This window comes from Theobroma cacao, chromosome 9 (assembly GCF_000208745.1).
Source record: "Theobroma cacao cultivar B97-61/B2 chromosome 9, Criollo_cocoa_genome_V2, whole genome shotgun sequence".
Lineage (NCBI taxonomy): Eukaryota > Viridiplantae > Streptophyta > Magnoliopsida > Malvales > Malvaceae > Theobroma > Theobroma cacao.
Genome location: NC_030858.1, coordinates 8,693,274 through 8,765,362, shown reverse-complemented (window position 1 = coordinate 8,765,362; position 72,089 = coordinate 8,693,274). Strand labels below are relative to the sequence as shown.

The 72,089-nt window shown below is 32.4% G+C and overlaps 5 protein-coding genes across 8 annotated transcripts; 2 read left to right on the top strand and 3 right to left on the bottom strand.

The window, feature by feature from the left end:
* LOC18588977 (cytochrome b-c1 complex subunit 7-2) lies at positions 7,333-10,090 on the bottom strand. 2 transcript variants are annotated; one of them, XM_018127849.1, is made up of 4 exons: positions 9,860-10,089; positions 9,621-9,778; positions 8,840-8,887; positions 7,333-7,674 (listed from the first exon to the last, which is right to left on the bottom strand). In XM_018127849.1, the coding sequence occupies exons 1-4, from the start codon at positions 9,951-9,953 to the stop codon at positions 7,606-7,608; spliced, it is 369 nt and encodes a 122-aa protein (XP_017983338.1). In that variant the 5' UTR covers positions 9,954-10,089; the 3' UTR covers positions 7,333-7,605. The 2 variants fall into 2 exon arrangements, with proteins under 2 accessions (XP_017983338.1, XP_017983339.1); XM_018127850.1 differs by lacking the exon at positions 7,333-7,674 and adding an exon at positions 8,318-8,725 and having other exon boundaries at positions 9,860-10,090.
* Positions 23,507-30,688, top strand: LOC18588976 (potassium channel AKT1). The gene is made up of 12 exons (XM_007013747.2): positions 23,507-23,972; positions 24,440-24,805; positions 25,305-25,362; positions 25,467-25,784; positions 26,424-26,669; positions 26,925-27,023; positions 27,368-27,400; positions 27,491-27,676; positions 28,642-28,836; positions 28,921-28,996; positions 29,527-30,114; positions 30,281-30,688. Exons 1-12 carry the CDS (start codon positions 23,746-23,748, stop codon positions 30,613-30,615), a joined length of 2,727 nt encoding a protein of 908 aa, XP_007013809.2. The 5' UTR covers positions 23,507-23,745; the 3' UTR covers positions 30,616-30,688.
* LOC18588975 (probable boron transporter 7) lies at positions 31,471-37,942 on the bottom strand. Its single transcript, XM_007013746.2, has 14 exons — positions 37,675-37,942; positions 36,596-36,701; positions 36,418-36,500; positions 36,012-36,204; positions 35,744-35,882; positions 35,486-35,651; positions 35,196-35,362; positions 34,784-34,957; positions 34,562-34,657; positions 34,353-34,469; positions 33,925-34,244; positions 32,842-33,121; positions 32,159-32,296; positions 31,471-32,066 (listed from the first exon to the last, which is right to left on the bottom strand). Exons 2-14 carry the CDS (start codon positions 36,697-36,699, stop codon positions 32,043-32,045), a joined length of 2,001 nt encoding a protein of 666 aa, XP_007013808.2. The 5' UTR covers positions 36,700-36,701; positions 37,675-37,942; the 3' UTR covers positions 31,471-32,042.
* On the bottom strand, positions 51,009-56,978 carry LOC18588973 (probable 1-deoxy-D-xylulose-5-phosphate synthase, chloroplastic). 3 transcript variants are annotated; one of them, XM_018127803.1, is made up of 11 exons: positions 56,732-56,793; positions 56,238-56,350; positions 56,018-56,137; positions 55,778-55,942; positions 55,415-55,565; positions 54,838-55,106; positions 53,933-54,215; positions 53,156-53,454; positions 52,605-52,883; positions 51,711-51,995; positions 51,009-51,390 (listed from the first exon to the last, which is right to left on the bottom strand). In XM_018127803.1, exons 2-11 carry the CDS (start codon positions 56,262-56,264, stop codon positions 51,241-51,243), a joined length of 2,028 nt encoding a protein of 675 aa, XP_017983292.1. In that variant the 5' UTR covers positions 56,265-56,350; positions 56,732-56,793; the 3' UTR covers positions 51,009-51,240. The 3 variants fall into 3 exon arrangements, with proteins under 3 accessions (XP_017983292.1, XP_007013804.2, XP_017983293.1); XM_007013742.2 differs by lacking the exon at positions 56,238-56,350 and having other exon boundaries at positions 56,732-56,978; XM_018127804.1 differs by lacking the exons at positions 56,018-56,137; positions 56,238-56,350; positions 56,732-56,793 and having other exon boundaries at positions 55,653-55,862.
* Positions 62,296-63,484, top strand: LOC18588972 (EG45-like domain containing protein). The gene is made up of 3 exons (XM_007013741.2): positions 62,296-62,462; positions 62,567-62,867; positions 63,326-63,484. The coding sequence occupies exons 1-3, from the start codon at positions 62,354-62,356 to the stop codon at positions 63,330-63,332; spliced, it is 417 nt and encodes a 138-aa protein (XP_007013803.1). The 5' UTR covers positions 62,296-62,353; the 3' UTR covers positions 63,333-63,484.

Below are 72,089 nucleotides of genomic sequence, written 5' to 3'. Positions count from 1 at the left end.
AATCCCAGCTGACCTATTCCAAACCCTAGAACTCTAAGCGAGGGGGATCGTGGCTTGTTTCTGGGCTTCCATGCAGAAACAAGCACGTGGGCCCATAGCCCTTTTATGTACTATATACATATTTTACATAAAAATAATAATAATATATAAAAGCGTAATACGGAGAAAAAAAAAATTAGCAAAATGGGCCGACCTGAATCTCAGCCTCATCCCCTTGTGATCACCTGCATGTGGACGACCGAGCTTATGCAGGAAATCAAGGGGGCCTTTGTCCTTTTGTCCTTTCTCTTTTTTGGAATTTCTCTCTGGAATTTCTCTCTTTTTGTCTGGTCATAATTTTAGATCTACACCACTGCGAAGTTATACCATTACTTCAATTTAATCAAAAGGGCATTTTAATCTTCTTTCGGTAGCTTGGGACCAAAAAATTTTTTTTTTTGTACTTGTATGAATTTGGGAATCCAGATTTGGTTGTTCAAGGTTTATATCCTCGTTGGCGGTGCAATTGAAGGAAGAAAAATAGCAAGATACAAAATTAATATTTTTTTTTAAAAAAAAGCTATGGGGAAGCTCTGCCCTTTTGTTATTGGACTACTTCTCTTTGTATTTATTTAAAGTTCTATCACCAAGAATTATAGAGGTTTCATAAGAATTTTACTTGTGGTTTTATATATACTAGAATAGTGTCCGTAGCTACGCTACGAAAAAGATCACAAGAAATATTGATTATGCTATAGTAGATTTCAATTTGGTACCTTCAAAAGAGTTTGTAGAAAAAGTAATATTATATTAGTGAACTGTATGAATGTCCGATTTTTACTGATAGAGGAAAAAATAAATTGGTGTTAATTGAAAAGAATGATTTGTTCTGATTTCAATTACTGGAAACTTATACCTACATATATGATTACGAAATAGTAAAATATTAAAAAATAAGAGAGTATATAACATGTACTATTGGCAGATTAAGATAAACAATTGTACAATATAAGGCAACCATATAATATAAAGATCCTATCAATATAAAATAGTTATTAATTTCTAATAATATATCTTTTATATATAAAATGAATGGCTAAAGGTTGTCAAATTTAGTTGATTTATTTGTTCAATGATGACTATGTGCTATGTATATTAAGAAATGAATAAACCTTTTCGATTTTTTTATTTTGTTCAATGAATTGGATAAATATTTATTAGAATTTAAACATTCATGTAGAAAAGAGATGTCTAAATACTATGGATTCAAGTTCATACAGAATAAGATGATATAAACAGAAAATAATATTAAATTACAATTGATAAATATTAAATGAATCTATATTCTAAACATTAAAAATTAAAAATTATTATTTTTAAGTATTTTTTTACTGAAATAAATAAAAATAAAAAACCCTTCAAACGTAAAAAAAAAAAAAATCAGCTTTGACATAAGGTGTAAGAAAAATTAATTCAATAGAGAATGACAACCAATTGACCCAATTAGTTATCCTATTTAAAACAGAATTTATCCAAAAAAGACGATAATCCTATTAAAGATTATTAGATATATAATAAACTATTAAGAAATGAGAAAGTATATAACATATACTATTAACAGGTTAAAATAAACAGTTGTAAAATAAATATAAAATACTTAATAATTTCTAGTATTATATGTCTTTTATATATAAAATGAATGGCTAAAGGTTATCAAATTGAATTGATTTATTTATTAAATGATGACTGTGTGCCATGTATATTGAAAAATGAGTGGACCTTTTTGATTTTTTTATTTTATTCAATGAATTGGATGGATGTTTATTAGAATTTAAATATTCATTTACAAAAGAGATGTCTATATACTATAAATTTAGGTTGATGCAGAATAAAAGAATATAAACAAAAAATAGTATTAAATTACAATTGATAAATATTAAATGAATCTATCTTATAAGTATTAAAAGTTAGAAATTATTGTTTTCAATATTTTTTACTAAAATAAATAAAAGTAAAAAAGAAAAAAAAGCCTTCAAATGTAAAAAACAATGTAGTTTTGACATAAGGTGTAAAAAAAATTAATTTAATTAAGAATGAAAAATGTCAATCAATTGACCCAATCAATTATCCTACTTTTATATAATGAATTGGATGGATATTTATTGAAATTTAAACATTTATATACAAAAAAAGTATCTATATACTATAGATTCAGGTTCATATAGAATAAGAGAATATAGATAAAAATAATATTAAATTGTAATTGATAAATATTAAATAAATTTATTCTCTAAGTATTAAAAGTTAAAAAGTATTGTTTTTAAGTTTTTTTTATTAAAATAAATAAAAGTTAAAAAAAACAAAAAAAAACCCTTCAAATGTCAAAAACAACTTTTTTTAGCATAAGGTATTAAAAAAAATTAATTCAATAAAAAACGAAAGGTCAAAAAAATAAAAGGGAGTTCTAATTGAATGACACTTGTCATTCAATTAAAGACTTAATTGAAAAAAATTGAAAGAAATTGAAACATCTTACTTTTATATATATTATAAATGTTACNGAGTTCTAATTGAATGACACTTGTCATTCAATTAAAGACTTAATTGAAAAAAATTGAAAGAAATTGAAACATCTTACTTTTATATATATTATAGATGTTACAAAGTGGAAAGTCCAAATTGATATGGACACAAGAGGACTTGATGAACATCTTTTTCTTACCATTTTTTTTCAGTAAGTTTCAAACTTTCTTTTTATGAAAATTGTAACAATTAATTAATATCCATAGTGAATCCAAAGGTACTGATTGGAACTTAGCTGATATATATTTATCCAGCTAGATGAGACAAATATTGGAACTCCCACCATTTAAAAATACAATGAACCTATATTCATTGCCAAAGACATCAATTATGAGTGCCTATAAAATATTTTGATAGTCTTTGTTTGCTTTACCATGGCATGCATGAACTATTAATTATAAATATAAATCCTTCTTCGGTCAATCACTATCAATAATGATTTTGCCTGAAATCATCACCTCTTAGTACTGATCCTACCCTTTTTAAGATTCAAATAATGTGTCTTTAATGATTATAATAATGTTAAGTATGAACACTGTTTTCTGTTATAATTAAACCTTGAATTCTGAATGGTGATTCAACTATATTTTTAAGTTAAAAAAAAAGAAAAAAAATGAATTGATAGGTTGGATAAGAAAGGTGCATACATCTTTGTCTTTTTGATAGTGATACTTTAACATGATGATAATATAAGAATAGTAAAAGCATCAACAGTATGCCATGGAGCTTTGAAAAAGGAAGAAAAAAAAAAGAGAGAAGACAACAAATTAACTGGGGAGGGGGTCCAAATCCAAAGATACATATATACATAGTGGCAATCAAATCGAGCTAGCTATGTCTTTTGCTGGCTTAATCCGTCGATTTCTCTTCCTTGAATACGATGATGGCAACGCCTTAAGAGCAACTTGTATATATCAAGCTGGATTGAAGAACAGGACAAGGAAAAAATGTGAAGATCCGCTTTTAGGGTTCACGAGCTCGTGCATGCATGGGGTGCTGGAACCCTGTTTGAGAGTGACAGTAGCCAGCAGCTGTCTTCGCTCCCCGAATAGTAGTGTCGGAAATCTGGATTGGTTGTAACAGCGCATCCCTGAGATTGTGGCCACGAAATTTGAGGGGCTAACAGCTCTAGTTGCTGATATTGACAGAGGCCGACGAATGGAGTTCCCAATCCAACGGAAAAACCCCCAAGTCTGACTAATCACAAGTCGGATCTAAAGCAAGCAGTAAGAATTTAAAATTGCTTAGCTTTAATCAGGTGTTGCTTTCATTTGGATACTAACCAATTTAAATGAGGAAAAAAAAAAAAGGGTCAGGCTTCCAATAATGGACTGAGCTTTGATTTTAGACCGGGACTTTGTATTTGCATTGACAGGTATCAGCTTGCACCAATTTGTAGGTTTTTCTATATAACATATGAAAGGTTGTTGAATATCTTTAGTTAGCTAGTATTAGTCACTCTTTTCTTAATTATAAACTGCGTTTCTTTTTTTAAAGGTCTAATTTAAAATTTTTTACGCGATTTCATATTTTTTCTAAATTTTGAATTTAATCGTTTTAATGCAATAATCTGATTTAATCCATAATTATTGTGAGAAAGGTTCGTTAAATGCATCCCAAATTTCGTAGGGAGGTATAGATCCTTTCAATTAAGTATAGCATTAACATTGAGCGATGAAGTTACACACTTAAGCATATTTGACTTGAGCATTAATGTATGTATGTATCTATCTCTTACTCATAAAAAAAAAAAAATTGGTTAGAAACTTGAATTCGGCTTTCACTAAATAAAAAATACAAAAACGTCCAAGTTCATTCGATTTCAATGTGCTAGACTTGGCATTTTTCCATCTATGATGCTATAATGGTAGGATTTTGGTTATCCCGTTGAAGTTGCATTTGGTAACTTGAATTTGAAAAAAAATATATTTGAATTTTAAATTTTATATAAATTATGTGACACACACATGTAAACATGATTTTGATGAATGTTATTTTCAAATTAATAAAGTTATTAAGTCCTCATTTAATTGTAAATTTGTGAATATGAAATACATTTTGTACTTATACTCTATCAAATATATAAGTAAATGTGCATTTCATTTTCACAATTTACAAAACAAATAAAACCCAAATCTACTCTTTCAAATTGATGTTCCTAAATATGATCAATTAAATTCATCATAATGTGTAGTTTTGACGTTATATATATATAATTGAAAAAAGAAAGATTCGAACCCTACTCTTTTAAGTAAGGAATTATGCACCAACCAATAAATCAAATATTCAAGTGTTTACATATAGATATATTAATCTGTAATTAGTAATTGTTACCATATATTGTTGTAAATGTAATCTTTTTAATCGTTAGATAGATATTCTAATTATATATATATATATATATATAATGCAAACTTGATTTTTTAAGTAAAAGATATAGACATATTATGAATTGAATTAAATTCTTAAATATAATAATACTTATATTTCATTAAGCAAAAACAACCAATTATTATCAAATTTAATATTTTTATTGATAAAAATTTAAAATCTGTCGACAACTGTGGTTATTTTATCGTAAAAACTTTTTTTTTTATAGTGAACTTATATGGAACTTTTGACATGTGGCATGCATTAAGTTCCAAAAAGAAGCTAGGAGCCATATTTAGTATTATGATTGTGATTGACTGTTGAGATTAAAAATTATGATTGATGAAAGCAATTATCACAATTCTCTGTACTTTCTTTTGTGATTGAGAAGTAATTTATCACAATTGCAACTCTCTATACAATTAATTTGTCTAGGGTTGTGATCAAATACATGTTGGGTGCAAAATTGCAACTCCCCAATTGGCTTGGCATCCAAAAAGCTTACTCCTAAATCCTGGCAACTTAGCACTGCTAGGGAAGAAAATTAGAAGTCCCAGGGAGTTGCCTCCAGCGACGGTCGAGCTCGAGGGTTGGAGTTTGATCCCATGTCAAAATTGAACTGAACCCTGTATTTGGCTAAACGAGGAGGGATTATGTTGGGCAGATCAGGCGGTGCACTAACTGCCCACGCGTCCAACATTCATTGAACTTGTCTCAGGGATTAGGATGTCCCTGTCCTGTTTGCTCATGGCTGCCTGAAGGGAAGATTTGAACGTTCACTCACAGGGTTCTCCCCACACTCCGTACCTTCTTCATGACTTAATTCAATTACCAATCACTCCGGACTTGAAAATCTCCATTGATTAAAGAATGAATCCAAAAAGACAAGGCGGAGGATGGTTTATTATTACAAGAGCAGTTGCTGCCTGCATTAAAGGCATGGGCCTCATGGAATCACATGGAAATGTCCATCGGAAAGAAAATCTTCCTTGCAAGGCTTGAGTTGTATAATATTTAAACAAAGGGAGATGGATAGAGATGAAGGGGGACAGAAGATGAGGACACCAAAACCACCCATTTCCACATGGCTAATTCTACTTGGATTACACTGACATGTTTGGAGAAAATCTCTTTCTACTTTTTGTCCTCTTCATCAACAATTTTTGAACCATACCTAACAGGAACAGTCCTAGCTATTTGTATGGTGAAGAATAAGTTGCAATTAAGTGATGCAAGTAACTGTTTTAACAAAAATGTCAGCGCTTGCTTTTGTGTCTCTCCCAGTCCTGTACCAAGCTCAATTTTCAACCCCAATGTATATGTCAGTAATCTTTAGTTTTCCCCTTCATTCTTATTGATGTTTTCTTCATGTCAATACTACTATTTCGTTTTTTCTTATTAATATTTTGTTGTTTGCTAAGGTAAATTGTTGAGGGAACTATAGCTCAACTTTGTTGTAACGTGGAATTGAGAATGATCCGATCAGAGGACGACGGAGTTAAATGCTGGTGATCCAACTGCAGGACAACATAATCAATGGCAATTAGGATGGTTAAAAGTCTGGTACCTAGATAACATGGTTTAAGGGTTTCAATGGACGCAAATATTGGGACACATCCTAACAAGTGAGACATTTTTGCGGACTTTAAATGTTGGATAGAAATCCATATGATTTGGGCAAAGATATAAACAATGCTCTTGTCCTGGGAACAAAAACAAAACCAAGTTTTACTAAATATTATACAGCGATGAGGAAGTTAAGCATTTGCAACTATCGAAGGACAAAAAGAAAGTGCTACGGTACGATACTTGAGAGATTGATGCCAAGGATTAAAAATCCCCCTCCCTCATCCTAATTCCTATGGGTACAGAGTAGCTCAATTTGGAGAGCATGAAGATTATTTTCAGCACACCTGAGTGAAAGACCAAGATTTATTTATGGAGATATACCAATTTCGACAAAAATAATAGCAGCAGATTCGCGGGCAGAGGGTTGCCCGTTGAATTAGGTCTGCCACGAAAGCGTGAAGCCCACAGACTCATGGATCAGCTTGAGGTAAGGTCAGTCCTTAAATACCGACGGCCTCTGGGCTTTCTTTTTTAAGCAGGAAAAACTAATAACAATAGGATTAGTAACCATGATGGACTTATATAAAATTCAAAAGGCCACTTCTATAAGTAATACGGATCACAGGGAGAGACACTCCAGGCAGTCTTTAAGTGCTGAATTTTAGCCATGGGAAGTGTTTATAGGATAAAAAGTGTTACCTTTATTTGTCGGACTAAAAGCCCAATGGGCTTCAACGATTGCCTACAAAACTAGGATGGGTCGGTATAGATCTACACAAAAATGCAAGTTAGTTCAGGGGCCAACACACAAATCAAAATGAACCTAACCACTAACAAGAAAACCTTCCATGTGAGTAAGGTTTCATTGTAAATTTGCATTCAAGCATAAAATGCAGTTCGCTGGTTTACATATTATTAGGGAATTGCAAACAGATTAAACCCAATTAGTGATTCCATTCAAAACTGACAAAGATCACTGTGTAACCAACCAATAGGACAGGCAAAATTCATGTCCACATCTGCTAGCAAAGCATGATACGACATACAAATCACTGTTCTGAAGATAAACTCCAACGGCAATAGCTACAGGAGACTCTTAAAACCTCAAGGAATGGTTCGCTGATACAGGGGTAAAGCTCCTAAAGCTTCACGCTCTGCTCTCTCCTTCTTCACCTGCAAGATACCAACCGACAAGTATCTTAACACAGACTCAAACTCTATCCATTGATTTACACATTAAAAGCAAGTCATGCTTCTTTTTAACACAAAGAACATACTAGGTAAAAATTCTAATTTATATCATAGATAAAGTGCAGCAAAAGCACACAATGTGTCTGCAAATTGTGATTGATAAACAATATGACGGGACATGTAACAACCGGTACTAGCAAGCAACCTAGAAGTTCTCAACCATATGTACTTCCTCTTGATTGGTAAACATTGCAACAATCCAATCACATAGTAGTATTAGCAAGAAACCTGGAAGTTTTCAACCATATGAACTCCTCTTGGTTGGTAAGCATTGCAGCAATCCAATCATATAAACTTCATCCCAAACCAGCTAACTAATAAAAGTTAATATAACTACAAAGAATCTTGCATTTTGACACCAAAATGAACCATAACCATCCATCTTAATTTAGAAAGTTTTTTCAGATAAAGCTGGGGCCTTGTAGAACAAGATTTCAATTGCTGACATCCCAGACGATTAACATATGAAGATTGAAGTGAAATCTTCTTAAAATCCAATAAGTAAAAAGACAGAATTCAATCAGATACAACAATCCCTATAAAACTTTCTACTTTGATATAGTGGTAACAATCAGAATCATCTGAAATATAATTATAAGGAATTAGGGTCTTATAGAAACAAACTAGTCTCGGTAGTGAAACGGAGGAAATGAATACAATAAATGCAGCATGAGCAATAGTTCCCTAGTTAGATAATAAAATAGAAAATATGAAATTTGAATCCTATTACTTTATCCATTTATTTGTCGGAATACACCAAGTACTAGCAAAATTGTTCTACATAACTAGATAGAAACATACTAATTACTGCAGTGTACAGATTACTGTTCACATCATGTGAATGTTACTCCAAATCTCCAACTCTTCAGTTTTTCTAAAGTATGCATGCAGGAAATTTATTTGACACCTCATAAGGTAGGGACATGAGTGTATGACCTTCCTATAAGATAGCCGTATAACAAATTGAAGACACCTGTGTCAAATACATACCCATGTCCGATATTCACATGAAATAACCAAGCCAAAAAAAGAGGCAAAATCAAATCAGTCAATTAATCAACAGAACTTTACTGTTTTAAGAACTTACAAGAGCAAGCATATCTTGAAGATAGCTCCGAAATGGTGTCTGCATAGCCTGCAAAGGAACAATAAAATCCAATGAATTATGAGACCTCAAAGTACAGTAATGAAGTGAAGATGCATGTTCACATCAAAAACACTGATCAACTAATGCTATTTTTACCCATCCCCATTTCTTACAAAGTGAAAAGAGTGGCAAGAATACATGGTTTAGACTTATAAACATAATCAAAGAAATTAACTGATGTTTACCAAAAATAGACATTGCTTATCTTATAGATACAAATAATGAAATTTAAGTTCCTCACTCTGCATCCACTTTGTTTACTAGCCTTAGAGGGATTGAGCTCTATAGGTAAAACAGAGTTTAGTTCCCACTTTGCTACTTCCATTTAACAATTCAGAACAATTTAACCTTCTACATTTAATGGTTACCTATTGGTTTCGGAAGCAAAAATCAAGTACTATAAGTAGCAACCAATCCTAGAAAAGAACTCAAGAGTTCTATCTTACTTATATCCCATACAGGGCTACAGCCATACACAAAATATCAGGATATTAGTACACGTGTAGTGTTATTTTTTTTAATTATAAAAAATGCTAAAACATCAATGACATATGCTTTTAAAGGGTAATATGATTCACAATAGGATCCATTCGAGGTTTGTTCTAACATATAATGACCAAATCTTATTTAAAATTACAGAAAAACAACTAAAATCCCCCCAAATTAAGTACTCAAATACAATTCTTCCAAATCTAAACTGAAAACTGGAAAAAGTGGAAACCTGAAGATCTTTGGGGAGATACTTGTGCTTCATAGAGAGGTCCATGGCACGCTTAAGGCGTTGGTTACGGGCATCGACGATCTCACGTGGCAGCCGATTCAACGCCTCCTTGATATCCAGATCGTAGTAAGGATCGTAAAGATCGTCGTAGCGAAGGCCTAAGCAAATTCTCCAATAAGTTTAATTGAATTTAAAAAAAAAAAAAGAAATTAGGGTTAGCGTTTTGGGGAAAAGCGAACCATATTTGCGGAGGCGGGTGGAGAGGGCTTTCATGTGCAGAGCTGCCAACCAGCTCTTCTTCGGATCCAGAAATGATTGCAAAAACGACGACATTTTTTGCTTCTCTCTTTCTCTCTACCTCACCGTAGTTCCGAACCGATCTCTTTTTATTTTGTTTTCTGGAAGAATCGTCGATAATTATTTTTTCCTTTTTTCTGTTTCGCTGTCTACTACCCATTAGGCAAATACCAAGACTCTTTCAAAGCGCAAATGTAGGACAAGTAACGATGTCGTTTCAGAGCTGATGGATTATCGGGCCCCTATGCACCTAATAACCCCGTCTTTACGAACCCTATTTTGGTCCATTCTTTCTTTTGGGCCAGACCCTACGTCTCAAACTTTTTCTTTAAGGATCTCAGAGCTGCAGCGCATGCTTATTTGTTGGTCCGGACAGGATTACCCTAGGCTTGCCCGTCGTGGTTAAAGCTTGATTTGTGTCCATTCATTATGTCTGTCATGGGCAAGTTGCAACACCCTATTTAATTTTGACGCGTGATATTTAGTTGCCCTCGCTACCTCAAAAAATCATTGAGTCTTGAACAAAGGGTGACTTGTGCTTTAAATACAAGGATCAGTGCTGGCACCAAGGGACATCATAGACAAGTAGTTTATAATATTAAGTATAAATTAAGATATTTTATTAAACTTTTGACCTTCAAATGTCTTCTTGACAATAAGATCTAATAAAGAAAAGACTTTATTATCATATGTCTTTGTGTTATAATAACTTGGTACAATGAACCTTATTACAACACTTCTTTCGCAATATTAAGGATTCATTAAGTAACAATTGTAGATAATATGACTCATGTTATTATTCATTAAGTATGAGAAGTGATTTCATCTTAAACTACTACCTAGAAAGAGAAAGTAACAAAAGAGAAAAAATTTAGAAGAACATCCTTCTCGATCAGCTCCCACTAAAACTTCTAGATGAAATAGCAAGGAAGACAATTGACGCTTAACTTTAAAAAAAAAAAAAAAAACCCTACTCAATACACAATTGTTAAGATGGTCTTTGTGGTTTTCACACTACAATCCAATCAAAATTTTGAATGTATTGAAGTTGAACATTTCTTCAAGCTCAAGCTTGAAGTCGAAGAAGACAAACATAAAAAGGAACCCAATTCAAACAGAACTTTTAAAATTTTATTCGATCATTTTTATTTGATAAGTGTTTAATCAGATACATTAGTTAATCATTTTTTAAATTATAGCAAATTAGGATATTGTTATGCGTGTCAGGAATGGAAATAGGGAAGAAGATGGCGCATAAATAGGAGAGAAATGTCAGGGCATTTTCTCATTTTTAAAGGACAAAGGTCTTACATCAGGGTTGGGTCCCTTGTTTGCTTCCCTTCTTCATAATGATGTAAAACCCCGACCCAAAAAATATTTGAGTTAAGGTCTGATATATCTCAAGTGAAAAAACCTATATTTATATATGTCAGATAATATAAATATATCATCTAAACATAGGTAGCTACTTTAGTGAAAAAACCTATAGCTAAGAAGAAAAGTCCACATGTATATTTTTGTGTAAGATTTGGAGATTTTTAAGAGCAACTTGAATAATAAATAATTAAAGGCTATTGTTGGATTTACCATCATTAGGTGAGTAAAAATCATTTTTTAAATTAAAGAAAAATATTTGATTAATTTCGAAGAATTTGAATTAATATTAAAAAGGAAATTTGTTAAAAAAATTGAGTTTTGTATATTGTAATGTTAGTTTAAGTTTAGTTCTGTATCGATTTATGCAAGTTTTGCTATTTGAGTCATATATGGTTGGAAAGCTATATAAGTCTATTTTCTAATAAACCAAACGGAAGTGGATTTAGTTTCTTATGTAAAGATATGATTTTTTTTTTTTGTAAACACAATGCTAGGGCCAATTTTGAAAATTTTTTGCACTTTTCCTATAGTGAATTAAGTGTTGAGATTTATATGAATAGATAGCTTATTAAGTTTCCAACACATTAAACGAATCTTGATTTTGAGTTTCATAACTTAAAATATGGTCATTTTTGTGAATGATGTGCAAGCTGTCTAGAGTTTTGATTTACGAGAATTTGGGTTATTTTATGTAATTTCAAATGACAAATAGATTTAAGAGAGTAAGAGCATGTTTGGTAACTTTTTTTAACTTAAAAGCTATTATGAAGTTCTTATAAAAAATAATAGCTTTTAAAATTAAGTTAAAATTGTATGGTAAGTTGTTTAACAAAATAAATTGTACAAGATTTAATTTTAGTTAAAATTACCATATAGGGTATTCATGCCATCTTCAATCACATAATAAACTAAAATGAAACAAATCAATTTTGACGATTTTAGATGTTAAAATCAAATAAATTCATAAAAAAACAGAACAACTCTCAAATTTATAAAATAATAATAATATTAGATTTTTGTTGATCTAGTAAGCAATCGAACTATGATACTTCAATTTCTCAAGAAAGAAAAGAAAAGAGAAAACGATATATTTGACATAAAAAAATTTTTTGATGAAAAAAAAAAACTTTTAAATAATATCTGAATGTAATTTTAAATTTTAAATCTTTTTTATAAAAGAAAAAGAAAATTGATGCTACGAGCCATTGACTAGTTTAACGGTGGGCAACTTGACAGACAAGAATCACAAGGATACGGCGGATAATGGGCCTGATTCTGAACAGCCTAACGTGGTAGTCTTTTTCTGGCCACCCTTAACGTGGTAGTCTGGCAAAAGATGTTCCCATTCTCCGGAATGAGAATTTCATTTGACAAAATTTGATTGTAGGGCAGCAAATTCACATACTGCCCAATGCATAATACAGTTTCTCAAGCCTCTGTGAATCATTTCGTCCGATTTTGCTGCTTTCATGAAGTAGGTATGCAAATGATTTTATACTGTAATCTTAATGTCATGACATCAGTTTTCTATACCATATGCAAAAAGGTTCAAAGGGCTTGGGCACATCTCGCAACAGAAGAAACATCAGACGACAATAAGGAGCATCTAGCACCGGCTTTTTGGAAGTCTCACCAGTCACCAAGGTATTGTTTGACTAAAATGCAAACTTGGTGGGCAACTCTCACTTTGAATCGTTTAAACAACACAAACCGATCCTGATTGCCTTGTGAGTATCTTGACAACATCACATTGCTTTTGAAAATCTGCGGCAATTACAGTGACTGACTGCTGGGACAGCATAAAAAATTGAATGGCCCATGAAAGATTTAGGATCATGATTCCCGATTTACTTTGACAATAAGAACAATAAGTAACGGTGCAGAGGCCAACAAAGAAACTGAACTGTCTATGATTACTGAGAAAACAAATGAGGGACAAAGAAAAGCATTTTTTTTTTTTTAAGAGCAAAGTATAAACGTTCATTAAACCTGGAGGGAATAAAGGATTTGACTGCTTTTTAAAAGAAATATGCTTTTCGTAATTTCACAACATGCCAATATGCCATGCCTTGTAGTTTGTTGGATTTGTGATGCTATCAGATCATATGAAGCATATATGGATGATGCCTTCCGTGTAGTTATGATGCCTTCCGTGTAGTTATGTACACGTTATCATTATTTCTTGCTCTGTCATAGATAATGCATTTATCTTAGCAAAATCTTTGGAGTTAGTAAACATCTCTATACAAGCAAATCAAAAATAATAAAATTATTATTAAAATATTATTTTCTTGATGAAACATGTTTAATTTAATCAATGCTTAGTCTCAAATAGGGGCGGAGCTAATTAACTTTTGTTGGGAGCCAAAGATGAAAAAGATATAAAAGTTAAAAATTTTTAAAACTAAGATGTCGAATTTAAAAAATAATCATAAGATTCATGATAAATAAGAATTTTATATAACATATAAATCAAAAGAAAATAAGAAAAGAAAGACGTACAATAATTTTATAAGATTGAATTTTACCTGAAAAGCATCCATTTTTTCAAATTTGAGCTTAGGATGTTTTGATTCATATTGATCTTATTCATGATTTGAAACATTGAGACTTGATGGCTTAAGTGTAGAAAAATTATTTAGATGATTTGCATAATTTTTTTTTTAAATTTGTCAATTGTTTCAACTTACTCGTACTTTAATCAAACTTGAATTTGTTTTTTGAAAAGTGTAATTTTTATTGAATCTCTGATTGATCAAAGACACCTGAACCCGATATGGGTGTGAAAACTTATACAATTACACAAAAAAAGCCACTCGAAAAACTTGATGGCTGCTCAAAGAGAAAAAAAATGCCACAAAAAAAAAAAGGTAGCACATGAGACCATTAACATAAAAAAAAAAAACCTAAGACCATCTCCTAACCAATGTGTAGCCAGGTCTAATATTCTTATTTTATTTCTATTTAAACTTAAAGTATTAAATATAAAACTATAATGTATAAAATATAAATAGTTAAATACGATATACAAGATTTCACATAATGATTAAATATATAAATAGTTAAATAATATAAATAGAAAGATTAAGATAAAAAAATTTTACATTTTCTTAATTTAATACAATAGTAGTGAGTGGTCTTCGTCATTCCTTATTCAAACTCAAAAAGTCTTTGGAGGAATAAAGTGTGTTTTAATTGTGAGTTATAAAGAAAAGACTAAAGTAAAAATAAAAGCATAAAAAAGAAGAGAAAGAGAAAAAAAAAAAAGAGGGAGAAAGAGGTGTGAAGAACCTTAAATTATGATAAAGTTAAGTAAGGTTTATGAGGTCATTTTATTATTTTTTATTTTTATTAATATTAAATAAAAAATTTATTTTAAGAAAGCTATTAAAAAATATATAATAAATAAAAATTCTAAAAATTTTGAAGGGGCTATTAAAATATATATATATATATATATATATAAAATAAAAATTTTCAAAAATTTTAAAGGGGTTGTCATTACCCTCCACCTCCTAGTCTCAAATACAAGGGATTGAAACAGAGGTCAAACTTTAAGGGATCAAGTTAGCTATCGGACCTCGCCACCATAGAATTTTGTTAATCCTATGCAACCTGATATTGGTTTGGCCTCGATCATCCCTTATCATAGTGCTAATGTTTTAATCGTGGAGTTTCAAAGTGCATGGGGAGAACTGATGTGTTAACACACACGGAGAACTGACATGTTACACGCTGAATTCTAGGTGTATGGTTTTGGTTTTAAGGATAGCTGGTGGTGGATCCAGGATTTCATATGAGGGGTGTGGAGTAATCATACAACGTCATGAATTGGGTTAATGATTCGATTTGGAGCAAAAAATTAATCATTTTTGAAATAAAATTAAATTATAATATAAAATTTTATTAACAATTTAAATATAAATTTTCAGATTCACCAGCATAAATAGATATAAAGTAGAAAGAAAAATTGACATTAGATTTTCACATTAGACATCGTAAGCTATGCTCGATGTGCTTTCATACTTTCAAATTCATTTATGACTAAACCCGTGTCAATGATGTTAACAATCTTTTTCTTAATGTAAAGGATAAGTGAACTAGTAAGAAAATCATCTTCCATTTTATTACGTAATCTCATCTTTACAACTTTGGTAATTGAAAATGTGCATTCTGTAATTGTTATAGAAACTGGAAGAGTTAAGATAAGTTGAATCAATCAATTTAGAAAAGGATATATAATTGATTTTTCTGCCTTTGATATTAAATGGCATAATTCTGAAAGAGTTGAAACCCTTTACAAACATGGATTTTGCCTAATATCAAGTTCAAAATACTCCAATTCATATTTTATATGCAATTAAATGATCTAGAAGAAAATATACAAATGATTTTTTTGCATTTAACATTAATTGGCATAGCTCTGAGAAAGTTGAAACACTTTGCAAGCATGGATCTCGCATATTATCAAGTTCAATGTCATCAATCTTGAACAATTAAATCCATCGTTAGGATCAAAAGATGAGTTAAGGAAAAAAAAGAAAAAAGAACATGGATTTCGCATAATATCAAGTTCAATGTCATCAATCTTGAATAATTAAATCTATCTTTAAGATCAAAAGATGAGTTAAAAAAAAAGAGAAAAAATAAAAGAAAAATAATTCCAAAACTTGGGCCTAGAAAAGCTAAGGCAAAAAGGAAAAAAAAAGAAAAGAAAAATAATTTCAAAATTTGAGCTAAAGGAAAAAAGGAAAACAAGAAAAATAATTTCAAAGTTTGGACCTAAAAGGGATTGAATCTAGGCATTCAAAATTCAGATTAAGTTAAGTACCACTACTCTAAATCAACTCTTTTAATTTATTTAGGGGTGACAAAGTTATATTTTGTTGACTTTTATACATATAAAAATAAAAAAATTAAAAACTAACCGCCACCCCTCTCTCTCCACCTTTGAAGATAGCATTGCAAAAAAGGTATGTGGAACTTGCAGTAAAAAAGTGATTCCGTATTAATAACAAGAAAAATAGGGGTAGTGGAAGATATTAGAATGTGTTGTTGGTTCCACACACACATAAGCGTACGTGTTGCACAAGTAGTATAATAGTAAGTAAGTATCGTCTCCTCAGGGAATTGTATCAAAACTCTTGCTAATTACTAAAATTTAGCACCCTAATTTTGTCCAAGTAAATCTAATTTTAAAAATTAATTAAAACTGAAATTAAAGTAACAAGCAAAACTAATGAATTAATGTTAAGGAATTTCTAGAAGTTCAGCAAAATGGAGCCTAGGATTGTGGAAGTACTCTACTTTTTATTTGGATTTAATTTCACTCCTTATACTTATATCAATGGGTTGGTTGCTAGCTTAGAGTCTAAATTTATCTACAATTCTTTGTTGAGATATTGTAAACATACCTATATTAATTAATTTTTCATATGTCTATATAGATTAATTAAGGTAGGTTCAATAAGCTTATACCCTAATATTGGCTGCATATGGTATTTAGGTATATTTCTATCCTAAATACTAATCAAATCACCTATGCTCTAAGTGAAGTGAACATATGTTATTCAAATCCTTAGTCTATTCTAAATTTCCTTTGTCAAGTTGCATTAAGAGACTCAACTCAATCTAATTGTTGATCAAACAAGTAGAAGCAACAAGTATTGATTTGAAATAAACAACATAACACCCATTAATATTGAGTAAAAGGAAATGAAAGTATCCAAACTATAAGTAGAGATTAACCACAATCTTAGGAATAGAAATTTAGTTCAACATATTTAATACAAAACTCAATATTTTCAGAAAACATTTCTACAGTAAATAAAAGAAAGAGAGAGAGAGAGAAAGAGATGAAACTAGTGTGAGAAAAGTAAGCTGATGTGGATGATACAGCTCCCAAGAAAATCCTTCACTTCTTTTCTCCTTTTTCCTCTTTTGCGTAAACCAAATCCCTAACTTTTTTCTATTTCTGATGATAAGCTGTTCCCATTCTTCCCTTTTCCTTTTCCCTAAAAAAAAAAAAACTCTCTTTTATAACTTTTAAAAGTTACCCTTTGTTTTGAAAAATCGGAGGGTCCACATTACTTAACTTGGCGTTGTAGCATTGGGGGTTTAACACTGTTGCGTTAAGTTCATTGCCAAAGGTCATGTTTGTAGTGCTGGATAGCACTGTAGCACTGAGAGCTTGGTGTTACAGCACTGGAGGTTCTGTTTGGTAGGGGGTAGTGCTACACCGTTGTGCTTGCTGTTTCCATGTTTTCTTCCTTCAAGCTGCCTAGTGCAGAGTTACTATAGTCAAGTTACTTCTAATGCGATTTTGACTATACTTGGATCAGAACTGGACAAAGTGATAAGCATGAAAGTTATAACCCTTCCTCTTATCTTTCCCATGGTCTAAGAATTACATTGATTGGACTTCTATAGCTTGAGTTATGTCTGAAAAACCATTGCATGTTTAGTGAAGTCTGCACCAGGTCAACTTGTGTAATTCCTTGTCACTTGACCCCTTCTCTTTTAAGGACCTTGAAAACATAGGAACTAAATTAGCCATAGCTAAAAATAGGCATTTTTACCATATAAAAGAACTAAAATAACCTAAAATAAACTAGTTTAATAATGAGTTAACTAATTAAAGAAAAAAAAAAACTACTTACAACTTTGCCTAAACTCAAAGACTTGGCCATTTTATTACTCAACATATGGCAAAATAACTCTATATAATAGAGTTATTAGAATGTTGGCATCATGCATTGACACTTGCAACCTCTTATCACAACCCGGTAAAGGATGAAAACATGATGGTTGAGAGAGGTTATGATTGTCTTCCACAAAGATTATATTTTTGTTAAGAAAAGAAAGAAATCTTATATTAGGAAATTATATAGATATATTTTATAAAGATGGTTAAGATATATTTGTATGAGATGAATTATATTTATAGTTTAATTTTAATTAATTAACAGTATTGGATCAAGAGATTAGAGATTATTAAACCCTTAAACTTTAAAAATGCTCTCTTTGGGAGGCGATTTTCCTCCATTGCCAACTGTCACCAATTTTCAATAAAATGGGTAGCCACCCAATCCCAACACCATTATATCACCTCCTCCATCCTCTTCCTTTGCACCACCACCTTCCATCTCAACCAAACAACCACCACCACCTTCTTCAACCCTAAAACATGTGTAGCCACAACCTCCTATGTCACTAAAGGCATTGCGTAAATCCTCTTGGCCGTAACTTCACAAGAAAAGCCACCAATCGTGCATACAAACCATACTCCTACTCGTGACAGAGATCGTCCAGTTGTAGTATTTTTTTAAAGTGAGATTGAAGCTCTCTCCCAACCCTTCAAATTGCCATGACATTGTTGGATTGTGGTTTTCTTAATGTAGGACTTAGGGGTAATTCTTTCACTTGGACTAACTATCATATGTATTAGAGGTTGGATAAAGTTGCCCATAATCACGTGGGGTCTCAATTATTTGTTAGTACTTGTGTTTAACATTTGACAAGAGATGGTTTTGATCATTGCCCTCTTTTTTAATATCACGTTCTAACTTTGAGAAAAATGCATCCATCTTCATTTCAGTTCTTTCATGTTTGGATAAAGTATCATGAATTTTTGAATTTTGTTAAAGATAATTGGTAGGCTCTTATTCAAATTTCTGGTTTGAAATTTTTTGGCAAAAACAATTGTGACTTAAACAGGGACTTAAATGGTGGAATCATTTGATTTTTGGAGATATTTTCAGCAAGGTTTAATTAGTTGAAGAAAATGCCATAGCTAGTAAGCTTTTGTATCAAGTCGATCCAACTTTTGCCAATTAAAAAGGTATGTATCAATCTTACTAAAGACACCTATTTTCTAATAATAAAAATAAATAATAATATAATATAATAAAAAAAAAGGGAGAACAGAGAAGGGAAAAGACTGAGCCTATGCTCAGCCTCCCTCTCTAGTTAATCATTGCAGGGCATTTAATGCCTTGGGGAAAAAGTCGAATTTAGGGAGGAATGGACACCTTTGGCTGTTAACCCCTCTTTTTGTGCTAAAGCCTTGTGAAATCATGCTAAAAAAAACATGATTTCACCTCTAGATTGTCCAAATTTTTAGACAATCCAACTCTTAAACGGAGTTCTCAAACAAACGACAATGGGGGAGGGGGGAGATTTTTTTTTAAAGCAAAAAAATGACCAAAAAACCCAATCTTTCAAAAACCCAAAAAACACAATAGCCAAAAAAAGATCCTAAGTTCTACCAGCAAAAACGCCTAGCCATAATAAAAAAAAAACTAAATCAAGAAACCGAAAAGGAAAGAAATAGAAAAGTAAAAAAAGATAGAGAAAAGAAAGAAACGTTGGCGGCAAAGAAGAAGAGAAGAGAAAGATAGAAGAAGAAAGGGAAGGAAAGAAAGAAAAAAGAGAGAAGAAAAAGAGAGGGAGAAGAGAAAGTAACATCGACAGCAGAGAAGAAGAGAAAAGAAAGAAGGAAGAAAAAAAGGAAAGAGAGAAAGAAAAAAAAAAGAAAGAAAAAAAAAAGAGAAAAAAGAAACCGATCAACGGATAAGAGAAAGAGAGAAGAAGTTGGCAGCAAGGAAAGAAAAAAAAGAGAAAAAGAGAGAGAAAAGGCCGACGGCAAGGGTGAAAAGGGAGGAAGAAATAAGAGAAGGAAAGAAAGAAAAAGAAAGAGAGAAAGAAAGGAAAGAGAGAGAAGGAAAGAAAGAAAAAAAAAGAAAAAGAAAGAGAAAAGAGCAGTTGGCCATTCAAGCACCAAACGGTGCGTTTGGAGTGCACTTTAGAGACCAGTGGAACGGGTTTGGTTGCTTTGGGTCGATTCTGGACTAAGAAAGGTATAATTCTTTTTTGATCCATTTGTGAATTTATTTGGGCTAAGATATTAGGTTGTTTTATTTTGAAATATGTGTTCTAAATACATAATTAATCTAAAGAAGATGAAATAAAATGTTTAGAAAAATTATTTAGTATTAGGGAAGGAATATTAAACAATAAAAAGATAAACATTTNAAATTTAAAAAAATAAAAAGAAATGGTAATAGTTATAATAGTAAGATATTTACATATATGTCTATTTGAGTGTTAGGAAATTAAAATAAATAAATAATATAAATAAAAAAATATAGTAGTGAAAGTAAAAATGAAAATAAAAAAATAGTTTCAAACATGTTAGGTAAACTAAAACTTAAATAAATATTTATTTACAAAAAGGGATTTAAATAAGTGAGGTTTATATAAATAGGAAATAAGTAGATTTAACTAAGGCTAAATATATATAAAAAAGAATGGTAAAATATAAAGCAAAAGTGAATAGTCAATAATAGTAAAAAATATAATAATACATGTGCGTACAACAAAGCAAACAACAAAAAAGAAATAAAAATAATGAACAAAAATAATAATAATGATAATTAAGAAAATAATAATTAATAATAATAACAATAAAAATGATATAAAAAATGTAATAATCGTTTTAAGATCGAGATCGATGATGGAATGTCTATTTAGAACACAAGAAGTCGCAATTTCGAATGAATTTTCTTAGGTTAAGAATTTTGATTAAGACCCCATTAGTATGATGGGAGGGTCCTAATTCAGAATTTTGATGTTCCTAATTTTAAATAAATAAAAAAATATACATATTTAATCACTGATTAATCAAAATATACGAACAAAAGAAATAAAGAATTAATGATAATAATAAATTTGTTACTCATAATAATACAAAAAACAGATAAAATACATATGCATAAATAACAATAATTACGGATAATAAAAAAATACTTGGTCTAAAAATGTGATTTAGGGGGAGTTTCATATAATAAAATAAATAAGTACCTATATAGTAAAATATATAATGAAATAGAAATGGTTATACAAGAACAATAAATAAATGTAAAATATTTGTTCATGATAAATACGCCCACAAAGAAAAGTAGTAAATTTTGTAAAAGATAAGAAACGAACATAGAGTTTATGAGTGCATCACATATCATAATTGCATTGTTAAATGTCATGGCATATAGATATATTCTGTATACAAGTATAAGCTCCGATGATGGGACTTTCCGAGGGAGCTTGCGAAGGCGAGTTTCTTTGAAAAATTTTCTAGGTGAAAATATACCTCTGAGTCCCACCAGTATGATGGGAGGATTCGGAGACTATCTTTAATAAAAAACTTTTACTCGTATTAGGTTTGCATTCATGAAAATACTGTTTTTATTCGCAAACGATTATCCCGATGATGGGATTTACTCGTTAAACTTGCGAAGGTGAGTCTTCGGGTAATTTCCTAAGTGAGAGGATATCTCTGGATCCCACCAGCATGATGGACGGATTCGAGAAATATCTGCAATAAAAGGTATTTGTTTGACATTATCTTAATTTTATGCCATGCATTTCACAATTTGCATCACGGGTACGTCACAATAAAATATTTTAATAGAATAAAAGATAAAAAATAAAATAATAAATATAAAATAAATAAATAATAATTAAGGAAACGCAAGAATAAAATTAATAGGTTAAAATAATATATGATTAAATAGTACCATCCGTGGAACTGGCGTTATAGGGGTACTAATCTTTCCCTATGCATAACCGTACACCCAAACCCAACTCTAAATAAAATACGTAAACTGGTTTATCATTTTTTTGACGAATCTAAAATTAATTTATGTCTTCGTCGAATAGAATCAATTTAATAAGTGACTAATCGCACTTAGGTAAAAAAGATTGATTGTGACTCCCTAAAATACCCCACATCTAGCGGTCGAGTTTTCGGACCTAACACGTTACGACACTTATGTAGCACTTAATAAAATTTTGAGCATTGAAGAAGCTTTTTGGTAGCAGAAATCAAATGAAAAGTGGTTGATTGAAAGTGAAAGAAATACAAAATTCTTTCACACTATGATGAGAAAAAAGAGAATAAAGAATCATATTTTCAAGATTAAGGATGATGATGGAAACATGATAGAGGTTCCATCTATTATTCAAATTTCGGCTATATAATATTTTTCTAATCTTTTGAAACCTGGAAATAATGATTTTTCATTATTTAATGATTCCTTAATCCCTTCTCTAGTCTCTGATGTAGATAATGAACTTTTAGGTGGAGCTTCTACATTTCAGGAAGTGAAGTAAGTAGTGTTTGATATTGATAAAAAAAAGTGTAGCTGGTCCTGATCCATTTTCGTCACTTTTTTTATCAATATTGTTGGGATATCATTGCAAATGACTTGTTGAATGCAGTTAATGATTTTTTCCACGGTGCAACTTCAACTACTCTAGTTTTGCTTCCTAAAGTTCAGAATCTAATTCAATGGAGTGATTTTCATCCCATCAGTTTGTGTACTATTTTTAATAAATATAGTCACAAAGATTCTTGCAAATAGACTTTCTTCTTTGCTACCTCAATTAATTATGAAAACCAAAGTGCTTTTACTGCTAAAAGATTAATAAATGATAACATCTTGCTAGCTCAAGAGCTCATGCATCAAATTGACGATAAAACCAAGGGAGGTAATGTAATATTGAAGCTTGACATGATGAAGGTATATGATAGAATTAACTGAGAGTTTATCTATTACATGTTGCAGCATTTTGGCTTCTTTGAGCTTTGGATTGATATGATTCGTTGCTGCATCTCAAATTGCTGGTTTTCATTGGTGATAAATGGAGCGTCAGTGGGATACTTCAAATCTAGCAAAGACCTGTGCAAAGAGACTCCATCTCTCCTTCCTTTTTATAGTTGCTACATGATACCTTTCTAGAAGACTGAACAATATTTTTAGTCGATATACCTCTTTTCATTATTCTTCTGGATGTTCAATGGTAATTAATCACTTATCCTAGATATTCTGTGCCAAATTCAAAAACTTGTTTATTTGAAAAACTAGCTAGCCAATTTTGTTTTTCCCCTCAACAAACCATGAATTTAGCAACCGCATGCATTCCATTAATAACACCAAGAAATACTAAGAACAGCGAATACAAGGCAAAGGACAGCGGAAAGTAAGGTAGGAGTATTCGGAAACCGTACCGAGTACACACACAAAAAAAGAAGGCCCGCGACTCGCGAGTCAGGTAAAAGCAACCTAGTGAGCAGCTTCCAGAGATCTCATTAGTACATAACTACATCTGAGGAGGTTTAAGGAGGACCTTTAACTCGAACCTTCGACCTTGTTCTTCTTTTAAGTACGGATAATAATAGTTGTTAAATTATCAAACAAAGCAGCAACGAAACAAGTGGTTTCAATGCTACTTAAACCGTCCCTTACATAAACCAACCGGGAGCCGTTTTTGGCGCGTGATTTCAGAATCACCATTGGTGGGAACTTGGAGAGAGGCAAACCGGGATTCAGAAGGCAAGACTTGTGGACGGAAAAAGCCAAAGAGAGAAAGGGCAGCGGATATTGTTGAAGCTATGCCGAGTAAGAAGAAAAGAGTGTTGTTTTGTGGAGCAAGAGAAGAAGAAGAAGGAGAAGGCGGGTCATGTACGAGAGAAGTGGTAGGTGATCGACGTTCATTGTCAAAGGAAGGTAGCCAATATAGCTTCAGCGTAGGCGTTTTGCCTTCTCTTGGCCCTTATCGTAGTAACCGCAAGGTCAAGCTTCGTCGCTTCATTCTCTCCCCTTTTGATCCCCGCTATAGGTACTACATTTGCATATCCTTTCTCCCCCTCCCCTCTATAGCCATGCTCAATTTGCATTGCTTTTGTTTCTTTCTTTTCTTAATTACTTTTCGAGGTACGAAACAAATGAAAAAAATAACTGAAAGCCATTAAATGATCCAATATTTCATCATCTCCTTTTCCTTTTCCACCTAAATTCACATTTTGCAACGAGATTTTGTCTCATTGTCATAAATTTTTTTCAGAATTGATTGTTTTCCTTTTGCTTAACTTGCAGAAGTAATGTATCAATTTCACTTGACATTTTCTTCTATTGACATTTGATGTCTGTAAATTAAGGTTTCTCTTTCCTCTCTCAGAAAGCTTAAATTCTAATTGAAACTCTTGGCTTCAAATGATGATACCTTTTCTGCTTATAAATTTGATTAATTTGTTATTTCAAGGGATGGAAATGCTCTAACAGGTGAGGCAACCTCTAATTTTGCAGAAGCTGGGAGACATTTCTGGTATTTCTAGTGTTCTACACAGCATGGGTTTCTCCATTTGAATTTGGGTTCCTGGAGAAACCTGAACACCCTCTCTCCATAACGGACAACGTTGTCAATGCATTTTTTGCCATAGACATCGTGTTGACCTTCTTTGTAGCATACCTTGACAAAACCTCGTATCTACTGGTGGATGAGCCCAAAGAGATTGCTTGGAGATACGCACGTACCTGGTTGCTTTTTGATGTCATCTCCATCGTCCCTGCTGAAATTGCTCGGGCTATATTGCCCCACCCGTTTCCATCATACGGTCTACTTACTTTGCTACGTCTCTGGCGTCTTCGGAGAGTCAGTCAATTATTTTCCAGGTAACTTTTGTTTTATCATCATCTCATTTGCTCGAAGTTAAAATTTCCTAATGACTTGAGAATGAATTGAAGTTCACTTCACGGGGTATGATCAATCTCATAGTTGGGTATAAGTGAAGTTTAAATACACATAAAGGACTTCCCAACCCATTAGTTTATGAAAAGCAATGTCCAATCGATATGTATATATCCATTGCGTTTCTTGTAAGAAAATTATGAAAAAGTATTCAGCTGAAAAGTTTTAACTGTTTTGTGATGGCTTCACATGCAAGTTGTTGACCCAAAAACGATGACAAAACACAAGCCCACTAATAATTTACACTAAATTTACTGACATTTGACAGAACTAAAAGGCAGTCGATCTTTGAATACTAAACCACTTTGTCAAGGAGACCTTGGTTCTATGTCAAGAACTGCTCAACCAAAAAAAATCTACTAGGTGAGCGTTGGAACAATAGTTTTTATTCACTAACGCCAGCAACCTTATTCCTTTGTTTAGGTTGGAGAAAGATAAGAACTATAGCTATTTTTGGGTTCGATGCCTCAAGCTGCTCTGCGTGAGTATTTCTTAGAAAAGAGAAACATTGTAATACTTGTAAGAGAGGAGATTCTTCATTCTTCAATATGATGTGTGTCACCAGGCTCCTGATGTCCAATGCAGGTTACTCTCTTTGCTGCTCATTTTGCTGGTTGTATCTTCTACTATATGGCTGCTCAATATCATAACCCGGGGAGGGCATGGATGCATCTTTACGAAGAGGACTGGAAGCAACTGCCGTTACAGGACCGGTATATAACATCCTTTTACTGGTCCATAGTCACGCTTACAACCACTGGTTATGGTGATCTGCATCCAGTGAATTCAAAGGAGATGGCATTCGACATATTCTACTTGCTCTTTAATCTTGGACTGCAAGCATACCTAGTTGGAAATATGACCAACTTGATTGTCCATGGAGCAAGTCGAACTAGAAAATTTGTGAGTAAATTCTGTTTTCTTATTTTATGCCAATTTTAGAATTCTTAACATTTCTAGAGGATCTTTGAACTGAGATATCTTCATTGTTTGAATGATCATTTTCAACTAGGAGGGGGCACTTCCTTTCTGGATAACGTTTCTAGCTAGGACCATTTTACTTTCTCCAAGCACTGAATTCAATTATCTCTGGAATACATTTGCAAATTGTTCCTCATTTCAGTTCTGCAACTTTGTGTATATGAAATTATTCAACACACCTTTGCTTAAGCAGAACAGATTTAAGCTTCTTTCAGTCCTTCCAGAGTGGAAACTGTTGGTTTGCTGTATCTGCTTAAAGGTCTTGATTAGACTACCTTGAAAAAGTTTAACGTTATCGCCAACTAATCTGCTTCATATGAATGATTTCACCAACTAATCTGGATTACTTGTATTATAAATGTACTCTGTTGAGTGCCACTTTCAATAGGCAAGATAAGTTGCTCTAGAATCTTTAGAACACCTCAAGCATTGTTTTCAAGTTCTCAAGCTTCTATAAGCAATATATTTAATTAATGAGTCATGGTGTATTTCTGCATGTGTCTTTGTCTCAGTGGATCAATTAGAGTGATTTTGAGTATATCATTTTTGGGCCCTTTCCAGAGAGAAAACATCCAAGCTGCCTCAAATTTTGCCCAAAGGAATCAACTCCCAGTTCGCCTGCAAGATCAGATGCTCGATCATTTGTCTTTGAGGTACCGAACTGACTCAGAAGGGGTGCAGCAGCAAGAGACTATTGATGCCCTTCCTAAAGCTATTAGATCAAGCATTGCACACTTTCTGTTCTATTCACTGGTTGATGAAGTGTACTTGTTCCGTGGAGTATCAAACGACTTACTTTTCCAACTGGTAAATCTACTGTCACTGCTTTATCTTTGTTTGTAGTGTTTAATCAACTGTCAAAAGACCTATCCTGTTGTGAAAAGATAGCTACTTGCCATGAATAAGAAAATAGTAATGTTGTTGTATCCACAATTTAAGAAGAATTAACACACTGCAACATACAGAAAAATTTAAATTACTATATATCCAAGTACCAACCAATTCTATGTGTAAGTATAGATGAGTTTATTTTGACTTGTCTTAAATTGTTGTATTTTGAAGGTCTCGGAGATGAAAGCTGAGTATTATCCTCCTAATGAAGATGTGATTTTACAGAATGAAGGGCCTACAGAAATGTACATATTGGTGACTGGTGCTGTGGTAAGAACTCCCTCCTCCTCGCCTCCTCCATCTTTTGCTTTATTTCCTGTGTGTGTATATTGGTGTCTGAATGCAGGAAATTGGTGTCTATCCAGTGTTAATGTAAATAGGGCTAGGATCAAGTATTAAAGAAGATTCCCCCCAACTTTTTGTTTCTTAAAGAGAAAAGGTGAAGGTGGATGTCATTCTTTGACTGTGTTCAGTGAAAAAGTTAAAAGATAATACTGAGAACCTTGGACAATCCTACTAAATTCCTTGGCAATTGTTTGCTGCCACTCGGAAGAAAAATGATTTTGTTTTCTCTGTGAGAAATTTAGCTTCTGACTTGTATGCTTGCTTGACAGGAACTGATTGTGCAAAGAAATGGAGCAGAACTGGCAAGTTTACCATGCAAATAATTTTCACCAGATCACATAAAAGCGCTTGCTTCTTATTAACATATTTGGTATTGCACTGGATCATTGCAGGTTATTGATGAGGGAACCACTGGAGATGTTGTTGGTGAGATAGGAGTGCTTTGTTACAGGCCACAATTGTTTACAGTTCGGACCAAACGATTGAGTCAGCTGCTTCGTTTGAACCGCAATGAATTTTTAAATATTGTTCAGGCAAATGTTGGAGATGGGACAATAATCATGAACAATCTTCTTCAGGTTCTTAACTGTTTTTTTAACTGACCAAATCTCGCTTAGGCTATTTCTTTGTATTTCTTCATTGATTTGACTTGTTAACTGTAGAGCCATTTATTATCAGAAGATTCCTATCTCACTGTCACTGAAATTGTTTGCATGAGACAATGACTACTACTGTATGCAAAATCTTCATTATTAGTCGGAATATTCAGACTGCTACTTGAAAAACTATTACTACTTCAAAAGGTTTTTAGTGGTATAATGTTACAGTTCTTTGTTTATATGGATAAAATTCTTGCAGTCAACCTTCTATACAGTCAGGACTCTGAAGTCAGATAAATAATATCTTTTATCTTTATGACCAATTACCACACTGCTCAAACAGACCGACCGACGTAATATCAAATTTGTTACTTGATGGTTCGCATTTGAATTTCTTTTGGCATTTGGTATATCTATTAAAAGTTTACCAAAGGATGTATGTGGGAGTTCAGACATACATCAAGTTTCCTTTTAGCATATACACTTTCATCTGCTCATATATCTACAAATATAATATTAGATTGTATTTGGGAATATTCACAAGAAGCATACATCAAATTTTGTTTTTGAGCATAATAAGTTTCCCTTGTGTACTATTTGTATAATCAAAATGAAGTTGATGCTTCTGTTCTGTTGTCCATTGTTCAAATTGTAATTAGCCAAGTTCTAAACATCCATGTGATCTTTGTAGTTCTTTAGTGATATAGGCACATCATGTTAGAATATATATATATATATATATATATATTATATATGTGTGTGTGTGTGTGTGTGTTACCCTCATCTAGTACTGTTATTATGCTCCTCTCCTTCAAGTTTGTTCTTAATGCCAACTATTCACATTATTAAATAGATCTTATGAACCAAAAAGAATAAGACTTATGGGTAAAAGAAAATTTGTGGGAGAAATCTGCTAACTGATTCAATTAATCATGGTGATGCAGCATCTGAAGGAGTCCAATGATCCAGTGATGGAAGAAATTTTGCATGAGACGGAGCACATGCTAGCAAGAGGCAGAATGGATTTGCCTCTTAGTTTATGCTTTGCAGCAGCCAGAAGAGATGACTTATTGCTGCAGCAGTTGCTGAAACGTGGTTCAGATCCAAATGAGCAGGACAATGATGGGCGAACAGCATTGGTATGTATGCCTCCCCCTTTATATGTGTGTGTGTTGGGTATCTTTTATATGTTCTTTAACCTTCTGTTGGTTTCTAACAAACAGCATATCGCCGCATCCAATGGAAGTGAGCACTGTATAGTTCTGCTTCTAGAGTATGGAGCAGATCCTAACATTAGAGGTATCATTTACTCTCTGATATTCTTTTGGTTTCTTATTTTCTCCTTCACTTCTTGTTGATTATTCTATATGTGCACCTTATTTTCTTTCCAGGGTAGTCAATTTCATACTTTACAAAATTATACTTGTAAAATTGGAGAACTAGATTTAACTTTTAGTTATCTCCTTTTCTACAAGAATGCCTTTCCTTGAAAATAAAAAATATCCACTAATTTGCATTTACCAAGAGAATTACTCTAAAGAAGATATTGGATTCGTTGTTGCTTTTTCTTTTTCTCCTTTTTATGTGTGTTATTTGGCTTTCATACTGTCAAGTTCCCCTGAAGGCCTGAACTATTCTTATTGAATACATTTCTAAATATTTACTATCAACTACATTTTTGTAAAGGTAAGTCATGTTCTGAAATTTATTACATTATAACAGAATTTTTTCTTCCATTATATATAGTATTATAGATGGTATTGCTTTTTCCTGTTTCAATCTCTCTTCATATGTTCCTACTTAAACCAGGGTTACTTTTGCTTATACAGATTCCGAAGGAAATGTTCCATTATGGGAAGCAATAATGGGGAAGCATGAATCTGTGATTAAACTTCTGGTAGATAATGGTGCAACGTTATCTTCTGGTGATGTGGGTCAGTTCGCTTGCTCTGCTGTTGAACAAAACAGGTTAGATTCACTTAAGGACATTGTCAAATATGGAGGGGATGTAAGCCAGGCCAGGAGCAATGGAACTGCACCGATCCATGCTGCAATTTGTGAAGGAAACATTGAAATGGTTAGGTTCCTGTTAGAGCAGGGAGCTGATATCGATGTGAAAGACTCCGATGGATGGACAGCAAGGGCTTTGGCAGATCATCAGGGCCATGAAGAGATACTGGCATTATTGCAAAACCGGCCAGAGGTCAAGAAATTATCAGTTGTCACAATTCCAAAGAAGAAATTAGCCTCACATGGGAAGACCATTGCCAAGTACAGCAGCGAGCCTACAATATCTTCATATATTTCTGAAGTTGTGCCACCAGTTCCAGAGGTGACATGGATGGACAACCGTCGAAGGCGAAAAGCAAACACTTTCCACAATTCATTATTTGGTATAATATCAGCTGCCAATACTGGTGAGCATGCATCTCAGTTTCCTGTTATATTGACTCTAGTTAATATAATTCTTTACGGAAGAAAATTTATTTGATCAAGTATCAACTTGGCAAAAGTTTTTAGCAGTTTAATTACTATCTGTTTATATCAGGTAAAAGCTGTTGAAACTGAAGTTTAACTATGCAGGTGAAAGTCCTTCAGCAGCAGGTTTTCCAGCTTTGTCACCTTTAAGCAACTATTCGGCTAGAGTCACAATCAGTTGCCCTGAAAGAAGTCAAGTTCCCAGTAAGCTCATTCTTTTGCCAAAGTCCTTAGAAGAACTTCTGGATGTTGGTGCCCAAAGATTTGGCTTCTCCCTAACTAGAGTTATGACAGAAGTAGGAGCTGAAATTGATGATATAGAGCTTATTAGAGATGGAGATCATCTTGTTCTTGTAAGTGCCGAATATGAAATTCCAACAAGCCAGTATATTAAAGGTTCAATTCAAAGCAGTACATCCAGCACCTATGGTGGCACCTAAACTTATCCTTTTCTCATGTCTTACTTTATCACCATTAAAGAAATTTGAGCTTCGGCAATGATTCTTTTCCATATATCTTTGTCCATATAGCTGATTCCTCATAGTGCCAAAAAAAAAAAGTCTTTCTTTTCATTTTTTCAATCTGGGTTCCTATATATTATAAAGGGCAAGGAGGAGAGTGAAACTGAAGAAAGAAAAAATGGTATAAATTTTTGGTACAATAATTTACCACTTTATCAAGATAAACTATTAAGTGAAAATAAACAAAAATTAATTGAACTAATATAAGTATTCAAAAAAACAAAAAATAATAAATAATAAGTACCAGTTCAATTGATTTTTTTTTCTTTTTTTGCATTCTAAACTTATGATTGTTTTTGGGAATTGATAAACTTTCAATATGATTTAAGTTAAGACTGAAATAAATATATTTTGTAGAGTTAATTTATAAATTATAACTTGTGCAAAGATTAAAATTTCTTATTTGTTTAGAGAAATTTGTTTGCAGCAAAGATAAGCTAAAAAATTTGGTGAATTTCCATGAGGCTTAGACATCATAACACTTTCCTTTTCCAGGTCTTGTATGGTTCCTTGGTGAAGTGAAGTCTTATGATGGATTTGTGTTTTGTTAGTGCAGATATTGCTGATGGTATTAGAAATAAGTGATGGTTTTTTTAATAAAAAGATTTGGGTGCAAATGTTAGTAAAAGTTGTGCTTCTAACATTACTGATTCTAAGAAGCAATAGTGTGTACATTTCAATATTATCAAGCACATTCTCTTCCGCCTTGCAGTTGGTCTTGAAAGTTGAAAGACGATGGAAAAAGCATGAACAAATCAGAATACTGTAAACGGATAGAGCTCAACAAATTAATCTATATTCATGATTCAATAAGAGTATGTTAGTCTGGACAAATTATGACTAGTTAGAAATAATTCTACTAAAGTAAAACAAATGAAAGAATTGGCCATTCCAATTTTTAACATGAAAAGTACCGCATCCCCTCATCTATTTAGCAATGAAAAGAATCTGTCCCTCCTCCCCTTTCCCCCATCTCCTTAGCCTAAAAAAAGAGCAATGATTGAAGGGCAATTTGAGCTCAATCCTCACTGTTAATATTCTAGCAGATATGCCTAATTTTTAAGGATTAACAAATTGAAAACCAAAGAAGGGGTGAAAATACACTTCAATGCTTCCATTCCTGTATTTCTTCCTCTCACCAGAGAGCAGTTGAATTTCTTTCTGTCAATTTTTTTTTCCAGCCTTTTTCGGGGTAATTAACTGGCTATACAAGGTAACATTCTCGGACTTTCTTTCTTAGGACCGTGATTGTTTCTTCAATCAGGCGTAGGATTATGATCAACACTAGCAATCCTCATCATACCAGGCTCACTGTACACTGAATATTAATGTTGTTCCAGATGAGTTCAGGCACTTCCTTCTGGATGAACCTGTAAACCGTGCCATATTCAAGCATAAGGATAAATAAACTATAATCTGGTAATAAACTAGCACAGCACAAAAAGGAAATTTCAAGATATACCTGATGTAACCTTTCTTCCTTAAAGCTTACAGTTCTAAGCTTCAACTCTCCTCTGTTGGTTGTCATCTCATCCAATATCTCAGCATCATAAAAGTCGTCGTCAGTCCCTTGGCTGCTGGAATCAGGTGGTTCCCTTTCCTGTTTACACAATATTTTCTGTGAATTTAAGTGCATATAGAGAAGAAAGAAGTATAACACCATTTAAATCAAAGGAACATTTATATTTTGAACTGGCTAGAGCACAAAAAGAAGATTGTATCATCTATGCTAAAACACAGAAAATTTTCAATTACGAAGAGGAAACTCTTTCCAGTTAGTTTGACAGGTGAAAAACCAAACATTAATTTCCCCACAGGATTAAAAAGCATAAAATCTGTCAACATAGCTGAAATTATGCCAGGAAAGGAAAAAAAGTTATGAAGTTGTCCAAATAACTTGTCAATAGCCATAGACTTATTAAATTCCCAAAAGAAATCAACAATAATAATAATAAAAAAAAAACTTGTAGCAGGTTTAAATGATCAAAACTAAAAACTGAACTACAGGTCAGGAATATTAGTGCTCCACTTACAGTAAAACTTGTTTTCTCATTATTGGTGTAATGACTACTACCGAATGAAAAGTTGGTCTAATTCTAAAAGCACAAAATGAAAATTATGGGGAAGGACCCGAATAAGATGTACCTTGAGCGATATACTTAAGTTTCTTCGTGGTGTACCAGCAATTTCTTCATACTCAGCAGCATCTAGTTCCCTAAGATGTTCAGGATGGAAAAACTTTGGAAGGATGTGCTGTCTGATGCTGATGAGAAGGAAGAACGGCAGTGGAAACAGTATTCCAGCTATAGGTATCCATGTCACCCCAAAACATACTAGAAAATATACAAATTGGAAGAGTGTAAACAGCAAAATGGACTTGAAAGGTACCGACTCCACAAATGATGCATGAACACCTTCCAGGACTCTGTTCAACCAAATGCCACAGATAAGAAGAGTTAATGACAGAAAGCATAAACTTCTAACTACAGCACTGCTACAAAGATATAAGATGCAAAACCACATCAACCATCACATTCAGTTTGTTATCAAAGTTAGACTACACCTTCTATACACTATATTACTGTATTACCCATGTAAACACTTAAAATATTTCAGGCTGTATTTAAAATTTTTTTTATTACACTTCACAAGAAGAACTATAGAAAGGACTTCACTACCATATAGAGGTGTCCATGGGTCGGCTGGGCCCGGTTGACACCTCTTAAACCTAGGCTCAAGCCCAGCTTGGCCCAACTATTTAAATTACATTTAATATTAAAATATTTTAAAAGATTTTATATTAACATTTCAATATTTATAAAAATATTTTAGTATTAAAATTAAATAAAAATAAATATAATAATATCCCGGGCTGAGCTGGGCCTGACCCAAGCCTCAAAAATCTTGTCCAGGGCCCAGCCCGTGGCCAGGTCTAGTGCTATGAGCTTACTGTAAATATGGTCCTAAATAGAGAAAAAGGACACAAAACAATCAGTATAGCCAACCCCATTTTGTAGGGAAAGGCTTAATTTGTTGTAGTTCAGAAGAGATACTAGATTAGTCCTCTTTCCTGCAAGATAGTCTGCTTAGTTGCAACTTAAAGAAATTAAAAATATTTTAAATTATGTAAATTTCCCAAACCTCCATAAAATTAGCTGTATCACCGCGTATCATTTCATAAAATGCCTGCGTTTTATTTATGTTTTTTTTTAAGGTACAGTGACTTACTTGTAACGCCTACTAGGGGTGATGAAAAGCAGCAATATCCTTTCCCAGAACTGGTTCCCTGGAAGGCTGTCAATGGCCATGTAGGCAAAGTATCCCCAGAGTACAGAGGTAGGTATCTTTTTTATTACAGGCAGAGCACACATTGAGAGTCCCACAAGGAATGATTGCAACAGGTTGCTCATTCTTTGCTCATTAACTCTGACAGGCAAATAAGCATCAATATGTTTCACAGGATCAAATTTTCCTTTTGCATCCTGCCCATCATCACCTTTCATCACAGCCTCTTTCAAGTTCTTCAGCTCTTTATCTACTGAAATAAGCTGCGATAACATCCATATTATGTTCAGTGAATCTTGCAATCAAGTATGCCTTCATGTATGCGTAGAGAGTAAATAGTATAAGCAGTAGTACAAGCCTATAATACTTACAGCAGGAGATGCATCCATTTCTATAAACACAGCTTGCATCCTTCCGTAAATTTCTGAGTTGCTTGCTTGTTGCAACATGCCCTCCTTGGCACTTTTTACCATTTTTTTCCGAATCAACTGCAATTCATGCGTTATATAGTCTAAGATTCCACATTAATGGGAATTATATAACAATTAAGGGAATAGTTTCTAAAACTACAGCATCCCACCTGCTTCTTGAGAACTGCAAGGCTCTTTGTGTGCATGGGAGATTGTGGAAGGACCCCATTTGAAGGAGGGAGTCCCAGCAAGCCACAAATCAAAGTCTGAAACCATGATTGACAAGAAGCAATTAAGCCTAAAATAGTAGGAAATATAGATTTGAACATAAAACTTGTAGGGGGAGGGGGGGAGGGCAGAGAGAGAGTAGGTTGGAAGCATCAGTCAAGTACCATAACTCCTAGCAACAAGATATCATAATGGTAAGCAGAGGGCTTTTTAAGGTTAAACTCCTTTTGTTGTGCCATCTGTGAAGCGACACTGTGATCGAAGAAGTATAGACCTGCTATCATCAATGCTGGTATAAAGGCTGCAAGGATGTACACTATTGGAACCTTCCCCATATCCTGTATTAAGAGATATGATTAAGCACAAATTTATCTTTAGTCTCAAATAATTAGAAAAATCAGGTATGCTTTGAACAAATACTCTAGATCCTCAACAACATCCTCCTAGATTCTCAACAAAAGCCTCCTAGATTCTAGCTTATGGTTATGGATTTTAGAGACAGTCCAATTATAAGATACAAAAAAAACAGAAGATCTCTGAAAGGGGAACAAACAAATTAATAAATTCACAACCTACCTTTATCACTGTCCAATGATGTAATGATGCAGGTTCCCATAGAAGTGGACAGAACAGCCTCCTGGGAACTCCAGAATCAACTTTTCCAGGTATTGTGTAAGATAGTGCTGTCCAACACAAGACCATTAGGGGAACCCCATAGTCTGCAATAAACCCTCGAAGCCAACCTGAAACCAGAGCCGTTAAATATAAGATTTTTTTTAGAAAAAAGAACATAAATTAAATCCACGACAGAATTTGTAGCGAAACTATCAATTAGTCAATCCCATTTGGTTAGTTGGTTGATGTACCTGTTCCATAACACCATGATCTTGCCTTTCGTGTCTTTAGGGCGCTGACTAGAACCCCAAATGAGAAAATGACTGCCAGCAGCCCATTTGTATATAGCCAGGGGAACTGATATTTCTCCAACTTAGGATTTTCACCTTTGGGAATACTGAATTCACTGATCACCCCCTATGATCCAACATTATCATTATCAGGGTCAAACCACAGGATTCTGTCATCATAAACCGCACATTGTGTTTGTTGCATAAGTCATTCAATACCTTAACAGCCTCTTGAAGGAAAAGAACAGTTATCAACATGCCAAAAAGCTCTCCTGCAATTCTTGTAAATCTGGTGATTATGGTGCATGCATTGAATATAGCAAGAAGAATGAGCAGCAGAGCAGTCCATACACAGACCCTGGGAAGAAAAACAAAAGAAAGAAATTAAACAATAAGAACATTTCTGCCAAATCAAGAAGCTTGAAAAACATTAAATTAATCTTAAAATTACAAAATGAAAAAAAGAAGAGGAAATTATATCTATTACCATGCAGTCCAAGCCAAAAAGAGTTCCTGGCCCAACTCTGGCCTTCCTTTGCTGAAACTGTACAAATAAGTGTACATTATAACTGTTGGCTCTGCAACACCCACTATCAACAAAGGTTGCCCACCAAAAATGGAATGAATGACTCCACAAATAGCTGTAGAAGCCAACGTTTCCACTGTGCTGAGGGTGCCATCTAAAACAGGGAAAATATAGTCTTCAGGCTCCTTCATGAAAAGCCATAAACTCAAAAAAGCAAAAAAAAAAAAAAAGAGGGGATAAATGAGATTTGGTATTAAAATCCAGCATTAATATTCTTGACATAAGATGATTTGCGTTGATGTAACTTCATCCTAGATTATGCTGGCTTTTAGATATTCTCATTTTAAGGAGACAAAAAACGCAGTACCTGTATCTCGACTCAATTGCTCTCCGAAGGCAATAACAGGAAGAGCAGAAGCAAAGAAGATATAGGTAGTCGGAGCTAATATCCTGATAGAAATATAAAATGAAATATGAATCAAAATGGAATATCTCCACCAGCGTAACATAAAGTAGTACCAAAAACATAAAAAAAAAGAACATACCCAAAGCCTGAGCAAAGTGCACTGACCCAATCTTGCTTGTAGCACGCGCTTCTTCCCTTGATGTCTTTGATAATCCCCTTGAATGGACTTCTGATGTTTTCCATAACTGATTCAAGAGAAAAAAGAATTACATTTATCTTATAATCAAAAATGATAACAACACCGATATCCTAACATCCTCTTAATCACATAAGAAGAAACCATGTAAAGTGTAAACTGTCTCTATGAAATTGGCAAATCACATGAATAGCGTATTAAGGAGAACATTTATGCATGTATATATGCATGCATGTATGCATGTGGATTTTATGTAAAACTAATACTGTAAGAAGCAAGAGAGTCATGATACAACTGCATATTAAAAGAGAGAATTAATTACCAAAATTAATGGGATACATGTGATTGGTAATGTACAAGTAATAACATCATATATTATAAGCAGAACCATCCAAAAGAAATATAATATATAAAACTCGTCTGATCTGCCCATGCTGGAACTGTTATTGGACATCTCATAAAACAATAAAAATATTAACAACTTTTCAGATGAATGGTATATGGCAGAATGAATGATAAAAGAATCCAAGAATGTCCAAGAAAGAAAAAACCAATTCTGCAAGATTTTTTTTTTATTATTAAAAATAAAGGGAGCTGAATAAAAATTTCATTTCGAAAGAACCCAGAATGCCTACAGCAAAATTTCTGCATCATAGAAAGTATAATATTTTTACTCACAATTTCTTAAAATGGGAAAACAAAAAAAAAAAGGTGAAAATGAAATCTAAAATATGAAACAGAGCAAGGAAATCAAGATTCAGCTATTGACCTCTTCTCTCATTCTACACAAAGAAAAAGAGACACATTTTCGACGAATGGAAAAATCTCAACGGCCCTTCTTTGACAATGAGAAAAAAGAATTTCAAACATTATCTCATATTACAAGGTTTTCTTCTTTTTCATTTTGATTCCATTTTCAAGCTCCCATGCACGTAAAAATCTTATATGAAATGGAAACAGCAGCTCATTACACCAGCATCCATCATCAATGAAATGGAAAAGAAAAAGAAAACGTTACGGACCTCGAAGCTCCCGCTCCGGAGACAGAGTTTCCGAGGCAGGGAGGTGGTCGGAAATTTCAGATTTCCCCGGGAGGTTGGGAAAGCGAAAAGGTCAGATTTTTCTATTCTCTCTTTAAGACTCCTTTAAAAAGGAAAAAATAAAACCGACTATAATAAAAATAATCAGAATCAAACTTTCTATATTTTTCCTTTGAATGACACTATGACAGCGCTTATTCTCTTCCTCTTTACACAGACGAGACAGAGAGCAAATTTCTGAAGGTGTCGGAGAGAGGGGCGAGGGGTTGGTTTAAAAACTGAGAGCGTTTTGCGGGGTCCACTTCTATTTGTGGGCCCTTAAAATTGGGACGTTCCTGACGCGGCGTGGTCTCGGTGGGCCAGACCCTCTGCTAACTCGGGAGGAATTTCCATTCTGGTTTTGTCTATCCTCTAGAATGTAGACGCCGTGACAGAGACTGGTATACTCATATGACAGAAATAAGAGTTGAAATAAAGTTAAGCAAAGATACATTCTTTTAAGAAATAAATAAACCCCGAACACATTATTATTCAATAGATTATGAGGAGAGAGGAAACAAAGAATATATTGTTCACCAAAAGGAATCTAAATGGGAAATCTAGATATCATGTAGTCCATTGGCTTCTGAACTAGAGTCTTCCCCTTCTTTTGTATATAGACAAACTTGAATGGAGTAGAACAATATTGAATATTAATTAACTTGAATACCATGTTTAATTATGCTTAAAAATTTGCCCAAGGCGCCAACAACCCATTATTGGGAAAGTAAAAGCATGAAACTGGAGATGTTCAAACATCTCATGTGAGAAAATATAGTTTTATTCTCCAAGTGCAATGTTTTGGGAATATGAATTAGCTGGCAAATCTAGGAATTTTCCAAGAAATTAGTGAGTAGCAAACCAACAAAATAAATGAAACAAATTACATATAAAAAATGCTTAAAATATGTTGCTGTGAAATGGGACCCTAGTAGAGTGAGGAGGGTATAAGAATTTAAAGATCCGTCCGCGTAAAGGGTTTGGTTTTGCCAGATGGACTGAAGGGAACCCTTTTCCCTGTTCCATAACAATAACCGCGTTGAAATGAAGAGACCAAGCTTTAGTTTTTTGTCTTTTTTCTTTTCCTTCTTGACAGACTGAGAAAAAATGACAATACTTTTTGGAACTTTGCTCAGTTGCTACCGACCGACATTCACCCAATCACATGACGTCTACTCAAACTTTTCTCTGCATCTGGCTGAGGTCCCAGGTCTGTATCTGTGTCTCTGCTTTTTCATCGTGGGTTCATTTTTTTTTTTTGGATATCGTGCTATGGAATATGATAAAGTTTGCAGTCATTGAATCAGTGTCTGGGACAACCCTTAATAAAGATTCATACGAGGTGGAATCCAGCTGATCAGCCAATATCTAAATTTGAGTAATCCGGGGTTCATCTTTGGAGCTGAACCCTTTTAACACTTTAAGAATAAATTAAATTTATTTTTAGTTCATGTCAACCTGAGGTATATTTATTTGTACCCATATTTAGTTGTACAAAATTTATGGTAATTATTGACTTAGCTCAACTTGGGTCTTATGATGAACTCTCAGTTTGCTGTTTCCAGATTGGCATAGCAACTGTCTCACAGTAATCTTAGAAATCATTTAATGGAAAATTTTCAACAAAAAAAAAGGCATTCCAAATTTTAACCAGTTAAAAGCTACTTAATGTAAGTCAATTTTATTTTTAAGTAAAAATATGTTAATTAATTACATTACTCTTTTATTCTTTCCTTTTCAACTTTTATTAATGCAAAATATTTATAAGATTTTTATATCACTTTTTTGTTCAAAAGATTTAATAAAAAATCTGCTTTACAATTAATTTTCTATATCATAAATTCAGTATTTCAATTTTTTAAAATTAAAAATTTAGTAGTTAACTTTTTAGTATTAAATTACTTCAAGTTATTGAACACTATCTAGCTTTTGACTTTTTCCCAAAGACGCCAAGCCCAATGTTTCTATACTTCCTTCTATTACCAGGTGAATTCATTTTCCTACTCAATTTACTCTTGTTTGTAATTATTTTTACAAATAAAATCAGAGGCCTAAAATAATTGATAATCATTTTAGAATAACTCCAAGATTTATGATATGAAAGCCTCCACCTCCTTTTTCAAAGTATATTTATTTTTCTTTTTTAATAAAAATTACGTTGTTTAACTACTTAATTATTTATGTTTGTTTTTTTTATGACAATACTTGAGAAAGCTTTTAAACTATTTAAAATAATTTAAATAAATTTTTATTATTCTATTGCGTTGAATTAAATTCACATATTTTTATTTTAAGTCAAATAAACTCATATAACTAATAATTAATTAATTGTTATTCATCAAAATATCACTTGTCATTTTATATTTACATAACGTCTATATGAAAAGTAAAAACATCACATTATCATGTCATTTTCACATCATCATATGACATTATCATCTATAATGAGGCATCAACATGTCACGTTTACATAACATGTCATAAAATAACAAATATTATTTTGATAAATAACAATTAATTAACTATTAATTATAAAAATTTATTTGACTTAAAATATACCAAAATATTAAAAAAAACCTAGCCGCTGTTGTCTTACATGGAGGCAGACTCGGCAAGAGATCTGCCACTGGAAGCAGGAGGCGATTCAATGCTATTGTCTAATAAAGTGGGCTCAAAAAGGCTTCGATCGGAGATGGAACTTTCCTCCCTGTAGAATTTTCTGAGTGCTATGCATAAGCAGAATCAATACTCAACTCAGCAGAGTCTCCACGTTTGTCCTATCGTAATGCTCTTACGAATGCCACCAAAGAAAACATCGTAGATGAAGATGATACATCAAAGGAAGAAGAAATAACGGATGAACCAGATTCAGAGGATGATTCCGATGAAATTGACTTGAAAGGGCCTTAGATAAGGATAACCAAAGAAGAGAAGAGACGGATTTGTAAGCCATTGAGGAAGACATTGATCGTTAAATTGTTACGAAAGGACATTAGCTATACTTATCTCTGTAATCGAGTCAAGCAGTTATGGTCATTGGTTAGGGAATTTCAGGGTATAGATCTTGATAATGGATTCTCTTGTTTCAAGTTCAATAATAAATCTGATTATTATCATGTCTTAATAGATGGCCCAGGATCATAGCAGATCATTATCTGACGATTAGAAGATGGACTCTTGGTTTCAGGTCTGAGGATGCATCGATTGATTCGGTGGCTGCATGGATTCGTTTACCAGGAATGCCACTTGAATATTATGATTATGATGTAATTGCTAGGATTGGCAATGAACTAGGAAGAACCCTGAAAATTGATCAAACCACTTATCAAGCAACTAGAGGAAAGTTTGCTAGAATGTGTGTAGAGATTGATCTGAAAAATCCTTTTGTTCCAAAAATCTTCATTGGAGGCAGATGGCAGAAGGTTGAATATGAAGGTTTGAGGATACTTTGCTTTCACTGTGGTAAGTTCGGTCATAATATTGACTGTTGCGAGCAAAGATTTAAAGTAAGTGAAGAGTATACTGAGAAACATGTACAACAGTAGACAGAACTAAAGAAATCCCAAGAAAAGGATTATGAGACATCAAAGTTTGGACCCTGGATGGTGACTAAAAAGAACTATCGAAGAGGACCATCTACAAAGGTGAAGGTGAGGAAACAGGAGGATACAACTATGGCAAGAATGCAATCTGGGTCACGTTTTGTTGTGTTGGAGCATGATACTGATATTCAGGATGATGGGGAGATTGTACCGAAGACCCTGGAACAACCAGTTTCTGATCCTAAAGCACGTAAGACTGATAAACAAAAAATGACAGTATGGACGAAAGCCTCATTGAAGAAAAATTTGCAGCAAACAGCTCAAGTGTCGAATAGATATGACTTCCCTTCCAAAATAGCAAAGAAGAGAAAGTAGAATTTGGAGATAGTCGTCAACATAGCCTTATTGGAGATGACTAAAAGACAAAACAAGAAGAATGGAAATAAGGACAAGGAATGTTAAAGTGGAGTTCCTACTGAAAGGATACTACCTTTGGGCAAAGATATAGACTAGAGGGAATAGGATATGCATATATCACAAAAGAATAATCTATATGAAAATAAAGAACATGGCATTAACTTGGGGATAGGGATTAATGGTGCAGCCAGAGAACAAGGAGAAGATATGATGATTGAGGAGTCTTTGGAAGCATTGGAAATAATCAATACTTCTGATGATTTGGATTTAGAAAGACTAAAAGCGAGAGCTATGCAGGGTTTATTCTGCCTAAGAAATTCTTCTCTAGTTACTCTTTTTTTTTCCTGATTTCATTGATGCCAAACATCATGAGTTGGAATTTAAGAGGGGCTGCCTCTTGTAGATATGTCAGAAACGTTAGATACCTGATTAAATTGCATACATATTTTGATTTTATTGGAGCCGCGTATCTCCAGTGCAAAAGTAGACAAGATTTGTCGCCGTATTGGATTTACAATTTTTTTTTTGTGTTGAAGCAGATGGATTTGCAGGAAGAATCTGGATAGTATGGAATTCATTGGACTTCGAGATTGAGGTTATGGCTTATTCCGCTCAATTGATACATCTATTAGTAAATTCCTCAAATAGCCACAAGCTTCTTTCTGCGGTATATGGAAGCCTTGATGCAAGGGAGCGAAGCAGGCCATGGCAATCTCTAAATATGGCTAGTAATCTACATAATTTGCCGTGGTTGGTTATGGGAGATTTTAACTAGGCAATTTCTTCTGAGGAGAAGCAGGGAAAGAAAAATATTAACTTGTCAAATTGTAATTTGATTTAGAATGCATGAGCTACTATAACCTATTTGATCTAGGTGCTTCGAGTTCGAAGTATACTTGGTGCGATAAATGAGATGGTCAGAACTATACTCGTGTTAGGTTGGATAGAGCGTTAGCAAATGAGGATTGGTGCAGTCTATTCCCTCATACAGATGTTTTGAATCTCCCAAGGACACATTCAGATCATCATCCGGTACTAGTACGTAATCTTGACTCCCCATCTCAATCTTTACGGAGGAAGAACTTTAGATTTGAGCAAGCATGAATGTCTCATCCTAATTTTTCTGAGATTAGTATAGAGAGTTGGAATTTTGAAGCTGATGATATAGTAGTAACTTTGAGAACCTTGCAACAAATTTGAGTCGATAGAGTAAGGAGAGTTTTGGGGATATACGTCGTAGAAAGAAGAGATTGGTAGCAAGGTTAAAAGGCATTCAACACCAATTGGATAAGGGACCTAATGATTATCTTTAACATCTAGAGACCGTTCTGGTGGAAGAGTTTAATCTAGTACTTTATCAGGAAGAGTAACTATGGCAACAGAAGGCAAAAGTAGATTGGTTGAAGTATGGAGATGGAAATTCCAAGTTCTACCATGCAATGGTAAAAAACAGACAAAGAAAGAAGAAAATTGCTGCTCTCAAAAGTGATGACAATTCATGGTGTTCGAAACCACAGGAATTAGAGGTGTTGACAACTCAGTTCTATTTGAAGCTTTATACTGATGATGGTAGGCGAAACCCATTGCCAGCAAAATTGGATTGGAGTTTGAATGATGAGCAACGGTCAGTATTATTTAAACCAATTAGCAGTGATGAGGTTAGGCATGCAATTTTTTATATGAATCTTAATAAGAGTCCAACAGGAGATGGATTTCCTGCAAGTTTTTTTCAAAATAATTGGACACATATGGAAAAGATTCAGTTCGATTTGTTCAAAACGCTTACATTTCTGGGACAATTCCAGTGGAACTGAACCATACTTTGATAACGCTCATTCCAAAAGTCAAAGGTCCAGAGCAAATTAATCAGTTTAAGCCTATCGGTTTATGCTCGGTACCTCTCAAACTAATCACAAAAATTTTTGTTGATAGGTTGAGACCTATGCCTGATGGGCTCATTGGAAAATATCAGAGTACTTTTATTTCGGGAAGACAAGTGGCTGACAATATTATCGTAGTACAGGAAGCTATCCATACTATGAGAAATATGAAAAGAAAAGGAAGGGGCTCTCGCTATTAAAATAGATTTGGAAAAGGCTTATGATCGATTGAAGTGGCATTTTTTGCGAGAGGTATTAACTGAAATTGGTCGTCCCTCACAATGGATTCAATTAATAATGTTTAGAGTGAGATCTACTATATTCTCAATAATCTGAAATGGTGCTCATACGCCTACCTTCACGCCTACAAGGGGTATTAGGCAAGGGGATTTACTTTCTCAGTATTTGTTTGTCTTATGTTTGGAGAAATTATCCCACTTAATAGAAAAGCAAGTAAGTATGGGCCATTGAAAACCCCTGACCTTCACACGAAATTAAATGGGCTGAGTCGCTCACATATTTGTTTCGCAGATGATTTGATGTTATTTGGAGTTGCCACGACTAACCAAGTGAAGACTATGATAAGAACCATTGATAAATTTTGTCTAGCTTCTGGTCAGAAAGTAAGCCTTGAAAAATCAAGACTTCTGGTTTCTGTTAACATATGCCCTACAAAAGGAAGAATCTTGAGTAATATTGCTAAAATTCCTCTGACTAAGAATCTCGGCAAATATTTGGGAGCTCCTATAATCCATGGTAGAGTTTCAAGGGATACATATTCATATTTGACCAATAAGGTGAAGCTATGATTAGAGAACTAGAATAATAAGTACTTATCTATGGCAGGACGTATTTCTTTGGTCCAATCTGTTACGAGCATGATGGCCTCTTATGTTATGCAAACTTCTCTTCTTCTATAGAATATAGCATGTGAAATTGATAAGCCGAATAAAGACTTTATTTAGGGCCATGTAGGTGGTGTAAGGAAAATCCATGCCCTAGTTGGAACCAGATATGTTTGACCAAAGAAGATGGAGGATTACAAATTCGTGAAACAAGAAGATTTAATCTGGCACTGCTAGCTAAGCTTGGTTGGAATATTTGGAAAAACAAGGACTCCCTTTGGGTAGATATACTTTAAGAAAAAATATCTGAGAAACTTGGGCTTTTTCACGGTGACAGCTAAAGCTATTGATTCGTACGTATAGAGAAGTTTATTAAAGAGCAATGAAGTACTCTTTAGAGGTCTCGGTATGACAGCAAATAATGGTCACCATTCAAAATTTTGGAAAGGTAGTTGGCTTCCATGCTGGCCATTAATTGATTATGCCACCAAGGAACTCACAGAAGTTGAAGCTGAGCTACCAATTGCAAGCTTTTGTGACGAATACGGTGATTGGGATTTTGGTCTTATTTCGCAATCACTTCCTACTAATATAATATTGATGATTGCAGCGGCAATTGTGGATCCTTCTAATGAAGAGAAAGACACTTGCCATTGGACGCTAACCAGTAACGATGACTTCTCTATTAAATTAGCTTATGAGTCTCAAACTACCTACTCCTTGCAGAAAAACAATCATTGGGAGAAAGTTTGGAAACTTGTGAGTTCCAGGAAGGTTAAGCTCTTTGTGTGGCGTATTTTGCATGAATCCCTTCCTACATAAGATTGGTTAAGTCACAAGCACATAGCTACCTCCACCCAATGTCCTCACTGTGATGATCTCTGTGAAAATATTCTACATGCCTTGAGAGATTGTAATTCTTCCAAGGCAACTTGGCTACAAGTGAAACCAGATCTCATTGATGGTGAGTTCTTCAACATTGATTTGCCACACTGGGTGGAAACAAATATGTCCAGCACAGTAATGTTTGAAGATATACCGTGGGGGATAATATTCATACATACGTTATGGTTAGTATAGTATTGGAGAAATTTATATGTATTCGAAGACTCTCGCTAGTCACAGAATGCTAAGCAACAGATCTGGTCAAAAGCTAAGGAAGCTTGGGACATTTTAGGTAGAAAAGTGCACTTTATGGGAATGGAAGCTATGATAACTTGGGAGAAGCCCAAAGAAAATTTTGTCAAGTTAAATATAGATGGCAGTGCAAGTGGAAGACCAGGTTTAGCTGCTGCTGGGGGTTTAGTAAGAGATGTAAATGGAGAATGGCTCGTGGGTTTTACCTTCAATATTGGAATTTCTTATGCACTCTCTGCTGAACCTTGGCTATCTTTCAAGGACTCACACTTTGTTGTAACAGAGGATTTAGACATATTCAAGTTGAAACTGATTCCTTATTTGCCATACAAAGTTTATCAAAACCATGCTCTTCCTTGAACCCAAAAGCAAATCTGTTGCGACTCATTAAGGAATTGTTTCAACGGGATTGGAAATGTTCTATCACTCACATCTTTCGTGAAAGCCAATAAAAGCGTAAATTGATTGGTTGCAAATCATGATGGCCGTCCCTTAGGATTACATATTTTTGATAATCCTCCTACTGATATTAGTTCTATTTTATTTGTGGATAAGTTAGGCTTACCTTGGCCTAAAATGATGTAATTTGATTTTCTATCTGAATAATATTTTCCTCTTTCAGTACAAAAAAAAAATTCAGAAGGTTGATTAGACACAATAAAAGAATAAGAATTTATTTGAATTTTCTTAAATAATTTAAAATCTTTTTTAATTATTGAATGTGATATAGTAATTGTATTAAAAAAATTCAATTACTAGAGCTTAATTAAATTTAATTTTATTAAATGTTATTAAATATATAACAAGTCACTCATAACATTTTATTAAACGTTATTATTGTATTTTCAATTAAATTTTATTAAATATAACAACTCATTGAATTTTTTTACCACATTTAGTAGGAAAAAACTGTTTCACTTTTTAAATTGAACGTTTACACTTGTTTAATAGTTCCAAGTCACTCATAACATTTTCTTCAACATTTTGTTTTGCTTGTTTTGTTTTGTTTATGCTTGGTACTATTTTTCTTTTTCACTTTGGCATACCAAATTTACTACTTATATGATGATTTATTTATTTATTTATTTTGTAGATGTCAAATGAAATTGAAGAAGATATAAATTTAGCAACTAATTACACAACATCTACACCTCATGTTGATGCAATTGCTACTGAAAGCAACGCAAGAAGTTAAGTGGTAAGCTCTAAACCGCAAAAACAAAAGAAACCATCTAAGACGTCATCGCTTGTATGGGATCACTTCACAAAATTTGTTGATGACCAAGGTAAACATAAGACTAGATGTAGTCATTGTGACAAGATTTTATGTACCAATACAAAAAAAAAAAAAAAGAAACATGAAACATCTTGTTTAAATAATCATGTTTTGTTCGAAGTTGGAAAATGCTCTGTGCTAGTGAGAAGAGTAATCATATATAATTAGTTTTTTCATCAAAAGATGGGTCTTTGGGTAGTTGAAAGTTTGATCAAGATGCAATTAGGAAGAGTTTAGCTGAAATGATCATTATAGATAAGTTACTTTTTAAATTTGTAGAAGGTCAAAGGTATAGGAAACACATGAAAGAAACATGTCCTAGATTTCCTATACCATCATGATAGACCGTTGCTAAGGGTTGTTATAAGGATTATGCTGATGAAAAAACTCATATGAAAAAATTTTTGACATCTTGTCCTGATAGAATATGTCTCACCACAGTCACATGGAGTTCGAATTGTTTGTGTTTGATTACTCATTTTATTGATAAAGATTGAAAGTAGTAGAAAAGGATTTTGAACTTTTGTTCCATTACTAGTCACGAAGGTTAGGTTATTGGGAAGACAATTTATAGATGTTTGGTTAATTGAGAGATTCAAAAGATTTTTTTTTATTACTGTTGATAATGCTAGTTCCAATGATATTGCAATAAGACATTTGAAGAAGAATTTAATGTTGTCGGAACTAGTATTTTATAAGATAAATTTTTTCATATGAAATGTGTTACACATATTATTAATCTTATTGTGATTGACGGATTAAAGGATATCAATGACTCAATTACTCGTGTTAGAGCAACAGTAAAATATGTTAAATAATCTCATTCTAAATTAACCAAGTTTAAGTAATGTGCTATTAATGCGGGAGTTGATAGTAAGTGTTTATTGTGTTTAGATGTGTGCACTAGATGGAAATTCTACTTTTTTTATGTTAGATACAGTTAAGAAATTTAAGAGGGCTTTTGCATCATTTGAGTATTGTGATAGTAGTTACAAAAGTGAGCTAGTAAGGAATGGAGATGGGGTGCTCTATGATAAAGATTGGGCAACTATTAAGATGATTTATCTTTTCTTGAAAAAGTTTTATAATATGACTGTGAATGTTTCAGGTACACCTTATGTCACTGCCAATTATTTTCTTGATTCTATTTCTGATGTGTATGTCACTTTGATTGAATGACAACAAAGTAATTATGTTGATATGAGGTCTATGACAATGAGAATGAAAGCTAAATTTGACAAGTATTGGGGGAATGTGGACAAATAAATTTAGTATTGTACATTGCCTCGATTCTTGATCTGAGGAAAAAGCTTGCTTATGTTGAATTTACTTTGCAAGATATGTATTCTAATCAAGCAAGCTTTGTTGATGTTTTATTTGGTGAAAAGAACAATGGATTTGTTGTTTCAATATTATAAGAATATGTTGCAACCTCAACATTAATCTTATGTTGGTGAAAGTGGTCAAGAGTTTCAAATGTTAATGAGCCAAGCCACTAGTGGTGAAGGTGGGCATGACAGTGTTGTTGTTTCGAGTGGCAAGGACCCAATAAATACTAAGAAAAAATTAGGTGCTTTTAAGAGGCGTCGGTTAAATAGTGGCTTAGAGGATCAAAATCGAAATTGGATAAATATTTATCTGAACCAGTGGATGATGATGAACATACTGACTTTGATGTTCTCATGTGGTGGAAACTCAATCAGCATAGGTTGTTTATACTTACCGTTATTGCTCGTTATGTATTGATGGTTCTCGTATCAACAGTTGCTTTAGAATCCGCTTTTAGTACCGTGGACGTGTGCTTGATGCATACAGAGTTCTTGGACTTCTAAGGTCATGCAAGCACTTAATTGTACTCAAGATTGGCTGAATGGAAAAGCACATGTGATCCAGAGTAGATTAAGGATGATTTTAACGAGATCGATAACTTGATTTCGGTAATTATTTCTTTATTTCTTTACTTCTTTGTTTAATCTATCATGATATAGTATCATCTTATATAGTATCATTTCTTTTTCGCAATTTATTTCTTTGTTTCTTTAGCTCTTTATTTAAAGATTTTACCATATTTGTTAGTTTATTTTTTAGATTTATTAAAGATTACATTGGAGCCCATATGTGAGACTAAGGCTAAGTCTACGTTTGACTCTGAGTAAAGTGTTATTCCTATAGACTATTTTCACTTTTCAAGTAATATTATCAGTAAGTGTTATATATATTTACATTTATAATTTATTTAGATTATCTTAATACAATTATATATACTAATTATTTTATATTTTAACATTTTTAGGAACATGTTTTAAAAAATCGATAAATTAGAGTTAGAGGTCCAAGGTCCATCAAATCTATGTTTTGAAATTTAGTAATCTATATTGTGTACCTACTATCTATGGATTTGTAGTATGTATAATTTATTAATTTATGTTGTACTTCTCGCAGTTAGATTAATTGCATTGCATAACTTACTAAATTGCATTGCAAATTATGTACAATTTATGAAAATGTTTCGTCTCTCATCTTTTCCATTTTATTTAATATTTTTGTTAGCCAATTTAATATATATTTTTTAAAAAATATATTATTGTTTTTGCATTCTTATAAATAAATAATATGATGTTTATTGTTTTTTATTAAAAAAATTATGTAATGTTTACTTATATAATTAAAAATAAATTATATGGGTTGAACTGCTTATTTAAATAACATCGACTTGATTTCATTTAAAATATGGGTTTGACACAACTTTAAGTGCAACCTCAACACAAACTTTTCAATTTTTATCAACTTTGGGCTATTTCAGTCAAAGCCCATCTCAACTTTCAACCGACCGAAACCGAAGTCTGTTTCGATTGATTGATTTTTCATTAAGACAAGTCAGTTTCAGTCGGTAAAAAGTTACCATCAATTATGTCGATTTTTATTTCTTCCAAAATCGAAACCAACCGAAACTGACCAATACTCTCTCCTAATATTGGTTAAGCTAAATCCTTTCGTGTAGATTGAATCTTTGGATAAAGAGCTCTCAAGATCACTCTTTTCAAGTATAAGACAGGAACCTCATAGTTCTTTCAAAAGTAAAAAAAAAAAAAAAAGTAAAATACCTTGACTCAAGTTTTGATTATAATTCTAAATGGGTTTATTAGTATTTGAAATAGACAGTCCATTATAAAAAAATATCTTTTGCCCTACATATAAGTTCAACTATTAATCAACCATTAATGTTTCTATTACTTTGATGATATAGCAATATTTATCGAATAATTTTATCTTTCAATAATTTTAAAAATTACTATACTATATAAATTATAATTTTTAATTTTTTTAATTTTTTTCTCCTATTCAAAAAGAAAATCTCTCCACCCTACCTCTGGAATTGTTGCGGCTGAAACACCAAATTCAATCTTGGCTGGCCAATAAGCATAAGGGAACGTTATTGCTCAACTAGAGAAAAAAGGAAAATAGTGAAAAAAATTAGAAAAAGAAGAGTGTTATTTTAGACATTTTATATTTTCTCATTAACGTTGTTTACACATTTGAGATGTATTTTTTTATTTTGAATATTAATGGATCAATGTGGAAATATAGTCAAAACTTAAAAAGTCAAGGTATTTTATCTTAAAAAATAATATTGTTTTTCAAACATTATTCAAGAGGAAGAATTTGAGAATTTAAGATCCAAATCCAAAAAATAAAATTTTTAAATATAAAATTTTATTATTTTTTAGTGTTAAAATTGTAAGTGTCTGATTGTCTTTTTGGTAAAAATTTAACACTATTATATGAAAACTACACAAAATTTTATTTGTAAAAGAAATTAAAATATTATCTAAAAAAATATCATACCATAAGGGATATTATTAATTTGATTTGTCTATAACATATAGCTACATTATATGAATTTATGTCATGTCTATTTTATTGTTAATTTTCCTTGGTTGTTTTAATCTAATCTACCAATCACTTAATTTTCTTTATATATTTTTATTTTTTTTTCTTTCGTTTCTCTTCAATTTCCCTCTTTCTCTGTCCTTTTTTTCCTTCCACAAATCAAGATGTTATGAGAGGGGATTTTATTGGATAAGATGTTAAGATTGGAAGTTAAAACTTGTAGAAAGGACATCTCAGCTTCTAATCACTTAGATTTCTCCCTATCCTTGGGAAGGCAGCACATGTTATATGCGTAAGGACATCTATTCATTTATAATTCTGTACTACACTAATGTAAATTAGATATTCACATGATCACATAAACATATTAGAGAACTGTACAAGTTACAGGAACCATCAATACAAAAAGATCATTAATTCACCCTCACCCTATTTCTGTTCTAGAGAATCTGTTGTTCCGCCTTTTGTTTAGCCTTCTCGGGGTACATCAAGAACCTAACAAGGAAAAACTATACAACATTCTAGCACATCAACAGTAGGGCTTCACGGGTCCGTCCAAGAAGACTTAACGTGGCCGCAGCAATGTGATGTCCAGTTAGCCCTGCAAGAGCAAGCTGTTCTTTGGGGGATGCATGCTCAATATAGTTGTCTGGCAAGACAATTGGTCGCCACTGTAGAAATTCATTCAGGAAATCATCAGAATATGAAGGAATATTTTAACAGAATATCCTCCAGGCTCCTCCCTCCACACCCTCCCCCAATCCCACCCCAACCCCTCAAGATACATCTATAATTGACAGGTAAAAACAAGGATGACTATGATTACATAAATCCAAAAAAACATAAGGAAGTGGGTGCTAGCATGGATCAATAAATAGTTTCGTTGATGTCTCTTTCTTTCTTCTTTCATTTTTTCATACGAATATTCCCTTTTTTATTGTCTGAAAAGCAAAAACTCTTAAGAATAATCTTGGGCACATGATAATATTACCTTAAGTCTTCCATCAAGCTGTCCATCAAGGGCAATGAACTGTGCAACATGGGAACCAAATCCCCCAACAGAACCTTCCTCCACAGTGATCAGAATGGCATGACTATTGCAAAGCTGCCTGAGAAGCTTGATGTCAAGAGGCTTGCAGAATCTTGCATCAGCAACAGTGACATCAATGCCAAGCTTGGAAAGAAGGGTCTGAGCTTTGAGACAGTTTTGAACCATTGCCCCATACCCAAGTAAAGCAACATCTTTGCCCTCAACAAGAACTTTTCCTTTGCCAATCTGCTTCATTGTCAAAATTTAAAAAAGAGACATCAGCATAATTAAAATTTTAGCATTGGAATTTATCATCAAAGGTCAAAACTTACAATTTATAAAGTATTCTTAGAGTTTAAGGCAAAAACACAATAACAAAACAAATAGTAGTATGATTTCAAAAAAAAAAAATTGAAGATCCATTCAGAAAATTGGAAGATTTGATTACAGCTACATTTTAATGTGTATGTACTTTGTGATAGAGAGCATGGATAGTAACAATTTGAAGTGGTTTATAAAAATAAAAATAAAAAGAGTAGATGCCGTAAGAACTTAATTCTATCACCAAAGTATTTTGAAATGAACCCATCTAGATCATGCATATATTCAGACATTTATAAAATGTCACACCATTTAGCAAATATGCTCAAAAGAAGAATGCATGGATGGATATATATAAAGAATCAAAGCTTTCAACAACTACTAGTGGCATCACATGATACAGCTTTTGCCAAGTAATAGAACTAAAAAAAAAGAACAATGTGACAAGCTAAGATCAGATCAGCAGATAATAATAACAACAAAAACAAAAATAATGAGCCAATAAATTAGATATGAAGAAGAAAAAAGGTTAACCTCAAGAGCAGTTCCACTACATATAGGATAGTCTGTCCTGACTAGGGCACCCCTTGGATACCGAAAGCAAACTGGCCGATCATCAATCTGGGCAGCAGTGGCAACCATGTGCATCAGCTCATCCTCATCAGATGGTGCCATGACAATCATGTTTGGCAAACATGACATGAAAGTTATATCAAATGCTCCACACTGCAAAGCACCATCAGATCCGACCAATCCAGCACTTGTAATGACAAATCGCACAGGGATCCTCTGCCGATCCACATCATGGACAACCTGAAGCATCAAGATTTTTCATCCACAGTGGAATGTGTTATCCATATTTACTATTGCATGCTAGAACAAGCTCTTATTGCATTGCAACAGGAACTCTCAATTTCACATGCATAAGAGCATAAGTAAAAGAGGCAGCACTACACTGGCACATGCATTGTGCACACTCCTGCATGCATGTGCACAGTGCACAGACACAGACATACACACACACACACACACACACACACACACACACACACATACAAATACAGAGAGAGAGAGAGAGAAAGAACCTGATCATAAGCTCTCTGCAGGAAGGTAGAGGGAATTATGCAAAATGGCTTTAACCCTCCACATGACAAACCAGCAGAAAATGTAACTGCATGTTGCTCAGCCATTCCCACATCGAAAAACCTGTCTGAAAATCTTTCTTGAAACAACTGAAGTGATGAATCCATTTCCATTCCTGCATGAACTACTACAATATCTTTGTCTTTCTCTGCTTCCAAAACCAAAGCCTCCACCAAGCAATCACTGTAAGTTCGGCAATGTTCACCGTATGAGAAAGAACGAGTGCCATTTAGACTTAAACCTGCAAGAAAATCCAAGAAAAAGTGGTGGGAGGTGGTTTAGCACAAAGCATGCAATGTGTACGAGACCAAAAGGGTTTCTCATACATTTTTCTTGAGGAAAAAGTAAAAAAAAAAGGTTTGCAAACTAAAGAAATCACCGAATATTAGTCATTTTCAGATCCTGAGCAGCTGAGTAAGTAAACCATTTTTCTCAGAGCATTAACCCAAAAGTCTGACTTCTGTTATAAAGCAGAAAGTAGCCTCTTTTGAAAATGCCCTTGAGTATGACTAATGACAATATGTATATGATAAACCAACCAGAAAGAAAAAGAGATTAACTATACAGCAATAGATGTATTGTAGTTAAAACCAAACTTTCCATCTGCCAAACAAGAATATAACTCAGTAAAGTTGTGGCTCTTAAGGGTTATTGCAGAGGAATTGATAATAATATTTGGAACAAAAAACATTGAGGGATATGTAAAGAAGGACGTTCACCTTCTTGCTGCTTCTCCTCTGTCTCTCTCTTTTGGTCATGTTCTGAACCTTGATTTTCCTCTGTTATCACATGAACCAAGACAGGACCCATTGAATCCAGAGATGCGACTTCTTGTAGAACACATATCAGGTCTTCTATGTTGTGTCCATCAACAGGACCTATATAATACAGCCCAAGCTCTTCAAAGAGAGTTGATCCAAGTGGACCCATCATACCACGTGCATACTCATCAACTTTGGCTGCCAGTTCATGCATTCCCCTACCAATTCTTTTGGTAACAACCTGAGAAACAAAGATGTATCAGTTTCATGGAAATAAAGCACTTTTACAGCATTAACCAATCATTGAGACTGCCTTTTGAAATTGTGTCAATGGAACTTCATATTTTTTTTAAGCACCAATCATGCACAATCTTTTCGTTACCAATATGTAGCCCAAGGACCCCAAAATATCCCCATTAATCCAACACTTACTTTATTATCCCCTTATTTCCAGACTACCCCAAATAACTCTCAATTTCTAGGCATTTTTCACTGTATTTCTGGATTCCATCATTCCCAGTCTAGGCATACAGACTGTTAATTGATCAGTGTGATAGAATAGAGTATGTCCACATGGGCTTCACGAAAATGTATGAACAAAATAAGACAAGGGCAGTTACAGCTTGAAATATTAGGCAACAATATTCAAAATACTCTTGCATTTGCAGAGACAGCTTCAAATAAGATGCATCTTTTGAATTTTCACTTACAAATGGTTCTCCTTGGCAACACAATTTTAAAAATAAAAAATAAATAAATAAAAGGGAGAAAGAACATGAAGAGGAGGAAGAGCAAGAAAAGAGGTCTTTTTGATGTTTACTCAAGTCTCAAGTAGGTAGGAAGGAAAGCTAGATAAAATTTACCTTAGCAGCTTCTCTAAACTTGCGAAAGGATTTACTTGATTGAAGCCTGCTAAGGGTACTGGATAGAGCGTTTATAGATGTCTTGGGGCCCTCTTCTATCTTTGGATGCAAAGAATGACAGCTGTCATTTAAGATCACAACCAGATTTGAGTCCAAATAACCAGCATTACTCATGGCCTCATAGACCTGACCAGCCATAGTTGTGCCATTGCTGATCACAGTAACTACACATTCTCGCTTGCCTTTAATATCTCGCGCAACTGCCATACCTAACATGAAGCAGAATTCTCAATTTCCAAGTTTGATTCTGAATAGAAAGGATAATCTGCCGATGGAAGCTAATAAAATGTAAAACACAACGGCAACTGAGCAACCTTGGATAGGATTTTAACCAAAAGTACACATACTAAATATTGACAAATCAATTTGCAGCAGGAGAAGAGATTTTAATATTAGGCACCAAAACTAAGAGAAACTTTATAAGCATAAGAAATCTAAGTAACAAAAGAAAAGTTCTTAAAGTGGGTGATTCTCTCTAAAGTAAAAATATAGATAAACAGAAGGCAAGAAATGCTACCAAGTCCGGCAGATATACTATTGCATCCATGCCCAGCCCCAAATGGATCATATTCACTCTCAGTTTGGGAAGAAAAGCCAGAAAGACCATTCTTTTGTCTCAAAGTAGGCATAAGGAACCGCCTTCCTGTAAGAATTTTATGTGCATATGTCTGCAAAAATAGAGTAGAAATCAGTATAACAACTAATTGCAGATCATGGATCAAAATATTGAGGTGCAAATACACAAGATTCATTGCCATGTTTTGTGCTTCCTTGAATTGGATCAGCATTTGCACATCAACAGAGAGAGATGTAGGGGCATCCTTATAGAAACATAAGCAAAGAGTGGCATGGAAGAAAAATGCATGAAATATGATGTTACTTGTTCCCCAGCATCCCACAGTATCTTGTCAACTGGAGCATGGAAAACATAGTGTAATGCAACCGTTAATTCCACTGCAGCTAAACTGGCCTTGAAGGATCTTTGAGTTCTTGACATTATCGAAGACAATTCTGAACGGATTTCATCCGCTAATAATTTCAGTTCCTGCAGAGACAATTTATAACTAAGCGTGCTTAAAGCATATGCATATGTAAGAATTATAAGGCTCAGAACTCAAACCTTGATAGTCAAGTTTTTCAAATGCATAGGGTTTTCAACCACATCGAGTATAGGCGTAGGGACTTTCTCCCAAAACAAATCATCAATATCAGGCAAAGAACATATTCTATTCACTAATCCCTGCACCACGAAAAATCAGACATCACCATCCCAATCAAACTACTGAAATCAAATCCAAGGCTTTTGCTATCTAGCAAATTCACATCCACATGAAACATACCCTCAGGGCAATACGATCCAAAACCATCAATCAAGCAAAACAACTGGTTCCTTGGCCCAAACTGGCTAAAGTTTCCTTGACATTTACATAGCAGTATATGTAGTTGAGTATTTCTGACCAAAAAACAGCTTGTTTTCATGCGCTTTTCCGGGTACATTGAATAATAAAAACAAGATTATACAATTTCAATGCTCCGTTTTTATGAAAAGCAAATCCAAAAGAAATATGATTATAAAATAAAAATTTCTCATTATCCTCCACAGTTTGCGATAAACTACTCGAATTCACCTATAGATAAATAATTCCAAAAAAAAAATGTTTTCCTTTAATTAACTTCTAGTGAACGGTAATAGATATGTAAAAAAAAAAAATCAATATTACACATAAGTTCGATTCATAATCTCAGAAAAATCAGGAAACAAAGAATCATTTAATAGAATGATAGTGAATATACAAGCCAAACATATTTTTGAGAGAAATTGATCATTGCATACCTTGGAATTGGGGTGGCAGTTAAGCTTTGAAATATTAAGCGTAGAAGGGAAGTTGGAGCATGAAAATTCAATTCTGTTATCAAATTTGGCATGGAGATTTGCAGAGATTCCAGGTGGGCACTGAGTTGGAGCAGTACCCATTGGGAGACTCAAAGACCCAACTCAGTATAATTTGGTTACTGCCAGAGAAAAGAAACAAAAAACTCACAACGAGGGAGCCCAGTTGCAGGGAACAAAGATGAAAACATCATTGTGATGATGATTATTATTATTATTATTAAGATTAAAATAAAAAATAAAATAAAGCAAGAGTGTTGGTGTTGTAAATAGTGAGAATAGTAGCGGGTTAAATGTCTTTAAGAAAATTGCTGAATGAGACGCAAGAAACGTTGAGGAGAAGCGGACCAGAGAAATATTGAGAAGCCCGAAATGGTAATCATGTTGATTATTGAGATTAAGAAATTTAATCAAGGGCATATTGACTGAATTACTAAGATTGTTTACCTCTGCAGTAATTAAGGCTTAAGTCTGAGTATGACTGGTTGCATATTTTGGTATGATTTAATATTTTCAGCTTAATTTAAGAATTGGATTAATCTTTTTAATATTTTCATTTTAATTTTACCATTGTCCTTGACAATAACAATTTTAAATCTTGGGTCTAAACAAGTGTACATGATAAATGTACTTTAGAGCATCAAAATCAAAGTAAAATAACATTACCCATATATGTGATCATGTCAACCTTGATTCTTGTCGTGCTTCATTAGGTATTGCAATCCCTTGGCTGCAAGATTTCTTAGCCCATGTTCAGCAAAAAAAATTCTTGGCCCAAGTTCTTCACTTTCTCATCTTATCTTTCCTTGAGGGTCCACTAGAATCTTCTTTTTTTCATAACTATGATTTACACTAACTAAGATTTTGGGATATATTTCTATGTGAAATTAAGCCAAATACTATATTAAACATATAAGTTGTACAAACACTTGAATGTTTGACTCATCGATTAGTGTATGATCTCTCTATTTAGAGCGTAAAGTTTAAATCTTCTTCTTTTAAGTCCCAATATATATATATATATATATATATATATATATATATATATATATATTTATATTTATATATAGATTGTGCAAATTTTGATTATTTAAATTAGCACATTTTATCAATTTAACCGTGTTTATGAAAATTTTAAGTAATTTTAATTAGATGAGAAACTTTTAATTCTTATGTCAAATCAATTACATGTACTTCCATCAATTTCTCTATGTTGATATAAATGAAATTTGAATCTAATTTCTTAGATGCAATCACAGTATTTAACCAGTGATGTTAACAACTTAATCAGAAGTGACACTTAATTAGATCTCCACATAAATAACTTTTGCATAAAACATCTTCTATCTTTTTGTTTCAAAGGAAAGTACCAAGTGTCGAAAACAAATTAAGTTGGGGAAGTTTTTTTGTTTTTTGTTTCTAACTTTTAACGTCAATAAACAAGGTAGGATTTGAAGTTAATAGAGAATATATAAGTATAAAAATATAAGAATTAAATTGTAGGTGTTTGAGCATTTGCTTTTCCATTAATTTTGCTGAACTATGAACATGTTATTATCACATATCTCATGTAATATCAGTAAAAGATGAGATCTATTTTAAATATTTTTGAAAATTATGTCTTTATTTTTTTAATGTCAAAATATCATATTAAGTTTTTAACTTATCTGGCAAAAGACTTTCATTGACATAAAAAATTTGGCTTGGAAAATATGTCTAGAGTTACAAAAGCTCAGCATTGCACGATAATATATTGACATAAAAAATCTAATAAATATATTTTTTAAATTAAAAATGTAGATTCATAATAAGTGGTATCAAAGTTCACTTAAATATTGATTAATGTAAGAGTCCATAAGATATCTTGGATCAAGGTTGGTCCTTCTTTACTATAGATGAAAGAGTTCATAAAACGAGCACATTACACAATTGAGTGGAGTAAAGTTTTACTTATTTCATTTGAGATGAGTATTAAGTAGGTCTCTTAGTACTTGCTTGGTTTGATTTTTTTAAACTTATCTAATTTTAAAAGTAAGAGTCAAACAAATAAAATTTTGAAAAACTCTTAAAAATCTATTTTTTTAAAAAAAAACAAAATCTAAAAAAAAAGCTTCAAGCTAAGGGATGTTTCTTTTCTTTTAAAAACAAGTCAACTCTTCAGGAGAATTTTTTTTTTTAAAAAAATATTCTCATCTGTTATAAATAATCTCAATATTACTCTATCAAAAATATTCTTATTTATTAAATATCTTTATGATAATTTTAACCAAAATTAAAATTTATATAAATTATTATACTAAACAGTTTATTTATAAAAAAAATTTATAAAAGTAAATTTATCACATTATTATAAAAATTTACCTAACAGACTTTTAGGTGGCATTTGGTACTTTACAATACAATGTAATTATAAATAATGTGATTGCAAGTAATGTGATTGTAAGAAAAATAACATTATAGTGTTTGGTATACAAATAAAATAATAATTAAAATACAGAGAAGATAATATATTAACGTTTGGTTTACAAGTGCTTTGTTAGAAATATAATGTTAATTTTTAAAATTACTTTTATTTATTAAAATACAAGTTTAATATACTTGTATTTTCTATTGTTAATTTTTATATAATATCATCTATTAAATATATTTTTAATGTCATATATTTTATTTTTATTTTTTATTATAATATTATATATTTTATTTTCATTTTTAATATAATTTTTTATATTATATATTTATTTTAATTTCTTTTACCTATATTATATAAATTTTAATTTCTTATATTATATTTTATTTTAATTTCTAATTCTTATATTATATATTTTATTTTAATATTTTTTATTTTAATTATAACATTACAAAATATTTTTAACAAATTAATAAAGTTAAAGGGTAAAAATATCTTTAATAACATTACAGAGTGTAATGTAATATGATTGTATTGATTGGGGGCTATAATGTGATTGTATTGTAATCTTACTTTGCAGTTGCCTATTATAAAACAAACATTACAATATAATTTAATTGAACATATTATAAAAAATATGTTCTCAATTCTCTCATATTAAACACTACTTTAAAGTAAAAATATAAATCCGCAACTTCAACTTCAACGTACGACAACCGGCTAAATTGAAGACGGCAAGTGTGGTGCTTTGACGTTAACGTGCAGGCGGCAGCGACAATTGGTCGAGGATTTGCCAATTTGGTGACAGCTAACTCTATGCATTAATCCATTGACCGCCGGCGCCTGAATATTGACCCAAACTAGTACCGACTGATAAAGATTAAAAGTATCCTTTATAATTTAATACGAATACTTACTAGTATTGTTATTATTATTATTAGTTTTGTACTAAGGAAAAGCACAAATCATGAGTAAATATCAGAGAATGTCAAATATGAACTCTCCACGAATCTAACATCAATTTGGTTACTTCATACTTGTTTTTTTTTTTTTTGCCAAAACATAGGACTTGTTTACTTTTCTTTAGGAGGCTGATATCACTGCTATTTTTACTGATACTTATTTTTGTTAGATACAGTATTTTAAAAAGTTTTTAAATTATTTAAAAAAATTTAAATAAATTTTCATATTTTTGTTTCATTCAATTAAACTCTTGTATTTTTATTTTGAACTAAATAAGTCCTTATATTTTTATTTTAAATCAAATAAATTTTTATAATTAATGATTGATTTAGTTAAAATACTATTTTATCATTTTATATTGCGTGACATTGACAGAACATATTAATATATCATGATTAATCATTGTATGGCATACTGACATATCATATATAATTGATGATGACGTGATATATTAATTTAATATGAAAATACAATCATATAGTATTTTTTACTTTCTATATCAATGCCAGCGTTATGTGAATATAAAATGATAAATGTATTTTGATTAATAGCAATTAGTCAATCTTTAATTATAAAAACTTATTTGATTTAAAATAAAAGTATAGAAGCTTGATTAAATGACATAAAAGAATTAGTACTTATTTGAATTTTCTTAAATAGTTTAAGAGTTTATTTGAATATTATACCTTTTTATTATTTAATTTTTCTTGAATTATTTATTAATTACTTTTTTTTGAAAAATATATAATTTTATTACTAAATGCCAAACTAGTAAGAGCACTGGACTTATTTACAAGAGAATGAAATACATCAAATATTAAAAAGCCCTAAGTACTACATGGCTAAATGTGGGGATCTCCAGCCCATATCTGCCTATTTCTCTATAACTAAAATGTCCAAATACACATTATCAATATTTTCCAGATCCCATTATCATGTTGAGCATTTTCCAAATTCCATTTGAAGTAATTAATGCAAGACTATGTTCATTTTGATTATTTCCAATGAATCCCACTATTACTTTTTAAAACAATGTTGTAAAGCATCAGGGATTAGAATTATGTTGGAGTAGAGGGTACAAAAGAGTTTTAGTAGAATTTGATTTCTTTTTGGTGATTCATAAAATTTCAAGTTTGATATGAGATTTGGACTTTTATAGTAGTATATTGAGAACTTTTTAAGAAGAATTGGGAGTGTTTTATCACTTTACGTACATCGTAAAACTAATCAATGTGATGATTGGATGATAACACACTATGATAATTTATCATTGGGCTTATATGTGTTTGATAGCTTTCCAACTAGTATTTTTGCTTATTTACTTGAAGATATGTTTGGTATTATTCTCAAATTTGCCTTTTCTAATTTGGAAACAAAAGTAATAACCAAATGGAATGTTTGGATAATAAATATGATTAAAAGTAATTAAATTTTTATAAATATGATCCGATTTATTAAAATTACATTAAAATTGTAGTTTTGATTTTTAATTTTTTCCACTAAAATTTTATAATTTTTTTATATATGAAAGCCCATTTAATGCAGGCTATGCATATAAGACTTGAATGTTGGACGGAGGTTAAGGGTTTGAATACTAAGATGAGCGAGTTGAAATTTTTGAAACCGAAGAAGACTATTTATTCATTGTACACATAATCCGATATTGCTTAAACTAAAAGATAAATAAATAAAACTATTATATAACTTTCTTCCATTTAATTCCATAAATATTTTATTTTTCTTAGACCTATAGTATTAATTATTTATATTCGGGTTCTCTATTTCACAATTGCATTTACCATTCTTTTGCTTTTTGTTTTTGCTATTTGATTCCACAAATATTTTAGTTTACAAAGGCCTGCAGTATTAATTATTTATGTTCAAATTTTTTATTTTGCAATACATTTATTATACTTTTACTTTTGTTTTTTGATTTTCATATTTTACTTTTTATTATTTTTGACAGAAAAAGGTCAAAGCCTCCCTTCATCGGTACGTTATTTATTTATAGCAAAGTCCCATCTATCTATTTATGATGTAACGAATGGGCATTTTACATTAAAAAATTAAGGGCAATAAAGTAGGTCCAACCTAATGCTTATTTATACTCCTGGCTACAACTTAAGGACTGTATAACGTCTATAACGTGTGCATTTTAAAAAACCACGTACGAATAGTTCAAAGAGGCTGGAGAAATGTCAAAGCAGCAGCCATGGCCGTTCATCATCCTCCTCCTAACAACGCTCTTCCATCTGTCTTATGGTGACGTAGGTGCCGCTGCCCATTACAGCCCGCCATATATTCGTAAGTGGTTACCATATTAATATCAGATCAACTGTTACCGGCTGTAGTTCAGTAATTATGTAACTAAATCCGTACATGACATATTTTGTCGGGTCACGGTGCAGCCACCGCCTGCTTCGGGAACGATGCCTCCCAGTTTCCTTCTAGCAACTTGTTCGCAGCGGCCGGGGAAGGCATATGGGACAACGGTGCTTCCTGTGGGCGGCAATACTTAGTAAGGTGCATCAGTGCGGCTACCCCAAGAACTTGCAAGCCTGGGCAAACGATTCAAGTAAGGATTGTTGATCGAGCAGAGACATCAGTTTCTAGGCCTTCCAGCAATGGTGCTACAATAGTTCTTTCTACAACTGCATTTGGGGCCATTGCAAATCCGTCTGCAGCATCCGTTAACATTGAATTCCAACAGTAAGAAAAAAACGTCAAAATCCTTTGCTTTCTCTCTCGAGTTTGATATAAACAAACGGATGATTACATAATATATACATATATAGTCACACTAAAACTTCACGATCCACAATTACGAATAGCTACGGTATCTCTCAAAAGGACTTGAGTAAATGCATTAATTTTGTTCAAGTTCTGCGAAAAGCGTAGAATCTGAAGAAAAATATTGATGGAGAATCTGTTCTATACATGTTTCATGAACTAAAGGCTAGTATGGAGTAGGCACATATATATAGATATATGTATGTATATATATATCTTCAGGTCCTATATGTAGAAAACATGTCATGCTTTTCTTCTTGAACATATATAGATCTAATTGAGTCATCAGGTAATTCCACACTATATAAAAGGCAATCCTGTGAATGGAAACTGAATTGCTTTGAAACTCAAGTGTATATTGTAATTTTCTGTGGCAGGGTCTGAATTATGAAGACTCCGGTACCCCTCAGTACCTGTTTCATGAAGCTTGGATCAAATTCTTTTGGTTCTAGAAACCCATCCATCTAAAGTCAAAGCGTTCGATTTGGCTTTTTTGGTCCTATTAATATATGCATTAAAACGTATGTATTTGTCAACATGATCTTTCTAGAAATATTTGAATTTTTTTCCAATCTGATTTCGATTATAAAGATGCAGTTCCCATTCTACACAAAATAAGAGAGTGATGTAAGGAGAAATATACACACAGATTGGTGTCACGGAGCACGTACTTGGCATCGATTCTTTTTACCTGCTTCTTGCGGACTTATTAATAAATTCCGACTTTTCTTGTGAAAACAATTGGTCAACAAATACCAAGGCTTGATTGAAGCCACATTTAGTGATGACAGTTATAGATAACAAGAAGAAAAATCAAAATAATATATCTCGTGAACGTGATCAAGTTGTTCTCTTTTGATTATTTAAGATAAAGAATACGAATACTGCATGCATGCTAGATCTGATTGTACTTCGATCAAGCCATTTACTACAGAGCTTTATTCCAAGATATGCGCCCACGAATATGGTGACACCATGCATCCATTTGTTTGTCAATGGAAGCTAAGTATTGGTCCATTAATGGGCTCAATGCAACTTTTTCTTTTCCATTATTGGTTTCGGATTTTCCTTTTGGCTTGAATTGAATCAATCTTTTGGATATAATTTAAAGATGGACGCAGTGGTTGCCCGGATTAGCCTTTTTCACTAAATGTCAATATTGCCGGCTCTCACGCGACAATATTAAGTTTTAGTTCAACTAAACGGTCCTGACTCTTTTGTCACTGAAGAATTGAGATAAGCTCACATGTATGCAGGCCAAACTTTCATATCATAAATACTGCCTTCATTCCATTTACTTTGAAATCTTTATTATTTTATTATAAACTTTTTATTAATTTAAAATATTTAAAAAGTGTTTCGTTTGAAGATTTTGATCAATAATAAATTTAATACAATGTCAAAGTTAAAAGAATTTAATCATAAAATGTCAAACTCAAATTCTTCTTTTTCTGTGCAAAGGAGGATTTTATATATAGTATATATTTTAGATAGACAACCTTCAAGTCTTACTTTCTAGATTAAGAGATATTTATGTGGGCTTTGCTTCAGTATATACTAGTCTACTGTCTGTGTGATGCGCTTGGAACAGAAATTTTTTTTTAATTGAGTTGAGAATACTTTGTGAAATAGATATGCAATAGTTATTATATATGTACAAAATGTTATTTTACAAAATATATAATTGTTGTAGCGGTCATGATAGTATTTGTGACGGAGCTTTTATACAAAAACACACCTATAATCAGTTACGAAAAAATAAAATCTTGAAAAAAATCTCTAAGCTTACAGTAGAATATGTAGTAACTCTATCTCTCTCAAAACCTTATATTTAGCTAAAAGATTGCACCACTTTGCATTAGTTATATTTAACACTAAAAAATGATATGAAGTAATAAATAATAGAATTTTTATATATAACAACATAAAAAAAGTCAAAGAAAAATTTAGAACATCATAGTGAGAGAAAAAAAAATCTAATCTAAATCCAGTCTCGTCAAACCTTAAACTCATGCCTTAAAAATCCAACCATGAACCTAGCCCCATCAAACCTCAAGCCCACGTCTCAAAAACCCAACCACATGTCAAGCCAAGAACCTTGTGAAGTATCAAGCCCAAACTAGCCCTATCAGACCTTAAGCCCATGCCCCAAAAACTCAATCTCAAACCCAGCCCCATCAAACCTCAAGACCACACCCCAAAAACCCAACTACACTTTAAGTCGATAACCTTGCCAAATGTCAAGCCAACAGCCCTTTGGGGCTTCCTTTAAATATAGTTATAGCTAGGTTAGGCTACCCGTTATCCAACCTAAAAGAAGCTTCTTCTTTTTTACCTCCATAAAGCTTCCAAAGTAGTAAATGATCTACTCTGCTACCTTAATCAAGATACTTTTTCAGAGAATTTCAACACATGCAGTATCCACCATGTTCAAAATGTTGAGGTTGAGAAATTACATTATCTAAATGCACAAATCTACTAGTAATAATCTAATTAATAAAAAAATCACACAAACTATAATCTAAAGCTAATCAAATAGACTATAATCTAAATTAGTAGCTTGAGATTTCCTATCACTTCGTTTTTAACTAGTTTAGATAGCTGATTTTGATCACTACCTATTTTCTTTAGAGTTGTATTAAGCATAATGTTGTACAGAAAATAATGAGAACAACTAGAACATGTAAAGCACTACTTCACGCAGCATAACTAGAGCAAGTGAAGGACTACTTCATTATCACACCCTAAACCCGAGGCATAATAGATGCCACGCACTACAAAAAAATAAAGCTTTACCAGTGGAATTATTTCCATCGATAAAATCCGTCGATAATTTCCAATGAAAAGCTGACGAAATATTGACGGAGTTATGTGCTAAGTATTATTGACTGCACAACAATGGAATACCGACAGAATAGATTCCATCGACAATACAATGGCACGTAATATTGTAAGATGGTACCAAGTTTATTGACGGATGAATTTCATCAGTTACTCATTATATGGGTTACAGTAACGGTTACTCACATTAAGCTTTTCATAATAACGTCATTCATTGCATGCATTAAAGCTTATTATTGAGTAACCAACACTTCTGGTACTATATATAAAACCTTCACAATTCTTTTGAAAGATCTTGACTCTTTTTCAGAGCTATAACTATTCTCACACAGAGTTTCTTTTTCTAACTTCTCTTCTATTATCTAATTCTCTATTTATTCTCTTAACTTTTTCTCGAAGTACAAGTGTTTTTTTTTTTTTTATCTTATTCTTTTGTACTTGTTCATGTACACCTTTTTCTTTAAACTTGTTCTCATATAACTTTTCACGTATACTACTTATTTATTACTTTTCACTCGAGAACAAGTCTTATTACATGCAATTACTTCAATGTTCACATAATGAGTTTATAATTGCTAATCATTATATGTAATAAAATCACCATTTTAATATCCACATAATTGGTTACAGTGACGGTTACTCATATTAAAGCTCTCCCTAATAATGTCATTTATTACGCACATTAAAACCTATTCTTGAATAACCGTCACTTCTGGTATTATATATAGAATCTTTACAATTCATTTGAGAGATCTTGACTCTTTTTTAGAGTTGTAACATTCTCACACAAAGCTTTTCTTTTTAACTTCTCTCTCTAATTCTCTACCTATTTTCTTTATTTTTTTCCTAAAGTACAAGTGTTTCCTCATTTTACCTTATTCTCTTGTACATGTTCACGTGCACTTTTTTCTCTTAACTTATTCTTGTATACCTTTTCTCTATTACTTTTTACTCAAGAATAAGTCTTATTACACCCAATAACTTCAGCGATCACATAATAAGTTTCTAACTGTTACTCAATATATGCAATAAAATCACCATTTTAATATCCACATAATGGGTTACAATAACAGTTACTCACATTAAAGGTCTTCATAATAGTGTCATTTATTACACGCATTAAAGCCTATTTTTGAGTAACCACCACTTCTAGTACTATATATGGAACCTTCATAATTCATTTGAGAGATCTTGACTCTTTTCCAAAGTTATAACATTCCCACACAGAGTTTTTCTCTTTAATTATCTTGTATTCTCTAATTCTCTACCTATTCTCTTCGACCTACCACGACACTCACAACATGCTTGGACGAGGGAAATGGTTATTACACTCTACCTTTTATATTGGTTAAGATATAACCACTTAAGTAAGTACAATGAGAAAAAAGTAAATATATATAGTTGGTATACTTCTTAAAGGCTGAATAACAAATTATGTACAATATTTGGTGAAGGAATGATAGCTCAATAAATGCTACACTAGAAGACTTTAAGGATTAGAAGAAGAGTACAAAGGGTCTTGAATCATTTTTGCTAAATTCTTCTTTTTTGAGTTGTGTTTCAAAGTCTTCCAATCTTCATAAATGTTGAGAAAGCTTGTATTTATAGTTGTTGAAGTTTCAGGGGTAGTTGGAGGTTCATTAAATGTGAAAATAGTCATTCTTCTCTTCATTCAATACTCTAAAAATCATATTGTATCGATACATTATACATTACCTCTTTTATTTTTGAATTCCCATTATGATGTTTCGATAAATTTGTACATTTATCGACACATTTGAACTTGCTTGCAAGGGTTTTGACATTCTGTTTAAAATTTATCGATACATTTGCAAGTATAAGATACTTTTAAGATAGTGAACATTCTATTGAAAATGTATCAATACATTTGTAAAATGTATCAATACTTTTGAGACAGTGAGCATTCTATTGCATTCCTATCACGATAGATTGAGTTTGACTTTTTGAATTTTCACTTTTCTCAAGAACATGTATCGATAGATTTCAAAATCTATCGATACTTGTCCAAATGTATTGATACATGGAGAACATGTATTGATAGATTTAGACCAGAATGCATTTTTCAAAGTCCTTTTTCATTGTTTTTCTTCTCAAACTCAGTTGAAAGTGTTAAGGGATGTGTGCACTTGATATTCTAGCACACGAAATTGATTTAAACGTAACACCATTCAAAGAAAAGGCAAAGAAAGAAAAAGTCCTTTACAATCAAATTTACACTAAAAAAGATGATACAAGGAGAAAACCATATAAGGAGAATGATTCTTCTCCACCATTCTCAGTTCCACTAGATATAGTGCAAGTGTTTTTTCATGAATGGATTAGGGATGGACAGGTGTACTTGCCCTATGTTACTTGATCGCCAACAGTAGAGAAGAAGTCCAACCCAAGATATTTTGACTATCATAGAATAGTTGGTCATTCACTTCTTGAATGTAGAGACTTGCGTAAAATATTCCACAAGAAGATGTAAGCAAGAGAGTCACAAATTGGGAACAACAAGGTCCGAAACAACCTGTTTTTCGCTCATGTATGATACTTTTATGACGTTGACTCTCCATTACTTTATATATTGAAATTTGACATTTGGAAAGTAAAGCATTCATATTTCAGCCGCTGGCTTTATCGCTTATACTTTTGCTGCAATTATATTATACTATTGGTTGCAAGCTTATCGCTCATTCTTTGACTATAGCTTATCACTCATATTTTAGCCACAAACTTTATCGCTTATATTTTAGCTAGAAATTATATTTTTTCTATTAGTCACAAGCTTTATGCTCATTCTTTGACCATGATTCATTACTCATATTTCAACCATTAGCTTTATCACTCATAATTTGGTTATAATGATGTTATGCTATTAGCCATAAGCTTTATCGCTTACTTCTTAACCATAACTTATTACTCACAAATTGGTCGCAACTTTTATGCGTCCTTATTTAAGGGGTTGAACTAATCTCCTTCACATCAAGTTAAAAGTTAACTTCCTTGATGTAGATTTGAAGGTTCCCTTTTGGCCATATACAGTAATATGTGGTGTTGGTGTGTAACATTTATATGAATAACATTACTTTGATGAGTCTATGAAGTTAATAAAGGAGCAACCAACTATAAAGTTCCATAGAGAATAGCTATTATTGGAGAAAGTATCTAATCATCTTTGCAAACTCTATTTCACGATTTTTCAATAAAATAATATCTGTTGCAATCTCTCCCAATGTATTTAATTATTCTTGAGAAGAATCACTATTGGAGGAAGCATCTAATCATCTTCACAACTCTTTTTCATGGTTCTTCATTAAAACAATCTTTGTTACAATTTCTCTCAACTTCAATCTTAGCTTTTCTAGCATCATATATGAATTATAACATCAGTTTGCATTTTTGGAAAAGTATTTGTTCATAAAATATTGCCAATCACAAGTCAGCTTTTGAATTGTTTTATTACATATGTGTTACACAAAGGCTAGAAGCACTACTTGCAAACAAAAGTCTGAATATCGAAAGCCATATGAATGCAACTCTTGAGCTTAACCAAGTGTACGTAAAACACAATATCACACTCCCCCTGGGAGATTTGGTCGAATTTGGCATTCAAAGGCCAAATTCGACTATGAAATGATCAACTGGGGTAAGGAAGCATTGTTAACTGGCTTGAAAAAAAAAAGATAATAGTGAAAAATAATAGAGAAAGAAGAAAGGTATTTTAGACATTTCACATTTATCCGTTAACACCATTTACACGTTTAAGACGGATTGTCTATTTTAAATCCTAATGGAGCTTTGTGGAATTATAGTCAGAGCTCAAAAGGTCAGAGTATATTACCTACCCTAAATTTTTTACAACTTATTTGATACAATGCTATGGTTTTCATAAGTGTTAAAAAATACATATTATAAAAAAAATTTCTTTCTCCAACCCCCTCACAACAATTTTTTCTTGGTTTTCTCTTTTTATTTGTCACTAACTTCATCATATTCTTCTCTTTTTCTTTTTCTATTAAAATTAGGTTTGACCAAATTTTATAACTTCAAGAATAATAGAATAAATAAAAATTTCAAAGATTAAAAAACAGTTCTTTCATTTTCACTTGTAACTTTCTTAAAGAAAAAAAAAAGAAAAACTAATGGGACTAAGTTTGACGATGAAAGATGAACAGTTACAAATGTCCATTAAAAGTTTTTTTTTTTTAAATGAAAGGCTTCTAAATAAAGGAAAAAAAGAGGTAGAAAAAGTTTGAAGGCAAGGCAACCATTAGAGGAAGGTTAACATTACATCAAATTCTTTGTTTTTCTAATGAAAAAAACAAGTTTGGTTAGCTAAGGTGTGTTCCTAGCAAAATAAACAAATTTGTTTTTCCCCTAGTTTTATTCTTTTGACTTTCTAGAAAGAAGATGAAATACTTGGTTTAAAACAGATGTCGCGTTTTCTTCCCATTCCTTCGGTTCCAGCGTGGCCTTGGTTTCTATCTGCTTTATTGACTCGCACCACGTGCTAGGGTAATTGTCAATAAATAGTCATTTTTAAAAAAAATTAATATTTGCTGAATTAAGAGCATGACAAATGGTTCTCCGTGTATAATTCTTTACAGAGTCAATAACTTAAAAAGTTTAAAAGAAAATATTCATATGAGATTTTTTTATTAAAATTAAAAAAAATTATTAAAATTTTATTCTTTAAATTTTTTGAAATGTAAAATTTTATAATTAAGTTTTTTTAATATTTCTTTAATAATTTCTGATTCGTTAATAATTTTGATTCATTATTTTTATTACTTGTAAAATATTTATCAAGTGTTCTTTTTTAGATTGTATTAAACTTTTTTCTTTTTTTTTTAAACTTTGAATAACTAGATTCATATTTTCTATTTAACATATTCAAATATCTATTATGAAGTACAAAAATTATTTAGTTATTATAGTTATTTTACATTTTTCAAATGGTTAATATAAAATCAACAATCAAAATTTTTAATTCAAATAAATCAACTACCACATAAAATAAAGACAATATAATAATATAATATAAACTCTAAAATTAAAGTAAAAAAGTATGAAAAGATTAGAATAATAGTACCTAATTTTTGAATTAATGCTTATTGCAAACCCCAAATGAGACTCATGACTTTATGAAGATTATAGCATAACAAACTTCCTACGTATTGTTTGGAGGAAATTGAGGTTAAAGGAAAAGAGAGCAAATGAGGAAAGAAAAATTTAAAAGTGGATATTATAAATTGAAGAAAAAAATTGGTTTCACTACAAAAAATTTGGCTATTTCTAACAGAATTTTCAGTTGGAAATAGGCATTTTTCCATTGAAAATGTTTATTTTCAACGGATTTTCAATGAAAAATTTCGTTGGAAATTCTGTCGGTACAAGCCTTGTGGGTAATACTTTCCGTTGGAAATCTGTGGAAAATCTGTTAAAAATCCGTTGAAAATTTGAAATTTTGCCTTTTTTTTTTTAAATCCGTTGGAAACTAATTCCATTGGAAATTTCCAACAAAAAAAACAGTAGGAACAATTCCTGTTGGAAATAGAATTTCCAACGAAAAAAGTAGTAGGAATTTTTTCCGTTGGAAAAATTATTTCCAACGGAAATTTTCGTTGGAAATCTTATTTCCAACAGAAAAACATTTAACATTTCCAACATAATTTTTCGTTGGAAAAATATTTCCAACTGAATTTTCCGTTGGAAATATTTTGATCTATTATTTTTATAATAAATTTTCAAAAAAAATTACCAATTTTCATTTTGATACTAAATTTAATTCCGTATTCAAACTGTAAAATATATAAAAGCAATACACATTACAAAATTGAGATTCAAGTCCTAACATCTAATTAGAAATTATCCTTAAGAAACAATATATAAAATAGTTTGATACATATGAATATTAGACATAACTATATTAAAAAGTATCCAAGTGTTGGCACTGAAAATTATACATCATGTGAGGGAATTTTGTTTGCATTGAAAATTATACATCATGTGAGGGAATTTTTTTTTCTTACTTGTCAAGTCTTGAAGGTCTCGCATCGCCAAGGGTTGAACGCGCATTACTCATGAACATGGTTTCCATACGTGTTATAAATTCACTCATGCCTTTCGCCATCACATTTCTCATTTCTTCACGTATTTTCCCACGTATTTCCTCACGTATCTTATTCAAGTTTTGTGCAAGATTTTTCACTTTTTCTTCCAATGCATTTGTGGGACTGTTAAAGTTTGAGTTGATAGGGCTACACGCAGACTCAGATGTTGCTACATTAGATT

Bases quoted from the DNA above. Each gene is read 5' to 3' on its own strand.
- LOC18588977 (XM_018127849.1), bottom strand. From the start codon at position 9,953: ATGTCGTCGTTTTTGCAATCATTTCTGGATCCGAAGAAGAGCTGGTTG. The intron at 9,779-9,859 runs GTTCGCTTTTCC...GAATTTGCTTAG, and splicing joins CACCCGCCTCCGCAAATATG to GCCTTCGCTACGACGATCTT. The intron at 7,675-8,839 runs GTAAGTTCTTAA...GGTATCTTGCAG, and splicing joins TTCAAGATATGCTTGCTCTT to GTGAAGAAGGAGAGAGCAGA.
- LOC18588976 (XM_007013747.2), top strand. From the start codon at position 23,746: ATGCCGAGTAAGAAGAAAAGAGTGTTGTTTTGTGGAGCAAGAGAAGAA. The intron at 25,785-26,423 runs GTGAGTAAATTC...GGCCCTTTCCAG, and splicing joins CAAGTCGAACTAGAAAATTT to AGAGAAAACATCCAAGCTGC. The intron at 28,997-29,526 runs GTATCATTTACT...TTGCTTATACAG, and splicing joins AGCAGATCCTAACATTAGAG to ATTCCGAAGGAAATGTTCCA.
- LOC18588975 (XM_007013746.2), bottom strand. From the start codon at position 36,699: ATGGAAAACATCAGAAGTCCATTCAAGGGGATTATCAAAGACATCAAG. The intron at 32,297-32,841 runs GTACATCTTATT...TTGTGTAAACAG, and splicing joins ACTTAAGTATATCGCTCAAG to GAAAGGGAACCACCTGATTC. The intron at 32,067-32,158 runs GTATATCTTGAA...CACGGTTTACAG, and splicing joins AGGAAGAAAGGTTACATCAG to GTTCATCCAGAAGGAAGTGC.
- LOC18588973 (XM_007013742.2), bottom strand. From the start codon at position 56,872: ATGGGTACTGCTCCAACTCAGTGCCCACCTGGAATCTCTGCAAATCTC. The intron at 56,138-56,731 runs GTATGCAATGAT...TTCGTGGTGCAG, and splicing joins ACTGCCACCCCAATTCCAAG to GGATTAGTGAATAGAATATG. The intron at 51,391-51,710 runs GTAATATTATCA...GAATTTCTACAG, and splicing joins AGCTTGATGGAAGACTTAAG to TGGCGACCAATTGTCTTGCC.
- LOC18588972 (XM_007013741.2), top strand. From the start codon at position 62,354: ATGTCAAAGCAGCAGCCATGGCCGTTCATCATCCTCCTCCTAACAACG. The intron at 62,463-62,566 runs GTAAGTGGTTAC...GTCACGGTGCAG, and splicing joins TTACAGCCCGCCATATATTC to CCACCGCCTGCTTCGGGAAC.